General features: G+C 43.0%; 2 protein-coding genes across 7 annotated transcripts; one reads left to right on the forward strand and one right to left on the reverse strand.

The window, feature by feature from the left end:
- Positions 1 to 16,973: 16,973 nt before the first annotated feature.
- On the forward strand, positions 16,974 to 46,430 carry LOC121544682 (mitogen-activated protein kinase 9-like). Of its 5 annotated transcripts, none has more exons than XM_045208179.1 (12): positions 16,974 to 17,253; positions 31,130 to 31,299; positions 31,633 to 31,762; positions 32,003 to 32,061; positions 36,569 to 36,707; positions 36,826 to 36,991; positions 37,578 to 37,649; positions 41,394 to 41,576; positions 42,025 to 42,149; positions 42,261 to 42,324; positions 42,458 to 42,526; positions 44,613 to 46,430. In XM_045208179.1, exons 2-12 carry the CDS (start codon positions 31,184 to 31,186, stop codon positions 44,747 to 44,749), a joined length of 1,260 nt encoding a protein of 419 aa, XP_045064114.1. In that variant the 5' UTR covers positions 16,974 to 17,253; positions 31,130 to 31,183; the 3' UTR covers positions 44,750 to 46,430. The 5 variants fall into 5 exon arrangements, with proteins under 5 accessions (XP_045064114.1, XP_045064112.1, XP_045064117.1 ...); XM_045208177.1 differs by lacking the exon at positions 37,578 to 37,649 and adding an exon at positions 40,917 to 40,988 and having other exon boundaries at positions 16,976 to 17,253; XM_045208182.1 differs by lacking the exon at positions 37,578 to 37,649 and adding an exon at positions 40,917 to 40,988 and having other exon boundaries at positions 16,976 to 17,253; positions 42,273 to 42,324.
- On the reverse strand, positions 46,423 to 50,057 carry LOC121544689 (rho GTPase-activating protein 24). 2 transcript variants are annotated; one of them, XM_041854758.2, is made up of 2 exons: positions 48,663 to 50,053; positions 46,423 to 47,140 (listed from the first exon to the last, which is right to left on the reverse strand). In XM_041854758.2, exons 1-2 carry the CDS (start codon positions 49,670 to 49,672, stop codon positions 46,903 to 46,905), a joined length of 1,248 nt encoding a protein of 415 aa, XP_041710692.1. In that variant the 5' UTR covers positions 49,673 to 50,053; the 3' UTR covers positions 46,423 to 46,902. The 2 variants fall into 2 exon arrangements, with proteins under 2 accessions (XP_041710692.1, XP_041710700.1); XM_041854766.2 differs by lacking the exon at positions 46,423 to 47,140 and adding an exon at positions 47,162 to 47,279 and having other exon boundaries at positions 48,663 to 50,057.
- Positions 50,058 to 65,654: the final 15,597 nt, after the last annotated feature.

Below are 65,654 nucleotides of genomic sequence, written 5' to 3' on the forward strand. Positions count from 1 at the left end.
AACGATTCACGGTAATAGGCCATTACCAAAAGAAACTACCCGGTGTTGAAATAGAAGGAACTATTAAAAGTACACCTATGGGATGGAACCTGTAAGAGATTATTGAACAGTCAACAAATAATCTGGGTTAAACAAATACAAAAAGTACACCAGAAGGAATTAAAATAGCATGTGTGAGAAATAGAATATTAGTAAAGTCAAAAGTCACAAACAACTGTAGATTTTGCTGTAACTCTATCCGTTCTGGAGCCTTATAAACTCCAGGTTACCGATATAACACCAATAATCATGTAAGGTTGTATACGTGTGAGACCTAATGTTTGCTCAAAAGTCACATGAATAATTCCAGGTGGTTGTATAGAGGAGGGAGAACCCATTCCTGTTGTATGAGACTGTCAGGAATTATCAAGATTACATTGTGGGGATCAATCCCTCTGTAAAAGTATGAGATAATTCTGGGGGACTAGTCAAGACTACATATACAGGGAGGAGTGGTTCCAGGTGGTTGTATAGAGGAGGGAGAACCCATTCCTGTTGTATGAGACTGTCAGGAATTATCAAGATTACATTGTGGGGATCAATCCCTCTGTAAAAGTATGAGATAATTCTGGGGGACTAGTCAAGATTACATATACAGGAAGGGGTGATTCAAGGTGTTGTTGTGTGAAGCTATTTTGAATTACTTGTTAAATTGACTTGTTATATAGAAGAGGTGGCTAAGGGATTTTTAACAGTACCAACCATGGGGGGCAAATCCTCACAAGAGGTCCCAGAATTTACTGGGGATGAGAAATGCTTGATGTAATTAAAATGGAATCCAGGGATAGAAGAAATCTCCATTATGTAACCAGGTGGAGGGAGAGGTATGGTTTTGAGGGACGTCTAGACGCAGATAAACTCGAATCCATGCTTAAACAGATACATAAGGTGTGTAAATGAGAAATAAGCAGTGAGAGAGAGAGAGAGTAGGAGGGGGCCAGTACCCACTGATAGCCTTACCTAATCTATTGGCGGGGAATGAAAGGGGCCCCAGCAACCTTAGATGTATACAGTAATAATAATAATATGCCATTTAGCAGACAGGCCATGAACACAGAGGACGTGGCCAGAGCGGTAGAAGGAATGACCTACCCCAAAACAGGAATAGTAAGGCAGAGGGCAGTGGGTTTCAGGGGATGCCCAGAGGACACTTTTGCCATGGGCCGATCACGGAGAGTATGTTGGGAAAATAACTGAATTGTGTAATAGCCTCAGAGAGACATGCAATCCATCATGAGCAGAATAACAGACAGGACAGAGCCAAGAAAGAAGGCAGGAAGAAAAGAGAAGTGAGTGAGAGGGAAAGAGAAGTGAAGGTTGAGGTCTCCGTGCCTCCCCCAGAGCAGAGGGCAGAAAGGTTATATCCAAACTTGGCAGACCAGGCATGGAGAGAAAATCCAGATGATGAATACGTAGGGAGGAGAAGGAGAGTGCAGGGGAATAATGTTGCCCCCCCACCGGCCCCACCTACCTATGAGGAAGAAGGGGCTGGAGGAGGAAGGGAAGATGAAGGTGAGGAAGAGGAAGAGCCAGAGGTAGAGGAGTACAGGACAAGGGCAGAGAAAGTCAGACAGGAGAGAAAAGAGACAAAAGAGAGAAGAGAGAGAGAGAGAAGTCCATCCCCCAGCTTTGAGCGTGAGGAAGAGGAAGATAAGGCGTGACTAGTCCTTGAGGGAGAAATAGTAGACTCTAGTGGGGGGAAGACTAAGGAACCCTTTGATCCAAATTGTGAGGTGTTTGAATTGGCTACTATTGACTTAGCACTTCAACAGGAACAGAAACCTTATTTGACATTGACAGTAATGGGTATGAAAATTAAATTCCTTTGTGATACGGGAGCCTGCAGGACAGCAACCTGTGCAACAGACAAGCCAGATGGAGTCAGGATTGATGGGGAGAAAATCATAGTGCGATCTGCCTCTGGTCATCAATTTATTGAAAGGTTATCAGCCCCAATAACCCTAAAACATGACCAATCAGGATGAGAGGCAACCATACCCATCCTGATATCTAAGCTGTGTCGGGTAAATTTACTAGGACGTGATGTAATGACTAAATTGAATGTGGCTGTCATTTCCGCTGAGAGGGGAATGAAAGTACACATAGTCAGAGACAATATGGTGGTCTGTGGGGAAGGGGAGCCATGTTATTGGTATAGGCAAGATTTGTTTAGGGGGGGAATAACTGATATTCCCCGAACCTTGATGGAACTTGCTGATGATGTAGTACCAGGCCCCACTAAAATGTCCCCCGATGACCTACACTGTACTCTCTGGTATAACAAACACCCAGGTCCAGATGCAATCTATGAGAAAGCATTATTTAAAACCACAGAAAGGACTATAGCCTTGAAATGGTTTCACTATGACAACACCCACGCAGTAGTGGAGGTGGAACTAGGGCCCCAAAGTTAGAGACTGTTCAGGGAAATATGGAGCCCACATGTGTCCCTAGCAAAGGAGCCAGCAGAGGACTGGAAAGACATGGGCCAGTGGGTATCCAAGGGTAAGAGGATCACTGATTGGGTCAATATTGTGAGTGGCGATCAACACAGCCCATCCACAGATAGTACATTTAGATGAGAATAGCAGATGCTGAGGAGAGGAATACCTGTTGACAGAACAACAGGAGTCAGACTTAAAAGAAGTTCCAGAGCATTTGTGGTCCCGGGGTCCAGCAGACGTAGGATTAATAAAAGGGGTAATTCCAGTACAGGTGATACCCAAATCTAATCATAGGCCGTATCAGAAGCAATACCCTATGAAACCAGAAGCAATAAAAGGTTTGCAGTTTACCAAGAGCAGATTGGGAGGGACCTTGAGGGAGGGCCAATTCCCGGGGAGATAGTGAGGCCAGAAACAAAGGTGCAGTGTCCTGGAAATCACAGTCTGTTTTTTGTTTTTTTTCAGTTCTGCTGGGAGTACATTGGATGATGGGGTTTTGTGTTGAATTAGAGACAGTGAGACTATTAGTCAATACCTAGGAGAGAAGAGAGGTTACGGTAGCAAAGACAGACAAGAAAGAAATGGTAATAGTGGAGACAGGAGTGAGTGGAAGTGTTACAATTGTGACAAAACGGGACATTTTGCTAGAGAATGTGAGGAACCGTGTAGTTACTGTGCAAGGAAAGGGCACCAGTTAAGAAACTGTAGGCAGAAGGGGAAGAGAGAAATCAGGAGTCCTCATGACCTGGCTGTTTGGTTATTGTTTTTTAATTGGGGTTTTCAAATGAAAAACAACACACCTAGTATGATGTTTATAAAGCCTTGTTGTTTCAATTTTGGGGGGTTTTCAGCAGGTCAAGGGTGATAGGTCTTAGAGGAGCACACAGTGAATTTTATGGAGTTTTTAGGTTTTGGCTGAGTTTGGGGTATATATGATTTCTTATGAGAATGAATGTCATGAGGATTAATGAACACTTGGGATAAGTAACATTTATTAAATATTTAGAATAATGATAATGTTTGGTATACTATGGGATGGAATTTCAATTGCCTCTGAACTCTGTTTTAACTTTCTGGTGTTAATTAATCATCCACACTGGTAAATTCTAAAGGCATGAGAGGAGGACTTTAAGATAGTTTATTTTACCAATAAATAAAAATAAGGGATGGCAATTGGATGATAAATTACCAATATTACCTAAGTGATTGTTAGGTAGGCGATAATATTGACACATGGGCAGTGACATGTGTCAAAAGGAGGGATGGATGGTAGAACAGATTAGACAACACTTTGTTGCATATGGGATTACTAATTATATAAAAAAAAGATGTGTTATCTGTGCTCAAAATAATCACCAGGGCAGACAAAGGGCACCTCAGGGTGAGTATCCTCTGGCTAAGTACCCTTTCCAATGTCGTATCGCGTAAGTGCTGGCAATTATTGCTGATAAACAAAGGAGTCCGCTCATACTGAACTTTGATCATAAGGTTTATTCGTATCACAAGCTTTCAGCATAAGTTACAGGTGACATGCCCACCCGGAGAGCGACGCCTCAGATTGCAATGGCCGCTCTGCCTTCTTCTTCGTTTTTCCCCCAGTATATATAATCTCCCCAAGATGTGGGTGGCTCCCTTACTGTCCAATCCCCTGTCTACAACACACTTCCTGTCTGTTGTATGTGGCGTTACACTAAAACATTCCCTCTTGATACTAAAATCAACGTCCCCTCCGGTTCCACTTAAAACATTAACAACGTCATAATCTTCATATACGATACCAACAATTGGAAATTGATTTTATAGAGTTATCACGGAGTGAAGGGAAGAAATTTAGAGTAACCCCAGATGAAGATGGGTTATCCCCCTTTGAGAAAGTGTTTGGAAGACCTTACAGAATGCCACAGTTGGCAGGACCAGACAGGCAGACATAGAACTAGAGAGCACCCTAGCAGAACACGTGAGAAGGTAGTTTATTAACCACACCTGTATGTCAGAGGTTTTGTGCCCCACAGGTGAACTAAAGGAGAAGGTGACCCACTCTATCTAACCAGGAGACTGGGTGTGGATCCAGTCCCTAAAGAAGAAAAACTGGAAGCAGCCCCGTTGGGAAGGTCTATATCAGGTCCTGTTGGTGACGGCCTTCGCTGTAAGAATCGCCGAAAGATCCACCTTGGTGCATGTCACTCACTGCAAAAAGGTAAACCCAGTTACACCTGACGAACAAACACAGAGTTAGGAGAAAGAACCGATCACCACTAGGGCTCGGGGGTTGGCTCCTTAACGAAGATTCCCTTACCCTGTCTGATCATCCCTGTGTGAGTTCGATAGAAGGTAAAGCAATGGGTTGGCCTCTGGCGTCTGACATGTTCTCAGGGCGAGGGTGGGGATTCACAGGTCTCCTGACGGTAGGTAGCTGTCTGATTGTGGGGGCCATATTCCTAACACACTCAAACCCTCCTGATCAGCCAGAAGTAGTAGTTAACCTAACACAAGTTGATAAGGCATAGGAGACAGCTAGACGTAGGGAAAGGGGAAGTACTAGGGACTTTAGGGAAGGACATCACCATATGTATGTCACCATGTACATCCTGGGACTATGTAGTTGCTTATACCAAGCGGGGGGGATATGTCAATCTCCATACACAGTTTAGGGACAGGTGTAGTATTGTGAAAGTAGGGAATTATCAGAAATGGCAGTGCGACCCATATAAGGGTAGGTACTGTCTGAAAGTCTGAATTATGCTAAAACAGATTACAGACCTGACAAGTGAGATATCCTCTTCAACTGGGGCACCCTATAGAGTAAACCTCTCTGAGGGAGGTAGTGAGACAGTGCAAACCATAGACCTGAAGGAAGTAGTACAGATGGAGACGAAGTAAATAGATTTTAACCTGTGGTTGGAATGGATTCAGTATACGGTCTAAAGAGGACTGTTATGCCTGTAGGACAGCCAAACCAAGGTTAACAACTACTCCTCTCCCCTTGACAGGCTTTGACTCTCTGTCAGGTTTATCCTCCATGCAAGCCACCTGGGAATGTGGTGAAAGAGTCTTGTAGTAACTTGCACTATCTGTTTCCCCCGATAACAAAGTCATCCCGACCTAGGTTGCCTCAGTTTGAAGTCACAGGGGATTCTAATTGTTTTTCTAGGACTAGTAAGATAGGATACAGGGAAGGGCATCTTAGCTCCTGCTCCCACACAGAGAATATCACAACTAAAAGAGACCATGACTAATCTCTCCTCTTTGTTGCAGCCAGAGGATTTTAGGAACCAAAACCAGGCCCGTGCTGACATCTGATGGTTGTGTGGTGATAACTGATTGTGAACTCACCTACATACGCAAACAATCAAACGTGTCAGAGACTGGTGAGTTGTCAAATAGAAAGTGGGACCTCCTCCCGGGATCCTTTGATGAAAGGATATATATTGATGGGATAGCAGTACCTCGAGGGGTTCCAGAACAATTTAAAGCTAGGAATCAGATCGCAGCTGGGTTTGAATCAAGTATTTACTGGTGGTCAACAATTAATAAAAAATGTAGATTGGATAAATTATAAAGATTTATAAACCACACTCGTGAGGCAATAAAGGGATTAGCTGAGCAGACAGCGGCAACTAGCTTAATGACATGGCAGAATAGAATAGCTTTAGATATGCTTTTGGCTGAGCGGGACAGGGTTTGTGTTCTGTTTGGATCTATGTGCTGTACTTTCATCCCCAACAATACAGCACCGGACGGGTCCATGACCAAAGCGCTTCAGGGACTCACCACGCTGGCGAACGAACTGGCTGAGAACTCTGGTATTGATAGCTCCCTAAACGGTTAGTTTGATAACATATTTGGTAAATGGAAAACTATTGTTGTAACTATTCTGGGTGAAGTTATAGCTTCTATGGGTATACTTGTTCTTTGTGGATGTTGTCTTATTCCCTGTGTCTGAGGGTTGGTGAGCAAGGCGGTTTCCCAACAGATGGTGAGATACGGCCCAATCCCGGACTCCGACTGAAGGATATGACCTACCAGGCTTGGAGGAGGACGACGACGATCCAGATAATTTGAGACTGGATGTTTTCCTAGAACTATAAATCTCTAGTTAAAAAGTTATTGTAATGATCTTTTGTGTATTAAAGTCTCATTTTAAGTATGATGTACTAGTTACCATTGCTAAAAAGTAACGTTATGCTTTTAATCATGGGGTAACCCTGATGAACCTGTAATGTTTTAATATGCAAACCAACTTATATACTTCAATGAGTGTGATTCATTTCTATAACAACATATATTTTGTATGTGTGTAATATTTAGTCAAAGGGTGGAATTGATAGATTAATTATTAATGACTAATTATTACACCCTGAAACTGTGTATAATGTGTTAGAAATGTGTGAGTGTAGGACCAGTAAAGGCTATGGCATTGAGCCACTATTTAGCAATGTGAGTAAGAGTTAGGCCAGACAACAAAGACAACTGAGAAACTAAGATAAAGAGGCCTCCCAATTTAGGGAGGGGAGAAACTGTTATGAAAACATGGTGCAGAATATTGTGAGAACGGCAATAACTGAGTAATGCAGGGAGTAGGATATGTGTGTGTGTGTGTGTATGTATGTGTGTATGCATGTTTGTATATGTGTGTGTGTGTGTGTGAACTGAAGGTCAGTAGAGCAGTTTTAGAGTGGAAAACTACAGCCCGCCTACAGAGGGGAGGGATTTATTTTTGTATGACGTATGAGTATAAAAGATGGACTCTGAAATTGTGATGGCAGAATTCTCAATGAATAAATATCTCTGACTATGCAGACCGGGACTCTGGCCGTTACTTAAATCCCAAAAGACTTACAACCTTTTGGGAGACGCACAGAGAAATTGAAATAGTTTGTTAAATAATTCACATAACAGTAGTATATGGGGCTTTGGTGACAAAACGAATGGCACTGTGATAGACTACATCCAATTTGCTGAGTAGAATGTTAGAGGCTATTTTGTAAATGACATCGCCGAAGTCAAGGATCGGTAGGATAGTCAGTTTTACGAGGGCATGTTTGGCAGCATGAGTGAAAGAGGCTTTGTTGCGAAATAGGAATTGCCAATTCTAGATTTAACTTTGGATTGGAGATGCGTAATGTGAGTCTGGAAGGAGAGTTTACTGTCTAACCAGACACCTAGGTATTTGTAGTTGTCCACATACTCTAAGTCAGACCCACTGAGAGTAGTGATTCTAGTCGGGCGGGCGGGTGCAAGCAGTGTTCGATTGAAGAGCATGCATTTAGTTTTGCTAGCGTTTAAGAGCAGTTGGAGGCTACGGAAGGAGTGTTGTATGGCATTGAAGCTCGTTTGGAGGTTTGTTTGGTCTCCTCCCTGACCAAGGCCCTTCTCCCCTGATTGCTCAGTTTGGCCGGGCGGCCAGCTCAAACAAGTCTTGGTGGCTCCAAACTTCTTCCATTTAAGAATGATGGAGGCCACTGTGTTCTTGGGGACCTTCAATGCTGTAGACATTTTGGGCTTTCCTTCCCCAGATCTGTGACTCGACAAAATCCTGCCTCGGAACTGTACGGACAATTCCTTTGACCTCATGGCTTGGTTTTTGCTCTGACATGCACTGTCAACCGTGGGACCTTATATAGACAGGTGTGTGCCTTTCCAAATCAATCATGTCCAATCAATTGAATTTACCACAGGTGGACTCCAATCAAGTTGTAGAAACACCTCAAAGATGATAAATGGAAACAGGATGCACCTGAGCTCAATTTCGAGTCTCATTGCAAAGGGTCTGAATATTTATGTAAATAAGGTATTTCTGTTTTTGTGAAATGTGAAAACATTTCTAAAAACCTGTTTTCGCTTTGTCATTATGGGGTATTGTGTGTAGATTGCTTAGGATTTATATTTTTTAATCAATTTTAAAATAAGGCTGTAACGTAACAAAATGTGGAAAAAGTCAATAGGTCTGAATACTTTCCGAAGGCACTGTATGTCAGTCTAGCAAACCAGGCAACTAAAAGCAACTTTCTAAACAATGTTTTGGTTCGTTTCTAGCTTGCTTGCTAGCTAGCTAGCTAATGTTAAGTTAGCTGGCTAGCCAGTTAAAATAATGACCATATCATATAGCTGACAACGCCATTTGTCTTCATTATTACAGGAAAATAAACTCACTGCAAGATCATTATTTACAAGTTAATGGTGAGCCAATTACAGAAAATAGCTTACGGTTGTAAGTGTGATGAAATAAAAGCAGGGCATTCTACCGGAGAATTTTAGAACTTGGACACTGTCTCATTGGCCTAACGTTATATCCTAATTTAACTTTGGTGCAGGTAATGTTCTTCACATTAACGTCTCTGGTAAACACATACTATATCACATAAAATCAACGTTTATTTGTCACATGCACAGGATACAGAAGGTTTAGTGAAATGGTTACTTGCATAGTGGAATCTTTTGTTTAGAACATGTAGCTAGCTAGCTAAACAATGAACCATAATCCCAACTCATAACGTTACTACCCTGCGTGAATCTGCAAGTAGCTAACCAACCAGGTTCATTGTAGCTAGCTAGCTAACATTAGGCCATAGTTAGCAATGCAAATGGCTCTGAGATACGAATAATATTACTACACAGATCATACACGTAACGTTAGCTAGCAAGCCAGCCAGCTAACGTTAACTAGCTAGCTAACAGTAAGCTTTAACTTGAAATGAAAATGACTTTCTGACAAAATTAGAAATTTATAATATCTGAAAATGTAGCTAGCTAGACTATCTTACCCATATACATGGATGGACACTTCTCCCTCTCTGTCACGGATGCCATGGTTGCCCTTAGTTTTAAGATGTAATCCGGAGACAGGTGTTTTATACAACAGCCTTCTGTGTGTTCTCTTTTTGACTCCCTCTGCATTTTTGCACTCAAACGCCAGAATTTTCTCCATCTCCTTAGCTATCATACTCTAATTCCACCGGGCATTCCACTGATTTCAAAACTCGGTCTTCCAGAAAGTGGAGAGCAACACTTATGCAGTTCTACTACGTGATATCTTTTAAAAAAGCACTGTTAGAAAGGATTACCTACACATACTGACCAGCTCATGTTATAAACAGAAGCGTTCTGCATGGCAGACAAATCCGAACTCATCTCTCGGCATGGTCCTCTGTAGCTCAACTGGTAGAGCACAGCGCTTGTAACGCCAAGGTAGTGGGTTCGATCCCCGGGACCACCCATACACAAAAATGTATGCACGCATGACTGTAAGTCGCTTTGGATAAAAGCGTCTGCTAAATGGCATATTATTATTATTATCAATTATCTCAGCCAATCATGGCTAGCGGGAAGGTTCCTGTCTCTTTCTGTGGCTAAACCAACTAGGCTTATAATCAAACAATTGTACTCGTATTTACAGATGGCATACACATTTGTTATTAAGGCACGTGAAAGTTCACATGTTCCAGGTTGCATTTCTGCCCCCAAAAACTAATTTTGATTAAAATAAAAGGTTATGTTCAAATGGCTCTCCTGTGAAGTAGATACGCCCAGTTTCCTGATACGAGTCACAAATGTATTTAATATAGGGCTTATAAAATGTATTTAATCAGGTTCAGGTTGCTCAGGCTTGAATTTTCGATCAAAGCTCTAATCAAATCCAGACAAAGTGATTTATTCTTGGAATGGAACTTTTGTAAAATACCGGGAAAATATTCAACCTGTCATGCCCTGGCTCTGGGGACTCTTATATGTTGAGCCAGGGTGTGTAGGGTCTATGTTTTGTGTTCTATGTTCAGTTTCTAGTTCATGTGTTTTCTATGTTGGCCGGGGTGGTTCTCAATCAGAGGCAACGTGAATCAGCTGTTGCTTGTTGTCTCTGATTGGGGACCATACTTAGGCAGCCTGTTGTGCACTTGTGTTTTGTGGGATCTTGTTCCGTGTTGGTTTGTGTTGTTAACCGAGGACTTCACGTTTCGTTTGGTTGTTTTGTATTTTGTATCGTGTTGCCAGTACACTATTAAAAAGATGTACGCATATCACGCTGCGCCTTGGTCCAATCATTATGATGATCGTGACACAACCCTAGAGGAAACACACCACTAGCTATCTTTCCATTCATTTGGAGACAGATTTTAATGCGAATCTAAAAATATATGCATAAAGAAAATATGCAAATGTTCCCACTAGTGGTGTGTTTCCATCAAACTGACTTGTTGCAGATAAAAATCAGTGCGTGATGACGTAGTGCACACAAAATGTACTTTTTCACTCAAGTGTTCTATGTTTTTCCATCTGATTTTCAACTCTACCCAGAAAAGCGAATTACACCATGACATTCGGGGGGGACTCTATCCAAAAACAAATTATGGGCCTAATAATAAAGAAAAATGTATTACTTTTTAATATGGCATGAACCCAACCAGTCATGATATTTTCATCTGATTTGTCAAACTAATCACTTCAAAAAGTAGCCTACCTGTGCATGTTTCTCCACTCCAAAATAATTCCAGCATCCAAACTGCATGTCGACGTGGCTGTAGTGGAGCCGGTCGAGAGCTTCAAGTTCCTTGGTGTCCAAATCACTAAGGACCAATCATGGTCCAAACACACCAAGACAGTCGTGAAGAGGGTAAACTGTAATATCTTATGTTTCACGGAGTCGTGGCTGAACGACAACAATGATAACATTCAGCTAGCAGGCTATACGCTACATCGGCAGGACAGAACGTCTGACTCTGGTAAGACAAGGGGCGGCGGTCTGTGTATATTTGTAAACAACAGCTGGTGCACAAAATCAAATACTAAGGAAGTCTCGAGGTTTTGCACGCCTGAGGTAGAGTATCTTATGATAAGCTGTAGACCACACTATTTACCAAGAGAGTTTTCATCTATATTTTTCATAGCTGTCTATTTACCACCACAAACCAATGCTGGCATTAAGATTGCTCTGAATGAGTTGTACAAGGCCATTAATCAACAGGAAAACGCTCATCCAGATGCAGCGCTCCTAGTGGCCGGGGACTTTAATGCAGGGAAACTTAAATCCGTTCTACCTAATTTCTACCAGCATGTTAAATGTACAACCAGAGGGAAAAAAACTCTAGACCACCTTTACTCCACACACAGAGACGCATACAAAGCTCTCCCTCGCCCTCCATTTGGCAAATCTGACCATAACTCTATCCTCCTGATTCCTGCTTATAAGCAAAAACTGAAGCAGGAAGCACCAGTGATTCGGTTAATAAAAAAGTGGTCAGATGACGCAGATGCTAAGCTACAGGACTGTTTTGCTAGCACAGACTGGAACATGTTCCGGGATTCTTCAGACAGCATTGAGGAGTACACCACATCAGTCACTGGCTTCATCAATAAGTGCATCGATGATGTCGTCCCCCACAGTGACCGTACGTACATACCCCAACCAGAAGCCATGGATTACAGGAAACATCCGCACTGAGCTAAAGGGTAGAGCTGCCGCTTTCAAGGAACGGGACTCTAACCCGGACGCTTATAAGAAATCCCGCTATGACCTCCGACGAACCATCAAACAGGCAAAGAGTCAATACAGGTCTAAGATTGAATCATACTACACTGGCTCTGACGCTCGTCGGATGTGGCAGGGCTTGAAAACTATTACAGACTACAAAGGGAAGCACAGCCGCGAGCTGCCCAGTGACACAAGCCTACCAGACGAGCTAAACCACTTCTATGCTCGCTTCGAGGCAAGCAACACTGAATCATGCATGAGAGCACCAGCTGTTCCGGATGACTATGTGATCACGCTCTCCGTAGCCGATGTGAGTAAGACTTTTAAGCAGGTCAACATTCACAAGGCCGCAGGGCCAGACGGATTACCAGGACGTGTACTCCGAGCATGTGCTGACCAACTGGCAAGTGTCTTCACTGACATTTTCAACATGTCCCTGACTGAGTCTGTAATACCAACATGTTTCAAGCAGACCACCATAGTCCCCGTGCCCAAGAACTCTAAGATAACCTGCCTAAATGACTACCGACCCGTAGCACTGACGTCTGTAGCCATGAAGTGCTTTGAAAGACTGGTCATGGCTCACATCAACAGCATAATCCCAGAAACCCTAGACCCACTCCAATTTGCATACCGCCCCAACAGATCCACAGATGATGCAATCTCTATCGCACTCCACACTGCCCTTTCCCACCTGGACAAGAGGAACACCTACGTGAGAATGCTATTCATTGACTACAGCTCAGCATTCAACACCATAGTGCCCTCTAAGCTCATCACTAAGCTAAGGATCCTGGGACTAAACACCTCCCTCTGCAACTGGATCCTGGACTTCCTGACGGGCCGCCCCAGGTGGTAAGGGTAGGTAACAACACATCTGCCACACTGATCCTCAACACGGGGGCCCCCTCAGGGGTGCGTGCTCAGTCCCCCTCCTGTACTCTCTGTTCACCCATGACTGCATGGCCAGGCACGACTCCAACACCATCATTAAGTTTGCCGACGACACAACAGTGGTAGGCCTGATCACCGACAACGATGAGACAGCCTATAGGGAGGAGGTCAGAGATCTGGCCGTGTGGTGCCAGGACAACAACCTCTCCCTCAACGTGACCAAGACAAAGGAGATGATTGTGGACTACAGGAAAAAAAAGAGGACTGAGCACGCCCCCATTCTCATTGACGGGGCTGTAGTGGAACAGGTTGAGAGCTTCAAGTTCCTTGGTGTCCACATCACCAACGAACTATCATGGTCCAAACACACCAAGACAGTCGTGAAGAGGGCACGACAAAGCCTATTCCCCCTCAGGAGACTAAAAAGATTTGGCATGGGTCCTCAGATCCTCAAAAAATTATACAGCTGCACCATCGAGAGCATCCTGACTGGTTGCATCACCGCCTGGTTTGGCAACTGCTTGGCCTCTGACCGCAAGGCACTACAGAGGGTAGTGCGTACGGCCCAGTACATCACTGGGGCAAAGCTCCCTGCCATTCAGGACCTCTATACCAGGCGGTGTCAGAGGAAGGCCCTCAAAATTGTCAAAGACTCCAGCCACCCTAGTCATAGACTGTTCTCTCTGCTACCGCACGGCAAGCGGTACCGGAGTGCCAAGTCTAGGTCCAAAAGACTTCTCAACAGCTTCTACCCCCAAGCCATAAGACTCCTGAACAGCTAATCATGGCTACCCGGACTATTTGCACTGCCCCCCCACCCCATCCTTTTTACGCTGCTGCTACTCTGTTAAGTATTTATGCATAGTCACTTTAACTCTACCCACATGTACATATTACCTCAACTACCTCAACTAGCCGGTGCCCCCGCACATTGACTCTGCAACGGTACCCCCCTGTATATATAGCCTCCCTACTGTCACTTTATTTCACTGTATATATAGCCTCCCTACTGTCACTTTATTTTACTTCTGCTCTTTTTTTCTCAACACTTTTTTTGTTGTTGTTTTATTCTTACTTTTTTTGTTTAAAATAAATGCACTGTTGGTTAAGGGCTGTAAGTAAGCATTTCACTGTAATGTCTGCACCTGTTGTATTCGGCGCATGTGACCAATAAAATGTGATTTGATTTGATTTGATGACAATGCCTATTCCTCCTCAGGAGGCTGAAAATATGTATATATATATATTTATATAGCTGCATCATCGAGAGCATCCTGACTGGTTGCATCACCGCTTGGTATGGAAACTGCTTGGCATCCGACCGGAAGGCGCTACAGAGGGTAGTGCGTACGGCCCAGTACATCACTGGGGCCGAGCTTCCTGCCATCCAGGACTGCTATACCAGGCGGTGTCAGAGGAAGGCTTTAAAAATTGTCAAAGACTCCTACCACCGAAGTCATAGACTGTTCTCTCTGCTACCGCATGGCAAGCAGTACCGGAGCGTCTGTCTGTGACCAAAAGACACCTGAACAGCTTCTACCCCTAAGCCATAAGACTGCTGAGCGGTTAATCAAATGGCTACTCTGACTATTTGCATTGACCCCCTTATTTTATTATTATTGCACAGGTCGATGTACACTCACTGGACTCTAACTGCACACTCACACATACTACACTGACACTCCAACACACACACAAACGGACACACACACAAAACACAGACACACATACATATTGACATAACACACACACACAAACATACGTTCACATTCCTTCACACTCTTCACATATGCTGCTGCTACTCTCTGTTAATTAACTATGCATAGTCACTTTACTCCTACCTAAATGTACATATTACCTAAATTACCTTGACTAACCCGTACCCCTGCACATTGACTCACTACCGGTACCCCATTGTATATAGCATCGTTATTGTTATTTTATTGTGTTACTATTTTTCCTTTAGTTTATTTAGCAAAATGTACGTACATTTAAAAAATTCTGCATTGTTGGTTAAGGGGTCATAAGTAAGGTAAGATCTACCTACACCCGTTGCATTCGTGATGCATTCGTGATGTATTTGTCACATTGTATGTGACAAATACAATTTTATTTGATTTTATACTCGTGCCATTTGATGAATGGAAATAGACGTCTTTTACAAAACACCAAAAAGTGTGCCTAATGACATTCAGCAATTTCCATTGATTAGGCCTGCATTAATTGATGCATCTTGCTGAAGAATGTACCTTTTTTGTAGCCCGAAAAGTCGGGATGGTCACCCTAACACACTGTCAATTTACTAGACTAGGCTACAATGTATATTACCATGAACTTCAAATAGGCCTACCTGTAGCCAGTGATGTAGTGCAAAAAAATAGGTGGGTAAACTCTGATCACCGTTACGCTCCCTATACTATCAATGCATTTTTCTGAAAAAGGTGGGAAAACTGTGTTTACTTGCATTTACCCTCCACTAGGCCTACCCCACTGCCGGTAGCCTACCCTCTCAGCCAAGGCAATTTTACACACATGAACACATGCAGAACAGGTAGCCTACATTCAATATAATACATGAGTTGAATCAAAACATATTTTACACCCTAGTTCATGAGTTGTTTATAATTCATGAGTTAATGCTTGGAGTCTTCACAGATCATGTGACATAAAACACTACCTTTCATTCTTTACATTGATGACATTTATGACAATGTTATTTGTCATTATTAAGCATTTATAAAATGCAATGTAAGTGCACTGTAAGTGTAACTATGCGTACTTAACATTTCATATAACAGTTCTCATGGGCACACAACTCCAAACTAATGTAGACCTATGCCATTGCAAAATCAAATGCAAAATCACCTTATAGGCCTACTGTCATTAAAGTATACTTGTGGATGGATTGGATGAGAATTGTTGTCTAGCTGTAGGCTAGTTGTCTAGTGATATTGTCGACCTCATCAGCTGATCCAGGAAAGAAAACAAATATTGATAGAAAATAATAAAGGTAAATAAATGGTGTACTACTTCTGGCCAAGGATGGCAGGGAGAACACCAGTTACAGCACACACTTGAAAAACAAAGCAATGAGTGCTCTAAACAGCTGACTGACTAAAGCAAACAATGATAAATCAATGGATAAATCGAATGCACTGGAATAAAGGCATATGTTAAAAAATATATCAAGAATGTATGGCAAACAAATGGCAAACATGATGAAGTACAAATGAAAATCTTAAGCATAAAGGAGCTCGGCTGAGGCTGAAATTCAGCATTACTGAGTGGACAGCACTGCCACATAGACATAAATGGTTTAAATCATAACAGAGAGGTGGGGTGTTATTTTCATTTGGAAGCTTTATTTTCTTATTTACCGCTGTAAAACATACCACTACATTTTAAAGAAAGAGGACAATGTTAAAAATAACACTATTTAGAGACCCCACCCAAAGTTTGACTTTTGTTGCATTTAGGGGAGCTAAGGTCAAGCATCGATGATCATGTCACCAGAATAAGATCCTCGACAGTTATTGGAAAGGAGCACCAAGCTCATACCATGCACTTTCACTACCCTGTGAAGTTCATCATTTATTTAATGTAGCCTCATTTAAATTGCATGGTTTCCCGAGACATACCATGTCATCACGTGACTCCAAGTTTACTTCGATATGATGGTTATTATATCAATACTTGCGCATAAAGGCGTTTCCAGCGCCATTTCTCGAATAATGAATTTTAAGGACAAAAAGATCCCACCATGTAGACATGTAGAACGAACAAATAATCTGTCTGCATTTATTAAATTGTACCAAAACTTCCTGTTTCCATTTTTTTATACGGTACGTCTTTACTCGCATATAAAATGTGAATGGAAACGTGGTTACTGGTGGGACAATATTTTCTTTATGCGAATTTAGAATATTCGCTTAGAATCTGTCGCCAGTTGGATGGAAACATGTAGCTAATGTTTCTTTAGACATACAAAAGGTTTGTCACAAACTTTCAGGGGCTCAACGTCAAACAACGTGATTACGTCATTCACTAGTTGTGCAGAGAGTACTGCCGCGTTCAAGTACTAGTCGGAACTAGGAAACACGGACATTTCCGAGTTGCTAAACGGTTGAACGCGGCACGTGTATAAGTACAAACAATTAGCAAGTCGACCATTTCCAAGTTTCTTAGTTTCGACAAGTATGTGAACGCGACATACCCTCCTCCGCCTCTGATCGTGCAGGAGTTTGTAATTTTGGTTTCAAACTTGGGAACCATTTTCACATTTCTATTGTGGCAATTAGGAAAACTGGTCGTCATAACTTTACTTCATCCCCGATATTCCCAGGAGGGAGAGGAGCTGGTATCTCGTCATTTCCATGCATGGGAGTGACATAGGAGAAGCGAAGGGAGAAGGTAGGTGTCGTGTTGTACGATTCTGCCCGCTGTCCGTCCGTCTGCTTTCCATTCCTGCTACCGCATTGTCAACTCGGATTGATAGAAAGGGAAGCGCCAGTGCCTTCGCGAACAATAAGTGGCACACCAGAAAACGTGAGTTTTAACAAACCTCAGATGATTGACATTTCATCGGTTTGGGGTAGGGTATAGCGGATTGCCGATGGAATGCGGTGGCATAAACTGGGGGTCGAGGAGGAGATGGACGATGACTTCATCATTCAATCAACCGGTCTGTGTGTGCCAGTAGAGTTTAGCAGCTAGGAATTGAATGGGAACGAAATAGCGGGGTTAAAGCTTGGGGGAAGTAGGCTAAGCTATAGGGCGTTTCAGTGTTGACTGACGATCTCCTATGCTATCTCTTATTTTTGTCTGAAGTCAATTTAGTATCCAAATGGAATGAGATGACATTCTTCACGCTTTATTGAGCCAACTCAATGACTGCATTTGACGTACATTCATTAGCACTTTTGAAAAGATTGTCATATTTTCCACTTGCTTTAGGTTCTGAATGATGCAATATCAGATGAGTAGGCTTGTGTGTGTTTGAGGGCGCGTGTCCTAATGTATTTATTGTTAAGGAGAGAGGCCATAACTTGCCATTCTTCTCTCAGGAGATGATCATATACTGAACAAAAATATAAAAGCAACATGTAAAGTGTTGGTCCCATGTTTCATTAGCTGAGATAAAAGATCCCAGAAATGATCCATATGCACAAAAAGCTTATTTCTCTAAAATGTTTTTGCACAAATATGTTTACATCCTGTTAGTGAGCATTTATCATTTGCCAAGATAATCCATCCACCTGAAAGGTGTGGCATGTCAATAAGATGATTAAACAGCATGATCATTACACCGGTGCACCTTTAGCTGGGGACAATAAAATACCCCTCTAAAATGTGCAGTTTTGTCACAACACATGAGGGAGTGTGCAATTGGCATACTGACTGGAGGAATGTCCACCAGAGCTGTTGCCAGAGAATGTAATATTAATTTCTCTACCATAAGCCGCCTCCGTCGTTTTAGAGAATTTGGCAGTACGTCCAACTGGCCTCACAACCGCAGGCCACGTGTAACCACGCCAGCCCAGGACCTCCACATCTGGCTTCTTCACCTGCAGGAGGCCAGTCACCCGGACAGCTGACGAAACTGTGGGTTTGCAGAAACCGTCTCAGGGAAGCTAATTTGCGTGCTCGTCGTCCTCACTAGGGTCTTGACCTGACTGCAGTTCGGTGTCTTAACTGACTTCAGTGGGAAAATGCTCACCTTCAATGGCCACTGGCACCCTGGAAAAGTGTGCTCTTCACAGATGAATCCCGGTTTCAACTGTACCGGGCAGATGGCAGGTGTAATATGGGGGAGTGTTTTGCTGATGTCAACGTTGTGAACAGAGTGCCCCATGGTGGTGTTATGGTATGGGCGGGCATAAGCTACTGACAACAAACACAATTGCATTTTATCGATGGCAATTTGAATGCACAGATACCGTGACGAGCTCCAGAGGCCCATTGTCGTGCCATTCATCCGCCGCCATCACCTCATTTTTCATCACGATAATGCATGGTCCATGTCGCAAGGATCTGTATGCAATTCCTGGAAGCTGAAAATGTCCCAGTTCTTCCATGGACTGCATACTCACCAGACATGTCACCACCCATGTTTGGGATTTCCTTATATGAACTGTAACTCAGTAAAATCTTTGAAATTGTTGCATGCTGAGTTTTTTATTTTTGTTTGGTGTGTGTATGTAGGCTAGCCTAATGTTGTGCAGAAGAAGATTTACATTTTAGTCATTTAGCAGACGCTCTTATCCAGAGCGACTTAACAGTTAGTGAGTGCATCCATTTTTTCATACTGGCCCCCCGTGGGAATCGAACCCACAACCCTGGCGTTGCAAGCGCCATGCTCTACCAACTGAGCTACACGGGGCCCGATGATGCACTGTTTTAGATGCTTCACTACCACATTCTCTGCCTAACCCAGTTTTCTGAACCCAGTCACCTTTTAGGGTATGAGTTAGGCCCGCCTATGCACCACCAATAGTTAATTCAAGTCATTCCAACGCAGGTCACCTGTAACCAGTTTCACTGCTCATTTAATCCATAGATTTTATTTCAATCCACCAAACCATGACACTAGTGTCCATCCTCTCTTGGTGTTGTGCCGCCTTTATAAGACTGTCTCTCTCCATCCAGATAAGCACTGCCTTTGTGTGTATTGCTGTATTATAATCTGATATTCCAGTCAGTAGGCTCCAGGGAGATCAACAGCCACATCACATCCTGCCCAAGGGGTCCCTGTGTATCAGACAGGGCTAGCTATGACGATGCTCATGCTCACACAGGATATGTGTTTACACTCTACTGTCTAAACTCCCGAGTGGCGCAGTGGTCTAAGGCACTGCATCGCAGTGCTAGCTGTGCCACTAGAGATCCTGGTTCGAATCCAGGCTCTGTCGTAGCCGGCCGCAACCGGGAGACCAATGGGGCGGCGCACAATTGGCCCAGCGTCGTCTAGGTTAGGGGAGGGAATGGCCGGCAGGGAGGTAGCTCCGTTGTTAGAGCATGGCGTTTGCAACGCCAGGGTTGTGGGTTCGATTCCCACGGGGGGCCAGTATTACATTTTTTTATTTTTTTTTATGTATGCACTAACTGTAAGTCGCTCTGGATAAGAGCGTCTGCTAAATGACGTAAATGTAAATGTAAAACTAACTGTTCTTATAATAGTATAGTCTGTGGTCTAGGCTATAGTAAATCAGTGCCAACACCTTCATTTAAGTATAATTTTAATTAGTACTGATACCTTCTTAGTAGTCTTGAGGTTGGCTTGTTCAATGTAGGAAGTGGAAGTATTGCAAATATTAAACATGTTTGGGCTGAGTTTGTATACACATGGAGGGATGGAGAGAGTGGGGGAACTGGTGGAGGACATAAAAGGGAGAAAGGAGGGATCGAGAAGGCTGCAGTTGACAGAGGAAAGGAAGAGAGAGATGGGGAGGGAATGGGAGGATGGCCAGGGGAAAAGGACAGTATCGGAAGCATATTGGAATGGAGAGAGGGTGAGGAAAAAGGGAGATGGAGAGAAACTGAATAAGATTAAGCTCTGGGCAGTCCTCCTCTTGGGGTTAGTAAGAGATCCAGCTGGGCTCACACGCGGGGAAGAAAGATGGAGGGAGAAGAAGAAAGAGATGAGAATGATGTATTTTTCATCTGAGTCATTCTCTAGGGGTGTGTGTGTGTGTGTGTGTCTACAGGGTTGGGTAGGTTACTTTCTAAAATTGTAATCCGTAACGTAACTTTTGGAATACCAAAACTCAGTAACGTAATCTAATTACTTTGTTACTTTCAGATTACTTTACCCTTAAGAGACATTAAAAGAAGACAAAAATGAACGACATCTATTGCAGGATAAATCAATGTTAGAGTTTACATAGCTGGAAATAAATGGATGTTGCAGTTGACTTTATGGGTTGGTTATGTAGGCTTCTTCTAACCCATCGCTTTCTACAGATAATAATAAGATTAGGTTATATCTTTACATTATCCCATAAGAGTCTAAGCCGGGGGGGGGGGCGCGGGGCATTACTAAGCTATATGGAATTGTTTTAAGAAGGTCATACTGCTATTAGACCATACAAACGCATTGAATAGGAAGTTTGTGCTGAAGTGTCTATCCTATATCTGAGAGATATAATAATAATAAATAATAATATGCCATTTAGCAGACGCTTTTATCCAAAGCGACTTACAGTCGTGCGTGCATACATTTTTGTATAAGAAAGAGCAGGAAACATTTTGTTTTTTTGACATGTATTTAACCCCTCATTTTTATCACTAAACAGTCTCCATATATACTTCCATATATTTTTTCGACTTGTACCGGGGGATGTTCAGACGAGTCTTGTGAGGCCTGTGGGCATCCTAGAGCAAAACAACCGACATATACGTGAGAGACTCCCCTTTACACAGAGGGGTCATATTAGTGTGTAGCCCAAACTGTTCGGACGCTACAGACCGAAGTTGGCAGAGCGGCTATACTAACTTCAGACAAGTCCCAAGACGGTTGTGGGGGTCGTAGAGCAAAACGGAGAACGTGAGAGTCTCTCATCTTTCCATACAGGGGTCATAATAGTTTGTAGGCCAAACCGTTCGGACGCTACAGATTAGTTTGTGAGAATACCGATTTCGGATTTGTCTCATGGTCTGACAAACACCGCTCTAGCTCTGTCACCTTTTTTAAAAAATTATGCTTTTTTATTATTATGCTAATTCGTTTTCCACGGGGGTGTGGACATGGACCTTAGGGTGTTAAAACACAGTCTCTCAGATTTCCATTCATTCCAATTAATCAATACCCCTTGATCTTCAAGAATAGCACTTCGATATGAAAGTATAGATTAGCCAAATTATTTTACCTGAGCATAACTCAAATGAAGGATTAATTAGCCTGCCCTACTCTGTTGTTTTTGATTCTGTTGTCATAGAGGACTGATTGGGCTCATTGCTTCGAGTTGAAAAATAAATGCTTCTCTCATGGAATGGCATTCTTTGAGCACTACCGAAAAGTGCTATTTGCATGTGAAAAATGAATGCCACATGCTGCATTTGCTACAGGCCTATTGTTTGTTTTTGTTGGTGACACTTTGATATCTCCATCATTTGTAGCTGTTTAAAGGGCAAATCCACAGTTGAAACAATAACAAAGCAGACACCCCACCTCTGTTTTGGTAAAAAAGCTGAGGGATGAGCCTGGAGAAATCTAACCACTCTCAGAATAATAGACAGCTATGGATGCAAGGACTGACCATCCATGAAACACAATTATTGTTTAAACCATGTTTTGAGGTTATACAAACATTGGTGGAAAACCAAGCTTATATTTTGGGTTCTCATGGGGTGTGACAAAGCTGTCAAGGCAAAGGGTGGCTATTTGAAGAATCTCAAATATAAAATATACTTTGATTTGTTTAACACTTTTCTTTGCTTACTACATGATTCCATATGTGTTATTTCATAGTTTTGATGTCTTCACTATTATTCTACAATGTAGAAAATAGTAAAAATAAAGAAAAACCATTGAATGAATAGGTGTGTCCAATCTTTTGACTGGTACTATATATCATTAATTTATATATCCAAAAATGGATGTAGCAACTACAGATTGTCCCTTTTTAAGTACAGTATCGCACAAAAGTGAGTACACACTTCACATTTTTGTAAATATGAGTATATCTTTTCATGTGACAACACTGCGTTGTGCCAGTAACTGAAAGGTCGCTGGTTCTAATCCCCGAGCCGACTAGGTGAAAAATCTGTCGATGTGCCCTTAAGCAAGGCACTAAACCCTAATTGCTCATGTAAGTCGCTCTGGATAAGAGCGTCTGCTAAATGACAAAAAAACAGTGTAAATTTGCTGTCCCCTCAAAATAACTCAACACACAGCCATTAATGTCTAAACCACTGGCAACAAAAGTGAGTATACCCCTAAGTAAAAATGTCAAAATTGGGCCCAAAGTGTCAATATTTTGTGTGGCAACCATAATTTTCCAGCACTGCCTTAACCCTCTTGGGCATGGAGTTCACCAGAGCTTCACAGGTTGCCACTGGAGTCCTCTTCCACTCCTCCATGACGACATCACGGAGCTGGTGGATGTTAGAGACCTTGCACTCCTACACCTTCCGTTTGAGGATGCCCCACAGATGCTCAATAGGGTTTAGGTCTGGAGACATGCTTGGCCAGTCCATCACCTTTACCCTCAGCTTCTTTAGCAAGGCAGTGGTCGTCTTGGAGGTGTGTTTGGGGTCGTTATCATGTTGGAATACTGCCCTGCGGCCCAGTCTCCGAAGGGAGGGGATCATGCTCTGCTTCAGTATGTCACAGTACATGTTGGCATTCATGGTTCCCTCAATGATCTGTAGCTCCCCAGTGCCGGCAGCACTCATGCAACCCCAGACCATGACACTCCCACCACCATGCTCGACTGTAGGCAAGACACACTTGTCTTTGTACTCCTCACCTGGTTGCCGCCACACACGCTTGACACCATCTGAACCAAATAAGTTTATCTTGGTCTCATCAGACCACAGGACATGGTTCCAGTAATCCATGTCCTTAGTCTGCTTGTCTTCAGCAAACTGTTTGCGGGCTTTCTTGTGCATCAACTTTAGAAGAGGCTTCCTTCTGGGACGACAGCCATGCAGACCAATTTGATGCAGTGTGCGGCGTATGGTCTGAGCACTGACAGGCTGACCCCCCATCCCTTCAACCTCTGCAGCAATGCTGGCAGCACTCATACGTCTATTTCCCAAAGACAACCTCTGGATATGACGCTGATTACGTGCACTCAACTTTTTTGGTCGACCATGGCAAAGCCTGTTCTGAGTGTAACCTGTCCTGTTAAACCGCTGTATGGTCTTGGCCACCGTGCTGCAGCTCAGTTTGAGTGTCTTGGCAATCTTCTTATAGCCCAGGCCATCTTTATGTAGAGCAACAATTCTTTTTTTCAGATCCTCCGAGAGTTCTTTGCCATGAGATGCCATGTTGAATTTCCAGTGACCAGTATGAGGGAGTGTGAGAGCGATGACACCAAATTTAACACACCTGCTCCCCATTCACACCTGAGACCTTGTAACACTAACGAGTCACATGACACCAGGGTGGGAAAATGGCTAATTGGGCCCAATTTGGACATTTTCACTTAGGGGTGTACTCACTTTTGTTGCCAGCGGTTTAGACATGAATGGCTGTGTGAGTTATTTTGAGGGGACAGCAAATGTAGACTGTTATACAAGCTGTACACTCACTACTTTACATTGTAGCAAAGTGTCATTTCTTCAGTGCTGTCACATGAAAAGATATACTCAAATATTTACAAAAATGTGAGGGGTGTACTCACTTTTGTGAGATACTGTAAATCTAACATGGGGGAGTTTGATAATGTGTGTTAAGGCCTACAGATTTTTTTGGGGGAATCAGCATGATTTAGATTGAGCAATAAAAGCCCCACTCATGGTCTTCGTGAATTAAACTAGTTTTTGACAGTATGGAGCACAATACCATGGAGGAGGTTAGAAGGGAGGAACTCTTTCAAACTTGTATTCCATAAGCTGGGATCTGCACTATGCAGCTGTTGCAAGAGCGCATTTTTCACATGTCCACTGCCCATCCACTGGCCGCCGAAACAATGATCCATATTGTAGTCATTTGCAGCTTAATCTTATTCAATTAAACTATTATTGGGTTAAAGTACAAACCGTGCCTTCGGAAAGTATTCAGACCCCTTGACTTTTTCCACATTTTTGTTACGTTACATCCTTATTCTAAAATGGATTAAATAAAAATATTCCTCAGCTATCTACACACAATACCCCATAATGACAAAGCAAAAACAGGTTTTTAGAATTTTTTGCAAATATATAAAATACAGAAATACCTAATTTACATAAATATTAAGACCCTTTGCTATGAGACTCGAAATTGAGCTCAGGTGTGCATCCTGTTTCCATTGATCATCCTTGAGATGTTTCTACAACTTGATTGGAGTCCACCTGTGGTAAATTCTGTTGATTGGACATGATTTGGAAAGGCACACACCTGTCTATATATAAGGTCCCACAGTTGACAGTGCATGTCAGAGCAAAAACCAAGGCATGAGGTCGAAGGAATTGTCCATAGAGCTTCGAGACCGGATTGTGTCGGGGCACAGATCTGGGGAAGGATAGCCAAAAATGTCTACAGCATTGAAGGTCCCCAAGAACACAGTGGCCTCGATCATTCTTAAATGGAGAAGTTTGGAACCACCAAGACTCTTCTTAGAGCTGGCCGCCCGGCCAAACTGAGCAATCGGGGGAGAAGGGGCTTGGTCAGGGAGGTGACCAAGAACCCGATAGTCAGTCTGACAGCTCTAGAGTTCCTCTGTGGAGATGGGAGAATCTTCCAGAAGGACAACCATCTCTGCAGCACTACACCAATCAGGTCTTTATGGTAGAGTGGCCAGACGGAAGCCACTCCTCAGTAAAAGGCACATGACAGCCCGCTTGGAGTTTGCCAAAAGGCACCTAAAGGACTCTCAGACCATGAGAAACAAGATTCTCTGGTCAGATGAAACCAAGATTGAACACTTTGGCCTGAATGCCAAGCGTCACGTCTGAAGGAAACCTGGCACCATCCCTACGGTGAAGCGTGGTGGCAGCATCATGCTATGGGGATGTTTTTCAGCGGCAGGGACTGGGAGACTAGTCAGAATCGAGGCAAAGATGAACGGAGGAAAGTACAGAGATCCTTGATGAAAACCTGCTCCAGAGCGCTCAGGACCTCAGACTGGGGCTAAGGTTCACCTACCAACATGACAACGACCCTAAGCACACAGCCAAGACAATGCAGGAGTGGCTTCGGGACAAGTCTCAATGTCCTTGAGTGGCCCAGCCAGAGCCCGGACTTGAACCCGATCGAACAACCCGATCGAACATCCAATCTGACAGAGCTTGAGAGGATCTGCAGAGAAGAATGGGAGAAACTCCCCAAATACAGGTGTGCCAAGCTTGTAGCGTCATACCCAAGAAGACTCGAGGCTGTAATCGCTGCCAATGGTGCTTCAACAGAGTACTGAGTAAAGGGTCTTAATACTTATGTAAATGTGATATTTCAGTTTTTTAAATATTTTTATAAATAATAATATGCCATTTAGCAGATGCTTTTATCCAAAGCGACTTAGTCATGTGTGCATACATTTTAACGTATGGGTGGTCCCGGGGATCGAACCCACTACCCTGGCGTTACAAGCGCCGTGCTCTACCAATTGAGCTACATTTCTAAACTCCTGTTATTGCTTTGTCATTATGGGGTATTGGGTGTAGATTGATGAGGGGGGAAAAAAACTATTTTAATCAATTTTAGAATAAGGCTGTAACCTAACAAAATGTGGAAAATGTCAAGGGGTCTGAATACTTTCCGAAGGCACTATATATTTGTGAACAGCCATCCACAACAACCACAATCCGTAAGGCGCAAATAGCGAAATGAGAGAGCAGCAGTTCACATCAATGCGCTATGTACAGTTGAAGTCGGAAGTTTACATACACCTTAGCCAAATACATTTAATCCTAGTAAAAATTCCCTGTCTTAGGTCAGTTAGGATCACCACTTTATTTTAAGAATATGAAATGTCAGAATAATAGTAGAGAGTGATTTATTTCAGCATTTATTTCTTTCATCACATTCCCAGTGGGTCAGAAGTTTACATACACTCAATTAGTATTTGGTAGCATTGCCTTTAAATTGTTTTAACTTGGGTCAAACGTTTCGGGTAGCCTTCCACAAGCTTCCCACAATAAGTTGGGTGAATTTTGGCCCATTCCTCCTGACAGAGCGGGTGTAACTGAGTCTGGTTTGTAGGCCTCCTTGCTCGCACACGCTTTTTCAGTTCTGCCCACAAATTGTCTATAGGATTGAGGTCAGGGCTTTGTGATGGCCACTCCAATAACTTGACTTTGTTGTCCTTAAGCCATTTTGCCACAACTTTGGAAGTATGCTTGGGGTCATTGTCCATTTGGAAGACCCATTTGCGACCAAGCTTTAATTTCCTGACTGATGTCTTGAGATGTTGCTTCAATATATCCACATAATTTTCCTTCCTCATGATGCCATCTATTTTGTGAAGTGTACCAGTCCCTCCTGCAATAAAGCACCCCCACAGCATGATGCTGCCATCCCCGTGCTTCACGGTTGGGATGGTGTTCTTCGGCTTGCAAGCAACCCCCTTTTTCCTCCAAACATAACGATGGTCATTATGGCCAAACAGTTCTATTTTTGTTTCATCAGACCAGAGGACGTTTCTCCAAAAAGTACGATCTTTGTCCCCATGTGCAGTTGCAAACCGTAGTCTGGCTTTTTTATGGCGGTTTTGGAGCAGTGGCTTCTTCCTTGCTGAGCTGCCTTTCAGGTTATGTCGATATAGGACTCGTTTTACTGTGGATATAGATACTTTTGTACCTGTTTCCTCCAGCATCTTCAGAAGGTCCTTTGCTGTTTTTCTGGGATTGATTTGCACTTTTCGCACCAAAGTACATTCATCTCTAGGAGACAGAACACGTCTCCTTCCTGAGCGGTATGACTGCTGCGTGGTCCCATGGTGTTTATACTTGCGTACTATTGTTTGTACAGATGAACGTGGTACCTTCAGGCGTTTGGAAATTGCTCCCAAAGATGAACCAGACTTGTGGAGGTCTACAATTTTTTTTCTGAGGTCTTGGCTGATTTCTTTAGATTTTCCCATGATGTCAAGCAAAGAGGCACTGAGTTTGAAGGTAGGCCTTGAAATACATCCACAGAAACACCTCCAATTGACTCAAATGATGTCAATTAGCCTATCAGAAGCTTCTAACGCCATGCCATCATTTTCTGGAATTTTCCAAGCTGTTTAAAGGCACAGTCAATTTAGTGTATGTAAACTTCTGACCCACTAGAATTGTGATACAGTGAATTATAAGTGAAATAATCTGTCTGTAAACAATTGTTGGAAAAATTACTCGTGTCATGCACAAAGTAGATGTCCTAACCGACTTGCCAAAACTATAGTTTGCTAACAAGAAATTTGTGGAGTGGTTGAAAAATGATTTTTAATGACTTCAACCTAAGTGTATGTAAACTTCCAACTTCAACTGTAGATATCAATAATAAGTGATATCATTATCGCGCGTAGGCTACACCACTGCTGTTGCCGTTACCTCCAACCAAGCGTTTATTCAAGTTGGATAGTCTTTGGATGCCGACAGCAGTCACACCATTGGAAGACATAGCTTCAAAAGCATATTCCTGCTCTTTTCCCGCGGTCCATCAAACGCATTTAGTGTTTCATCGTAGTGGTCTCTGACTTGTGGGCGGACTCGCACAGGCGGAACAAACGTACATTTGCGCATTTCTTCCATTTTGAATGTTATTGAGAAATTACAAAAATATAAATGCATTATGCAACAATTTCAAAGCTTTTACTGAGTTACAGTTCATATAAGGAAATCAGTCCATTTGAAATAAATTCATTAGGCCCTAATCTATGGATTTCACATAAATGGGAATACAGATATGCATATGTTGGTCACAGATATCTTTAAAACAAAAAAAGGTAGAGGCGTGGATCAGAAAACCAGGCAGTATCTGGTGTGACCACCATTTGCCTCATGCTTCGTGACACATCTCCTTCACATAGACATAGAGTTGATCAGGCTGTTGATTGTGGCCTGTTGAATGTTGTCCCACTCCTCTTCAATGGCTGTGCGAAGTTGCTGGATATTGGCGGGAACTGGAACACGCTGTCGTACACGTTGATCCAGAGCATCCCAAACATGCTCAATGGGTGAGATGTCTGGTGAGTATGCAGGCCATGGAAGAACTGGGACATTTTCAGCTTCTAGGAATGGTGTACAGATCCTTGCGACATGGGGCCATGCATTATCATGCTGAAACATGAGGTGATGGCGGCGGATAAATGGCACGACAATGGGCCTCAGGATCTCGTCACAGTATCTCTGTGCATTCAAATTGCCATCGATAAAATGCAATTGTGTTCGTTGTCCGTAGTTTATGCCTGCCCATACCATAACATCACCGCCACCATAGGGCATTTTGTTCACAACGTTGATATCAGCATACCCAGATGACGCCATGCACGCTGTCTGCCATCTGCCCGGTACAGTTGAAACCGGGATTCATCCGTGAAGAGCACGCTTCTCCAGCTTGCCAGTGGCCATCGAAGGTGAGCATTTACCCACTGAAGTCGGTTACGACGCCGAACTGCAGTCAGGTCAAGACCCTGGTGAGGACGAAGAGCATGCAGATGCGCTTCCCTGAGACTTTCTGACAGTTTGTGCAGAGATTCTTTGGTTGTGCAAACCCACAGATCCATCAACTGTCTGGATGGCTGGTCTCAGATGATCCAGCAGGTGAAGAAGCAGGATGTGTAGGTCCTGGGCTGGCGTGGTTACACGTGGTCTGCGGTTGTGAAGCTGGTTGGACATACTGCTAAATTCTCTAAAATGACGTTGGATGCGGCTTATGGTAGAGAAATGAACATTACATTTTCTGGCAACAGCTCTGGTGGACATTCCTCCAGTCAGCATGCCAATTGCACGCTCGCTCAAAACTTGAGACATCTGTGGCATTGTGTTGTATGACAAAACTGCACATTTTAGAGTGGGTTTTTAGTGTCCCCAGCACAAGGTGCACCTGTGTAATGATCATGCTGTTTAATCAGCTTCTTGACATGCCACACCTGTCACGTGGATGGATTATCTTGGCAAAGGAGAAATTCTCACTAATGGGGATGTAAACAAATTTGTGCACACAATTTGAGATAAATAAGCTTTTTGTGCATAAAGACATTTTCTGGGATCTTTTATTTCAGCTCATAAAACATGGGACCAACACTTTACATGTTGCGTTTTATATAAAACATTTTTGTAGAAAGGTGTCAGATTTTTCTCCACAAACATACTTTGTTAATTTAAAAGTAATCCAGAAGTAATCTAGTTTTTCAAACGTATCTGTAATCTGATTACAATATTTTAGCTGGTAACGTAACTGATTAGTTCGTTAAAAAAATAATAATCTGTTACATGTAACGGATTACATGTATGTGCGCACGGACAACACGCGTGTGTACCAGCAGCTCCTGTGGTTTCACATGCGATTGTAGATGCATAAAATGAGTACGTGTTTTGCATGTGTACCTCTCTGTGTGTTAGTGTCATTATCTGTGAGTGCTGTCACAGTGATTGTGCATGTTTTAAAGTGCAACGATTTCCCCTGTACCTTGCCCTCTTCTTTCTTTGGCAATTTGAGTGAGTGATGAATCCCCTGTTGCCTGACTGAAAGGCTGTAGTATAGCCTAGTCCAATTCACCTGTGGGGATTTGTCATGGTACACACACTGCTACAACAGTGTGGGCATCTGCTATCACACACACTGACACAAACACGCCTCCCCCCACCTACACAGCCAAGAATAACATTCCTCTTCCTTCCTGCCAGAAGCATCAGCTATAGCATGCCCACACGGTCATTATCTCTGAGGTCCTTAAACACACACATCACACAAACAGGCAGACATGGATCTCCATCAGCATAGATTAACCATTTAGTCAGTTTTTGTGTATACATGATTTATTAAAGATGCACTATGCAGAAATTGATCCGCCATTTCCTGGTTGCTAAAATTTGAATAGTTCGGCTAATTTCAGTTTATGTGGCAAAACAAGCAAGTACAGTATAGAGAATCATTGTACCATCTAAACCGTTGTGAAATATATTTTCCATAACCAAAAATATTGTATTTTCAGCTGCTTGAAGCCAGTGTTCAAAACTGAAAGTAAAAGAGCCAAAAACTAAACTTAAGAATGGGAAGCATGGAACAGATCTACCTCTTATTAGACTTGCTTTCAATGTGAATGACAGATCTATAAGTCACATTTCTATGTGGATTTGGTCAGGTCGCCCCAAAAATGTATGTGTCAGGCTGCATGTGTTTTGCCAGAGGTAGCAAGGGAGTAATGCTGTGTAACTGGGTTAGAGCAGGCACAGCAGTGTTGTTTAGACAGAGGCCCTAGGTGCTCCCAATCTGTCAGCTAGCCTCTCACTGCTTCTGTCCTCTATTATACTGTATTTAAACACACACACACACACACAGACCACTCACACACACAGACCACTCACACAGTCTCCCGACTCTGCTTAGAATAACAGAACTTGGCTCGATGGTTGGATGGAAGGATGCTTTGCAAATTTCACTGAGACATACATTATGAATGATATTAAGTCCTACTATATCGATCTCTGTGTCTCCTAGACTGGTTCCGGCCCTTGAGGCAGCACAGAGGCCCCTTACATAGGCAGCAGCAGTATGAGTGAGGGCGAGGGCCAGTTCTACAGTGTGCAGGTGGGAGACTCCACCTTCACTGTGCTGAAGCGCTACCAGGAGCTCAGGGCCATCGGCTCCGGGGCACAGGGCATCGTCTGGTAAGACAACCATGATGTAGATATGCCCTCTAATAGGCTAAGTGGAAGTTTCACCATATTGTTTATACCAATTTAAATCCTCTCATATCTCCACAAGTGCATTCCATTTGGGATTGGGCCATAGGTTGGGAAGTCCTAGAACTAGGCTAGCTACTGTTTACTGTTCTCTATTCTACAGGAATGAAAGGTTCCATGAGTATGTCTCTTAGCCTTGATCTATCATGAGTCATGGCACATATTTTACGCTCCCTGTCTTTCCATCCTCCCTTTACCTCCACCTCTCTCTCTTCCCTTTTCACCCTTCTCCCCCCCACCCCCCCACCCTCTCTCCAGCTCTGCTCTGGACTCTGTGTTAGCTATTCCCGTGGCAGTAAAGAAGCTGTGTCGGCCATTCCAGAACCAGACTCATGCCAAGCGGGCCTACAGGGAACTGGTGCTGCTCAAATGTGTCAACCACAAAAACGTATGGCACACTATAACAAGCTACTGTTTGAATGCCCTCTGCCCTGTCTATTGAGCTGATTGTCTATTTTAAGCTGACACATGCCATATGTTGCAAAAATAATTACCTAATAGATACAATAAAGTAATCATCAGTAATACCTTGATATTACGTTTCATTACCTGTTTTATATCCAATATTCTATTAATAATCTATAATCTATTCAGATGATGAGTGGTGTCTCTGTCTGCCTGTCCTCAGATTATCAGGCTGATCAATGTGTTCACGCCTCAGAAGTCACTGGAGGAGTTTCAGGACCTGTAAGTCTTCTTGTACCCGTGATCTTCTTTCTTTTATTGTTGAGTAGTCCTTTGCTACATTCCAATGCACATTCTACGTGTAGTATACGAGTGTGGACATTGAAACAGAGCCCTAGTCTTCAACTACAATCCAGATTGATACAGTAGTACCCATAGGTTTGCTGATAGACGTTCTCGCCAATCTTCTAATACTCAATCTCTGCTTGTTCTAATATACACTACCGGTCAAAAGTTTTAGAACACCTACTCATCCAAGGGTTTTTCTTTATTTTTACCTTTTTCTACGTTGTAGAATAATAGTGAAGACATCAAAACTGTGAAATAACACATATTGAATCATGTAGTAACCAAAAAAGTGTTAAACAAATCAAAATATATTTTATATTTGAGATTCTTCAGAGTAGCCACCCTTTGCCTTAATGACAGCTTTGCCCAGAGTTACCTCTGCTGCAGAGGATAAGTTGATTAGAGTTACCAGCCTCAGAAATTGCAGCCCAAATAAATGCTTCACAGAGTTCAAGTAACAGACACATCTCAACATCAACTGTTCAGAGGAGACTGCGTGCATCAGGCCTTCATGGTCGAATTGCTGCAAAGAAACCAATGCTAAAGGACACCAATAAGAAGAAGAGACTTGCTTGGGCCAAGAAACACGAGCAATGGACATTAGACCGGTGGAAATGTGTCCTTTGGTCTGGAGTCCAAATTGGAGATTGTTGGTTCCAACCGCCGTGACTTTGTGAGACGTGGTGTGGGTGAACAGATGATCTCTGCATGTGTATTTCCCACCGTAAAGCATGGAGGAGGAGGTGTTATGGTGTGGGGTTGCTTTGCTGGTGACACTGTGATTTATTTAAAATTCAGGGCGCACTTAACCATTATGGCTACCACAGCATTCTGCAGCGATACGCCATCTCATCTGGTTTGGCTTAGTGGGACTATCATTTGTTTTTCAACAGGACAATGACCCAACACACCTCCAGGCTGTGTAAGGGCTATTTTACCTAGAAGGAGAGTGATGGAGCGCTGCATCAGATGACCTGGCCTCCACAATCCCCCGACCTCAACCAAATTAAGATGGTTTGGGTTGAGTCGGACCGCAGAGTGAAGGAAAAGCAGCCAACAAGTGCTCAGCATACAGTTGAAATCTGAAGTTTACATACAATTAGGTTGGAGTCATTTAAAACTAGTTTTTCAACCACTCCACAAATGTATTGTTAACAAACTATAGTTTTTGCAAGTCGGTTAGGACATCTACTTTGTGCATGACACAAGTATTTTTTCCAACAATTTTTTATTTCACTTATAATTCACTGTATCACAATTCCAGTGGGTCAGAAGTTTACTAAGTTGACTGTGCCTTTTAAACAGCTTGGAAAATTCCAGAAAATGATGTCATGGCTTTAGAAGCTTCTGATAGGCTAATTGACATAATTTGAGTCAATTGGAGGTGTACAGTGGGGGAAAAAAGTATTTAGTCAGCCACCAATTGTGCAAGTTCACCCACTTAAAAAGATGAGAGAGGCCTGTAATTTTCATCATAGGTACACGTCAACTATGACAGACAAAATGAGGAAAAAAAATCCAGAGAATCACATTGTAGGATTTTTTATGAATTTATTTGCAAATTATGGTGGAAAATAAGTATTTGGTCAATAACAAAAGTTTCTCAATACTTTGTTATATACCCTTTGTTGGCAATGACATAGGTCAAACATTTTCTGTAAGTCTTCAAGGTTTTCACACACTGTTGCTGGTATTTTGGCCCATTCCTCCATGCAGATCTCCTCTAGAGCAGTTATGTTTTGGGGCTGTCGCTGGGCAACACGGACTTTCAACTCCCTCCAAAGATTTTCTATGGGGTTGAGATCTGGAGACTGGCTAGGCCACTCCAGGACCTTGAAATGCTTCTTACGAAGCCACTCCTTCGTTGCCCGGGCGGTGTGTTTGGGATCATTGTCATGCTGAAAGACCCAGCCACGTTTCATCTTCAATGCCCTTGCTGATGGAAGGAGGTTTTCACTCAAAATCTCACGATACATGGCCCCATTCATTCTTTCCTTTACGGATCAGTCATCCTGGTCCCTTTGCAGAAAAACAGCCCCAAAGCATGATGTTTCCACCCCCCATGCTTCACAGTAGGTATGGTGTTCTTTGGATGCAACTCAGCATTCTTTGTCCTCCAAACACGACGAGTTGAGTTTTTACTAAAAAGTTCTATTTTGGTTTCATCTGACCATATGACATTCTCCCAATCCTCTTCTGGATCATCCAAATGCACTCTAGCAAACTTCAGACGGGCCTGGACATGTACTGGCTTAAGCAGGGGGACACGTCTGGCACTGCAGGATTTGAGTCCCTGGCAGCGTAGTGTGTTACTGATGGTAGGCTTTGTTACTTTGGTCCCAGCTCTCTGCAGGTCATTCACTAGGTCCCCCTGTGTGGTTCTGGGATTTTTGCTCACCGTTCTTGTGATCATTTTGACCCCACAGGGTGAGACCTTGCGTGGAGCCCCAGATCGAGGGAGATTATCAGTGGTCTTGTATGTCTTCCATTTCCTAATAATTGCTCCCACAGTTGATTTCTTCAAACCAAGCTGCTTACCTATTGCAGATTCAGTCTTCCCAGCCTGGTGCAGATCTACAATTTAGTTTCTGGTGTCCTTTGACAGCTCTTTGGTCTTGGCCATAGTGGAGTTTGGAGTGTGACTGTTTGAGGTTGTGGACAGGTGTCTTTTATACTGATAACAAGTTCAAACAGGTGCCATTAATACAGGTAACGAGTGGAGGACAGAGGAGCCTCTTAAAGAAGAAGTTACAGGTCTGTGAGAGCCAGAAATCTTGCTTGTTTGTAGGTGACCAAATACTTATTTTCCACCATAATTTGCAAATAAATTCATTAAAAATGCTACAATGTGATTTTCTGAATTTTTATTTATCAATTTGTCTGTCATAGTTGACGTGTACCTATGATGAAAATTACAGGCCTCTCATCTTTTTAAGTGGGAGAACTTGCACAATTGGTGGCTGACTAAATACATTTTTTCCCCACTGTGCCTGTGGATGTATTTCAAGGCCTACCTTCAAACTCAGTGCCTCTTTGCATGACATCATGGGAAAAAATTGTAGACGTCCACAAGTCTGGTTCATCCTTGGGAGCAATTTCCAAACGCCTGAAGGTACCACGTTCATCTGTACAAACAATAGTACGCAAGTATAAACACCATGGGAGCCACCACCACGCAGCCGTCATACCGCTCAGGAAGGAGACGAGTTCTGTCTCCTAGAGATGAATGTACTTTGGTGCGAAAAGTGCAAATCAATCCCAGAACAACAGCAAAGGACCTTGTGAAGATGCTGGAGGAAACCAGTACAAAAGTATCTATATACACAGTAAAACGAGTCCTATATCAACATAACCTGAAAGGCCGCTCAGCAAGGAAGAAGCCACTGCTCCAAAACCGCCATAAAAAAGCCAGACTACGGTTTGCAACTGCACATGGGGACAAAGATCGTACTTTTTGGAGAAATGTCCTCTGGTCTGATGAAACAAAAATAGAACTGTTTGGCCATAATGACCATCGTTATGTTTGGAGGAAAAAGGGGGTTGCTTGCAAGCCGAAGAACACCATCCCAACCGTGAAGCACGGGGGTGGCAGCATCATGCTGTGGTGGTGCTTTGCTTTAGGAGGGACTGGTGCACTTCACAAAATAGATGGCATCATGAGGCAGGAAAATTATGTGGATATATTGAAGCAACATCTGAAGACATCAGTCAGGAAGTTAAATGGGTCTTCCAAATGGACCCCAAGCATACTTCCAAAGTTGTGGCAAAATGGCTTAAGGACAACAAAGTCAAGTTATTGGAGTGGCCATCACAAAGCCCTGACCTCAATCCTATAAAAAATGTGTGGGCAGAACTGAAAAAGCATGTGCGAGCAAGGAGGCCTACAAACCTGACTCAGTTACACCGGCTCTGTCAGTAGGAATGGGCCAAATTTCACCCGACTTATTGTGGGAAGCTTGTGGAAGGCTACCCGAAACGTTTGACCCAAGTTAAACAATTTAAAGGCAATGCTACCAAATACTAATTGAGTGTATGTAAACTTCTGACCCACTGGGAATGTAATGAAAGAAATAAAAGGTGAAATAAATCATTCTCTCTACTATTATTCTGACAGTTCACATTCTTAAAATAAAGTGGTGATCCTAACTAATCAAATGTCAGGAAAGCATTCCAGGTGAAGCTAGTTGAGAGAATGCCAGGAGTGTGCAAAGCTGTCAAGGCAAAGGGTGGCTATAAAATATATTTTGGTTTGTTTTAACACTTTTTGGGTTACTACATGATTCCATATGTGTTATTTCATAGTTTTGATGTCTTCATTATTATTCTACAACGTAGAAAATAGTAAAAATAAAGAAACCCTTGAATGAATAGGTGTTTTAAAACTTTTAACAGGTAGTGTATGTCCTCCTCTTCTCCTTCCCTCTCCCCGTCTCTGTGCCAGCTACCTAGTGATGGAGCTAATGGATGCCAGTCTGTGCCAGGTGATCCACATGGACCTGGACCATGAGAGGATGTCCTACCTGCTTTACCAGATCCTCTGTGGCATCAGACACCTGCACTCCGCTGGCATCATCCACAGGGTGAGGAGCACACACACCTGCGCACTCTCACACACTTGCATGAATGCATCACACACACATACACACCAGCATACACACTTTGACTAAATACGCTCTATCCCTCTCTCTCTCACTATAGGACCTGAAGCCCAGTAACATAGTGGTGAAGTCAGACTGTACTCTCAAGATCCTGGACTTTGGATTGGCCAGAACGGCCTGCACCAACTTCATGATGACCCCTTATGTGGTGACCAGGTACTACAGGGCCCCAGAGGTCATCCTGGGCATGAAGTACAAGGAGAACGGTAAGAGGGAACAAGGCTATTTCCCCTGTAGTGCACTCCCCTTGACCCTTTGGCTCTGGTTAAAAGTAGTGAACTTAGGAAATAGTGTCGTTTAGGACACAGCCTAGTATACAGTATGTCTCTGTATCTGCATGCTACTAATCTGACTAACCCACTAACAAGTCCTGGGTCTTGTGTGTATTGTGTACCACTGAACAGAGATGTCCCATTCCAAAAGGTGCATATCTGTTAGAGTAGGTTAGAGTGATTGGAATTCCTCACAGCGCTGTCAGTAGCCACAAAGAACAACCTGGTTACAACCTGCAATAACAAATTGCAGAAGAATTTCAAAAGGAGGTTGGTTTTAAAATGGAGTGCTGTTGGTCATGTTTGGTGTGTCCAAGGACCTTGAAGGGTTGGATGAATATTTTTATTGATCATAGTTATTGATTCTACTAAACTATCATGGTGGCTGATCAAGGTTCGAGAACAGTGACTGATCATGCTTTTCTGATCATACCGATTTGATCATGTTCATCGATCACATGTATTGATCATGTTTATATTGATGGTTGTTGAATGTTGATGGTTCTGTGCTGCTCTGCAGTTGACCTGTGGTCTGTTGGCTGCATCATGGCTGAGATGATTGCACACAAAATCCTCTTCCCTGGAAAAGACTGTATCCTTTTCGTGTGTGTATGAGAGAGCGTGCGCTCCACTTATGACATATCACTCTGATAGAATTTGTATGTAGCAGTGTTACATACTGAATGGTATTCCATTTATCTTTTTGTTTATTATCAAACCTACTTCCTGTGTAGGAAGTAAAGGCACATTTTTCCAGTGCATTAGAAGTTTCCAATTGACCTTATCAGAGAAAATACCTCTAAGTCATCATAGGGCTGAAATACAGGAAAGGGGGGAGGAGTAGAAGACCATTTGTTAAAAGCACATAGTCCAAAGCAAATACTACCCACGCACTGACCACATCACATCCTATGATCCTATTTTACCAGCTACACACACGTTAGCCGGAAATAGCTGGCATTTGGCCATTTTTTGTTTCAAAACAAATTCAGCTGGTAAGCAAAATTGGCGGCAGCCTATTGTCTGGGAGAAAATAAAAATCCCATTGCGAAATAATGTTTTTTTCGCCTATTCGCAGTGGTGGAAAAGGACCCAATTGTCATACTTGAGTAAAAGTAAAGATACCTTTTTAATAGAAAATTACTCAAGTGAAAGTCACCCAGTAAAATACTACTTGAGTAAAAGTCTAAAAGTATTTGGTTTTAAATATACTTAAGTATCAAAAGTAAAAGTATAAATAATTTCACATTACTTATATTAAGCAAACCAGACGGCACCATTTTTTATTTTTATTTACGGATAGCCAGGGGCACACTCCAACACTCAGACATCATTTACAAACGAAGCATTTGTGTTTAGTGAGTCTGCCAGATAAGATGCAGTAGGGATGACCAGGGATGTTCTCTTGGTGTGTGTGAATTGGACCATTTTCCTGTCCTGCTAAGCATTCAAAATGTAACCAGTACTTTTGGGTGCTAAGGAAAATTTATGGAGTAAAAAGTACATTATTTTCTTTAGTAATGAAGTGAAGTAAAAGTAAAAGTTGTCAAAATATAAATAGTTAAGTACAGATACCCCCAAAAAACTACTTAAGTAGTACTTTAAAGTATTTTTACTTAAGTACTTTACGCCACTGCCTATTCGTTGACGTAAATACATTTGACAAGTCATGCTTATCGGTCTATGGGTTAATTTGCATAATTTAGAGGAATTAAATTGGCGACTGTGTATGTTCGTTATGTATCTTATTTATTACACGTGACAGATACAGAGCCTTTGAGCGGAAAATCTGTCAGACAGCGCTTTTATAAGCCCAATCATTGCGCAACAATTCTAAATGCAATCATGTGTTAAAAATAGTTTTGTGGCCACGATTAAAAATAGCTATTTTTATTTCTCAACTGGTAATTGAAGCGCGCTTCCCATTCACCATTCAAATGCATCGGCAACAGAAGGCAGGCTTCATCAGCGCGTCACACACCACTTTGCAATGAGCTGGAAGCAGTATGCATTTTGAAAACATTGCTACTTAATTGTTTGAAACCTGAACGTTTTACTACATATTATGAGGCATGTTTTACCTTGCTTCAAAGTAGCCCAGGCATATGCCATTGAAACCAGAAGCCTATTTCTCTCATGTTCTATTGGTTTTATATTTTCTTTCATTGTCCAGAGCCAAATGCACATTTGCGCGTAGCCTTGTGTACGTTACTGCGCTAATTATGTGAAGAAATAATACTTTACATTTTAAGCTAAACGTTCTTATCTGTTGCATCAGAATCATTGCTTTAAAAAATATATATTTGTAGCCTAGGCCTACTTGTTGAATGAATTTGGGATCTATCGTCCCACAACTGTCCCAGGTTCTGTTTGGGCTATTTATTTCTCGACAAGCTGACCAATTGAATAGTTCAACTTATCTACTATGGGGAACAGTAGATTGACATAGGCTCATAGGCGGCGCATCCATAAGGCTAGGGGAAGCTGTCACTTAAATTGCCCAAATTATATAGCCTAATTAGCCTACTCCTGTCTATACAGAAATACATGCCCAGCCAGGCATATCGCAATATTTCAAAATTCAATCGTGGGAAAACATAGTTTGGAAAGCAAATAGCTATTGCTGTAAAGACAAGACAATGAAAATCTGTCTTTTAGTAACCAAATTCTCAACTTAATTGAGCGAACAACAGTAGGCCTATGGCCTATCTTATTAGCACTAGCGGAGAGTGCACTTATTCACTCATTATTCACTCTTTATCATTGTTCGGTCAGTGCCACTTAAAAGTTCATTTTTGGACAGTAATTTCCTCCTCCAGTTTAGATGGATGTCATATTCTACTTGTGTCTCCCCTTCTCGTAGGCCTATTATATGGACAACGTTGTTTTATTGATCCATTTGTCAGTGTCAGCAGAGTAGGCTACCCTGTAATTTGTCATATATAAAAAGATTCTGCTAGTGTCTCCAGTCATATGAAGTGTAGTAGAATTGCATGAAATTTGTTTTTACCATGCAAAGAAATAAGAAATGTAGCCTATAGGCCAGGTCTCTACGATATGCATTGAATGGTATTTTTTGCGAAAAGTGACTGCCTTATATTATTAGCCTAATTTATGACTATCCAATCTATTAATCACATTATGCATAGTAGGCTATCTTTAAATATGTCTGCAAATGCGATGATGCATGCAATGCCTTATTATAAAGGTGCATTTTTATGGTGAAAATGTGCTTTCCCAAACTTGAAACTCATGCATAGGCTAGTGATTTTGCTGTTCGTTACTTGTTTTGTTGGCTGAGGGAAAAGTAAATGTGGACAGTTATTCTAACATCTTCAAAGTGCACGGTAAGGACACGCGTGATTGCATCCTCGACTTGCATGTTCTGTTAAGATTCATTACCGTAATCTAAATGATGCCCTAATCAGGTTACGCACCCAATGCGTATTGGTCTGGTACATTTCTCAAATGTCCGGTAAATTAAACTGCTGCAGGTCAATTGTCCTGTGCCACGTTTTTGTAATGGAAACCCTGGTACACACACACACAGAAACAGAAACAGCTGTGTAAACTGATAAGCAGTGCTCCTAAGCATGGGAGAGGAGTAAGTTAGTTAGCCTGTCCTTCCCATCCTAATGAGAGAGAGCTCTCTGGATGGAAACAGCCTGGAGTATGTCACTAATCCTGCATTTGAACCATTTCATAACTCTAAAGCATTATTCTGCCTTTAACGTATCATAATTTAACCACTTTGCCATCTGTCTGTCTATGATTTTGATGATTTGTGTTATAAAGACAACCAACCATATGTTTGAACCGTGTGTGTTCATGTTTGTTTTCGTTTTCTTCATGTTCCCAGTGGACATCTGGTCAGTGGGGTGCATCATGGGAGAAATGGTGAAGGGCAACGTTATCTTCCAGGGCACCGACCGTATCCTTCATCCACCTCTCTCCCACGCTCTCTCTCTTTTTCAATATCTCACTCCTCTTCATCCCTTTCCTCATCCCTCTATCTCCACTCCTTTCTGACACTTGATTCTTCCATTGTCTCCATAAGTATTTATACTTTGGCATGCTGTTTGGTTAGATCCACATGGAGGATTGAGACCAATTTGAGTTTTTCCTCAACCTTCAGTAAATGTCACCTCCATTGATAATGAAAAAAGAACTGGGATGATTAGCATTTCTACTGGCTGCCTGTTTCACTTTTTCTAATGGGCATGGGCCCTTTCTCCCTGTCTCTCTCTCTCTGTCAGACTGTATTTTCTTCACACATTTTTTGTTGATGTAATACACACACACACCCATGTTCTCCTTAACGGTGGTGCCTGTGCAGACATAGACCAGTGGAACAAGGTGATTGAGGTGCTGGGTACTCCCTCCATGGAGTTTATGAACCGGCTGATGGAGACTGTGAGGAACTATGTGATGAACAAGCCTCAGTACCCAGGAGTCAACTTTGCTGAACTATTTCCTGACTGGGCCTTCCCCTCCGACTCTGAACACGACAAACTCAAGAGTAAGACATCTCCCATCTGACCTCGTATCTGTAGTCATTTGTCTTTTCACTTACTGCACAGCTGAGTTCTTAGTTCTTGGTCCTGGAGGGCTCTAGTATTGCAGGCTTTTGCTCCAGCCCATCACTGAGACACCAGTTTCAGCTGACCAAGGCATTAGTGATGAATGGATACGCTGAAATGGGTGTATTAGTGCTGGGCTGGAACAAAATCTCGCTCACATTGTAGCCCTCCAAGAGCAGGAGTGAAGAACACTATCCAGCAATAGGTGTGTTGGTGTATCAAATATATCTAGTTAAAAGCTGGATCAGTAATCTTATCTAACACCTTGTGTGGGCTTCAGCGGTCGCATAGAGACCACAGATCTATCTTAATGAAATGATGTCAAGATAGTCTTGGTTGCTGTAGTAACAGTGCAGTGACGGTGCTGTTTTCTCGTTTCCATGACAGCGGGTCAAGCTCGGGACCTGCTGTCCAAAATGCTGGTGATCGATCCCGAGAGCCGCATCTCTGTGGAAGAGGCCCTGAATCACCCGTATATCCATGTGTGGTACGACCCAGGAGAGGCAGACGCAGTGAGTGGACTGTTCTACATTTTTGAGAGGATGCATATAAAGGGGAATACATTTGTTTGGTCTAATATGTGTGTCACTGTGTTGTGTTGTTGTCTATGTTGTATCTAATAGCCTCCCCCACAGATCTGTGACAAGCAGCTAGAGGAGAGAGAACACAGCATCGAACAGTGGAAAGGTAGGAGGTGGCTCCCTCTAGGGACAGCACTATCACCTGTTCTGATACAGTACATTACCACACACACACACACACACACACACACCGTGTAGATGACTGTACAGGGATGAAACAAATCACTCTTTCTCCTCAGAGCTCATCTATGAAGAATTGATAGACTGGGAGGAGAGGAACAAGAATGGAGTGATGAAAGAAGAGTCAGGTAACTCTTTACACACTACACAGATACAAGATCATATCTTAATGTGTGGGTTGTACTATATAACAAGTCCTCTAGGTCTGTTGTGACTGTGTGTCTGTGACACGGTGGTGAATGTTAGTGGACCGGGCCCCAGGGTTGGGGTTAATTCCACAAATTCATTTGTAATTCAAATTCCAGGTCAGTCTTTGAATTCAGAGATCATTCAATTCTAATGTTAAGTAAATTCTAAGAATGAAATTCCCAATTCAATATTATCCCCAATTATTCCACAAATTCCAATTAGAATTCAAATCCCTCAGGCTTTCAGGCTGATCATGTCACTGTTCAGACAGCCTAGCTATAATGGAAATATAGAAATACAAGTTGAAATGTTTTAAAACAAATCCTGCAGTCCATTTTTGATACTAAGTGCATTGATTCCATTAACTGGGAAACATACCAATATTGAATTCCAATTCAATTCCAAAGATTACATTTTTCAAACAGTCTAATTCCAATTAAATTCCATTACTTGAAAGTTGTTGAAATTCAAATTGAATTCAATGTAAATTCTCCAATTCATCAGTGTGTTCAAGAATTGAATTGAAATTTCAAATGAAATTGGATTCAACCCCAACCCTGGTGGAACCTTCCTGGTATTAGGGATGGGCATGGTTATTCGCATATTCTAATATCCAAACGGACGTTAGTATTCAAACACTTGTGAGTATTCATTTTTGGATACTTTTTTGGTCCTATTTTAACAATGAGAAAGCATTGTTTCAATTAAATTGTCCATGTTAAAGTGTTACACACAAGGATAAACCATGACATTTGAAATTCTTAAATAAAATTACAAACTTTAAAATGTAGTGTTTATGTACATGCATTGAGCTACTGCTGCTTCACATGGTTTTGAAAGTAAATTGTTTACAGTTGCGAACGGTATATGAAGCCTACAGTTCTGAGGACGCACAAAGTGATTTGTTTTAATTCAAAGCACATTTTCTCTCACATGGGTTATGGGTTGCGTTTACATTCAAAAGCATTTTACTATCATAGCGCATTTAGCCCTCTGGTTGGCGCTGGTATGCTATTTTCCTCACTTCAAATAGCAGTTAGCCTATCGGCGCGCACCAACGGAGGGTCCACAAGACCTGACACAGATCAATGGAAAACCCTCACCAGAAAACTTTTTTTGAAACAGAATCAGTTCTATTATGGTGAACATCAGACTTCTCTTTCACTGTTGCTGTTAGCAGGCTACTGTTAGCCAAAAATACTGGAGAATAGCACCCTGAAAACAACTGCGCACTCTCTGCTGTTGTGGCATTTTGTGTCATTCTGATTGGTCAAGAGAGTCAAGCTTATTTAAAAAAAAAAAGTAATTGGCTAATGATATTATTTGAATAGTGATAATAATAAAAAATCCATCCCTACCTGGTATATACAGTAGACACCAACCGGTCGATCGCGAAGTCAGCGTGCATGCGCCCGGCCCGCCACAAGAAGTCGCTAGAGAACGATGGGACAAGGACATCCCTGCTGGCCTAACCTGGGCGACGCTGGGCCAATTGTGCACCGCCTCATGGGTCTCCCGGTCGTGGCCGGCTGCGCCACTCAGGAGGCCCCTACTGACGTCATGATTTGACCTAGTTTTTTCCCCCTGAGTTCCCAGTTGTCTTGAAAGCACCATGACCAGCAGATGCAGGTACATAAGTCCAGTAAAATAAAAAAAGCAAATTATTAGCAAATTATTTCAATTTATGCTCAGCTGTGCCTCACAAGTGCTACACCAACTGATCTATTTTATTACCAAAGCTTGAGTTTTGAAATATAATATGGTCTGAGAAGAACAATATTGGCAGGCATTTAGCCAATATGCTGTGATAATGTATTAGGCCTACTGTACAAATCTCATTCTTACAGTTTTTATTAGGTTAATGTTACTTTTTTTTTACGTCATGTTATTTTTATTTTTTTCTGACCGGTAGATCTCGGCTTGCGTTTTTACTGCGAAAGTGATCTTGACTCAGAATAGGTTGGTGACCACTATATTAGGCATACTCTATAGACCCTATATATTCTCTCTCTGTCTGTGTGATAGATGCAGTGAGGGGGTTGGCCTCCCAGTCGTCCTTTGCCAATGACATCTCGTCCATGTCGACAGAGCAAACCCTGGCCTCCGACACTGACAGCAGCAGTATCGACACACTCACTGGACCCCTGGACGAGAGCCAATGAGATCGCACCAGGAAGTGTATATGTTTATCTCTATTCTATCGTGCTTTCTTCTTTCTTCTTTTTTTCTCTTCTCTCTAACTTCCATGCATAGGTCTATTTTTCTAAAGAAAAATTGTGCTATCTTGGACAGGTATAGTTTAGCTGTAACCCCAGAGCAGTGTTTCACTTCTATCCTAAGTCCTATTTTTCTGACTGTGTGTAAGAGGCGCAAGTTACAATATCTATATTGGGTCAATAGCCTTTTTAATGAATATTTAAAGTATTCTGTAATATATTCTTCTATTTTGAATATCAGTCTTGGCAAGGGACTTGATATTTACTTTGCCTACGTTTTTTAATTGGTTTTGTTTTCAATTAAGGTTATAAAAATGTTGACCTAAAGGCAGGAGTATCATCAGATTTGAACAGCTGCTTTCTGCATGCTACAACGAAACGAACAAAGCTCTGATCACATTATCAAACCATAAAATTTTAATCTGATGATGAACCACTAATCAAATGTTTAGATAGTTTTTAGTTAGGTAGCAGTGTTGAGAACAAGCGAGAGTGGTGCTTGCATTGCATATAGTGTTTTTTAATTAGCTTGAGTGATGTGGATTGGAGCTGTTACTCCTCCTGACCTCCAGGGGTCGCTGTGGCTGCAGTGTTATGGTTTTATTTCCTTATAAATGTACTGTATGTAATAGTATCAAGCTAAAGCTCTGATAATCCATATAGATAGGCATATTTGTTTATGTTAGACATTCAATGTACCCACAGAAGCATCTTCATATAGTACAATCAACCCATTTGCCATAAGGTACATTTGCGAGTACAAAGAACGGTCCATGTGTTTGTATTTAGTTGTAGTTTTTTTGCTAAATGTTGCACACCACTGACAATATTTGACCCATACAAAACAAGGCCCTTGTCAAGCGTTTTATTGACGATCAAATGCATGGGGTCCTAGCCTCTTATTCTAAACCATTCCTTCAGTACTGGAAATCCTTTGGGGGAAGTCATGACATAAAAAGTACATTTGAAATTCAGCATCTAGAAACGTAGCAACTTAACAAGTTTTGTTTAACTTGCATGGTGGCACATACACTGTACTTTTTTTAGTCTTCTCATGGTTCCTTTAATGGGTTTTGCTTCTTCAAGACAAGGGCAACCACATCAGTAGATGAAGGCCTATATGGACTGAAGGACACTCACACAGTGGTAGAGCACAGCTGTTGGTTTGGAATGTGGACATGTCACATACCTAGTGTGATTCTGGATCTTGAAGTTCTGGAGCAGAACTCTGAGCACAGATATAACCTTAGAACTAAACAGACTTTTGGTCAAACTGACTGTTGAATGATGGATCTGCACAAACAGAGATAATGTAGTCAGATGAGGACTGTACCCCCAATAGGTTTTCCTTTCAAACCATGACAGCCTTATTCATTCATCATGCCTTAAACGAGTGTCTGGCTCACTCTTTACATCCTATTGGAGAAGGACTGAGCTGTGCAGCCTCGGCCCACGTGTGTGTTTAAAATATCCACTGTGTACAAACTGTACATTTCATGTTTTATCTTGTTCATTTCCTTTATTTTGTTTTCATAATGCACTGTGTCTGCAATGACATGCTGTTTCACAATACCACTTTGCCTTCATTTTGTCCTTCCCCATCAATTAAAGTGGACATCTCAAAGAATGTGTTGTTTATTTCCTGTTAATGCAGAGATACTGTACAGCGATACCAGTTCAGAACATTCTAGATGTGTGTGAGCGCCTCTTACGCTTCCCCACCGAACTGGCCAATCAGCTGTTCCAGATCCCGACCCAGCACTTGAAAATGCTAATTGAGAGGTGTGTTATAATCATAAAAGATAAGACAAACATGACGCAAGATAAAGGTGTATGAGCTCATGGTCTGAATCCATGGACAATACACTGTAGTTTATGAACATGCACATTTCTGAGAATTAACCTTTCCATTACCCATTAGAATTCCTGAAGATTTCAACACTTCATTCTCAAATGTTCCCTCTCCAGCTGGCCTTAAAGATTGAGTGTAAATAGTGTTAGTTTAAAGACAGAGTTGGGTCTTATCACTTCCAATCTCACCATACTTACTTCACTCCCTCCACAAATAATGTACACACCCCTCAGCAAAGGTCAGTCTCTCAGAAACTCCTGACGATTTTCTCTGTCTTCTTGGCCTCGTTGTTGAGCTCCCCGAAGGTGTCAAAGAACTGCTCCATCTCCCTCTGCAGGGCTGCGTTGCGAAGGTCTGCTGCAGCCCGGCCCCTCTCTGACTCCAAGATCTTAGCCTGGACCACAGAGTACCACCGCCTCTGCTGAGCCAGGTTAGCCCTCAGGTCAAACACCTCTCCCTGGAGAGCCTCGTTCCTCTCTTCCAGACTGTGAGAGAGGGGGGGACAGAGGAGAGAGAGGTTAGGAAGATAGAGTGGGGGAGGAGGAGGGACACAGTAACTGCTGAGCCAGGTTAGCCCTCCGGTCAAACACCTCTCCCTGGAGAGCCTCGTTCCTCTCTTCCAGACTGTGAGAGAGGGGGGGACAGAGGAGAGAGAGGTTAGGAAGATGGAGTGGGGGAGGAGGAGGGACACAGTAACTGCTGAGCCAGGTTAGCCCTCCGGTCAAACCAGTAACTACTGAGCCAGGTTAGCCCTCCGGTCAAACCAGTAACTGCTGAGCCAGGTTAGCCCTCCGGTCAAACCAGTAACTGCTGAGCCAGGTTAGCCCTCAGGTCAAACCAGTAACTGCTGAGCCAGGTTAGCCCTCGGGTCAAACCAGTAACTGCTGAGCCAGGTTAGCCCTCCGGTCAAACCAGTAACTGCTGAGCCAGGTTAGCCCTCAGGTTAAACCAGTAACTGCTGAGCCAGGTTAGCCCTCAGGTCAAACCAGTAACTGCTGAGCCAGGTTAGCCCTCAGGTTAAACCAGTAACTGCTGAGCCAGGTTAGCCCTCAGGTCAAACCAGTAACTGCTGAGCCAGGTTAGCCCTCAGGTCAAACCAGTAACTGCTGAGCCAGGTTAGCCCTCAGGTTAAACACCTCTCCTTGTAGCACCTCGTTCCTCTGTTCCAAACTGTTAGTGAGAATCTCAATTGCGTCCTCTCGCCTCTTTCTCAAAATGAGGAGGCGAGGACATGAGGAATCAGGGAGAATCTCAATTGCATTTCCTTAAGTGTTAGAAGGAGAGAGTGAGAAGGAGGAAAGCAAAAGGGTAAGGAAGAGAGAGAGGTCCTGAGCCAACACCTCGATCAAGTACCCTTTGGGGGCATCCATCGTAGGTTAGGGTTAAGGACGGTGAATTAGCCTATGTGACAGTCAGACATCATTGTTCCTGTTTGCTATATGCTCCTAATTTTAGTTGCATGGCCAGTCAGGATGCCTGGTGAGATTGAGACTGTCTATATCAGTAGTAGTGAGATATGTGTTAGTGTCTAGGTTAGCACAGACCCTTTAAATAGCTCTCTTTCCATCCACCACTACACAGCCTCTATAAGACAGTCATGGCAGCATTGTGTTTTTAAGCATAATATTACTTAACCTGAGGAAAACAACTTCATGAAGTGTGTAATTGTGTGGTTTTTGAATTCATACTGGTGTTGTTTTTTCATATGCCACTCATGACATTCATTCCTTGTGTTCGTACTAATGTCATGTCGAATCAATATAAAAGAAAAGGCAGTGTTTGTGGAATATTTCACGACTGATATCTGTCAGTAAACAGGATGTGCGTGGACATGGGGAGCAATGGGGGGGGGGGGGACATGGGAAACAGCAGAGTGGACACACGCATCTGGATAGAAAACCTTTGCAACTCCTTCTCCTTATCACTGAAAGTACACAGAGAAATCACGTCAGTCCAAAAGCAAGCCAAAATGTGTGTGCACAATGGATGATGATGTAAAGTTCTTACCTGTGTATGCGTTCCTCATACTCCTCTCTCTGCCTTGCTATCTGCTGCTGGAGGCTGGTGAGGAGGCTGCGGAGGGCGCTGGCTGAGGGGTCTGCCACGGGCAGGGGAGGGGGAACCCGGGCCCCAGGTACAGGGATAGAACCAGCCTGCTGGAGAGGCTCTTCTGGATGGGTGGCAGAAGCCTGTGGAGGTGGGACCAGGGGCTGGAGATGGGAGAAGTTATCTGGTCGATGGGGTTGTGGTTGGATCATTGGCTGGAGTTGGAACATGGGCTCTTCCTGGTCCTGGTTAAAGTCCAGTTCTGGTTCTGGGTCCTGGTCTTGGTACTGGTCTGGTCCATTGCTGGCGCTGCTCCCTGCTAGGAGGATTTCACAGGAAGACCAGGAGCTGCTCTCCCCACTGACCCCTCCGTCATCCATCAGCACCGAGACCGGCACCGGGATCCTCAGGAAGCGCTGGGGCGTGGGGAAGGTCACGGTGGTTTCCATGGCAGCGTCCTCAGCGGGGGTCACGGCGTGGAGGTTGTCGTAGACGGAGAGAGCGCTCTCGTGTGTGTCTCCGTCGCTGTGGCTCGGGCTGGGGCTCTGCTGCTGCCGAACGCTCTCCACCTCCCGCGCTCCCTTATTCCCTCCTCCTCCTCTCTCTCCTCCTCTCTCTGCTCTGTTTGTCCCCATGTCCCAACCCTGCCTTCCCAGGCCTACCCAGCTGCAGCGACTGTGAGCTGGCAGCACGCCAGTCCCTCTCCCCCCTCCTCTCCCGTCTCTCCCCCATCCCAGTGTGGGAACCACAGCTGCAGCTGGGGCCAGGCCAGGGGGGGAGGGGGGGTGAAGGATTCCGGTTACAGCAGGGTTGCAAAGTCCCCCCCTTTCCCTCTTTCTCTCCTTCTCCATCTCCCTAAACCCTCTATCCCTTCCTCTCCCGGCATGGGGTAGACAGTTGTCGTAAAGGGGGTCGGTGGAGCAGGAGCTGGCTGTGGTGGGGGATTCGGTGGGCAGGCAGGGCAGCTCCATGTCACAACCTCACCCAGGGGGGTCCGGCACGGTGAGGGGGGGTGCTGACGGTCCGAGGGGTGCAGTAGTGACACCCTGCTCTGCTGTCAGTTGAGTCAAGGAGAGGTCTGAAGTCTGGTTGTAAGTCTGTCTGGAGGTGTAAGGGAGGGTCCCTGCTGGCTGTCCCCTGGAAGGAGTGCCGTGTCCTTGGGAGGGAAGTGTGTGTAGGACCCCCTGCCTGGTTCTCCTCGGTGTCCTTGACGCGGCTGGTGGCCGGCAGGTAGCAGGAGTACTGTGGGCGTCTGAGGAAAGGACTGCAGCTCTCACTCAGCAGCTGTGTGGAATAGTGTAATGTGTGTGTGTGTGTGTGCATGTGCGTGTTTGTGTCTTTAAGCAGCCCTAACTTCAGCTGTTGCACCATCATAGCTCCTGAGGGAGTGACCAGAGTGTAACTCAGCCTGGCTCATTCCTGAAGACACACACATTCAGAACTAGCTACAACCACAAAAATAGATACTGTATGCGGGCACCTACACACACACACACACACACTGCAATAAACCCCCCGACACCAGAGAGGAATGAAAGTGGTTGCCAGGCAATGCTTCCTGATTGGAGCATACAGGGTTAGACACTCCCCTTTACCGGGGTACAATGGCACAAATGCTGGCACACTTCTGGTCTGACTTACATGTCAACGTGTCAACTGACACTCAGATCCCCTTTCCCCTTCCTCTCACTCACTCTCTATCTCAGTCGATCTGTTTCTACTTCCCTGTTTATCTCTCTCTATCCCCTCCCCCTTTCTCTCTCCCACACTCTATTGGTTTATGGCACCTGTCCATGCTAATGCTGTGGGATGCAGTGAACCAAGTGTCAGGCCAATTTAACAGTGTGAGGAGAGTGATGGTGGTTAGTCACCCCACAGTTTAGGCCAGACCATTCGGCTGATCTATGGAGGGTAATCAGAACCAGTGGACGGCTGCCAACCTACCGTACAGGAAACTAATCATACAGTCTGTCACAACTCCTAGACTATAGCTTTTACCCTGAGTACACAGAGAGGGAATTTAGACTGAGAGGTTGGCTTACTGTATAGTGATAAGAAGAAGAGGTGTATTTTACGAGAGAGAGAGAGAGAGAGAGAGAGAGAGAGAGAGAGAGAGAGAGAGACCGCTTCCCTATTATGAGTCACTTAAACATTGGCAAAGAGAAACATTTAATTACAACTGAAAGCTTTTAGTACACTTTGTATTAATGCACCTTACTCACTTCCGGCTAGAGAGCTGAGTTCTGGAGGTAAGCCATAGCCACCTACACACATATGCACACACACACACACACAGATGTTGCCATGGAACATTTGACCACCAGATGGGGCTATTAGCTATTTTATATGAAAAGTGTGTTTTCAATGGGTTGCGCACCTTGTCATCAGCAAAAATGTAACAGGCAGGAATTGCTTCCATCATCTTCCAAACCTAATCTGAATTCCAGTATCCTTTTGTTAGCACTGTACATGAAATGTAGGTACTCGTTTTGTTTATCTTTTTAAGGCATGGTTGATAGCTCTTTGTCCTTCGTAGGACAAGCAGGGTCATATCAGGACACATTCTCTCTTTAACCACCAGCTTCTCCCTTTGCCTCTGATTTAGGATTAAAATGCATTTAGACCATGTTTGAACTTCACAGTAAATGGTTTCCAGCATCACACTGAGATCACATCACAGCTATTGATCCAGTATTGATCAGTGATCCAGCGTTAGATCCTCCTCTGCTTCAGCTGCAGGGTGGGGTCAACCCAGTCTTTATCTGGGACACTGAGCCTAGATCACAGGAAACAGCCATATAATGGATCAATATTTCCCCTTAACTCACCTCAGCTCAACTCAGGTCAGCTGCAATGATCAGATCATTTGCAGTGCAGTGCAGTAGGGGGATGAATCATTGGGTTGACTAGAATGCTTTATAGGATTAGGACTTTGGAATAGATCTGCAAGGTTCTATCGATGTGGCCATGGGATAGACGGGGATCTACTTTGGAATCTCCTCAGTAACTTAGTCAGCTTGTGTTGCTCTTTGGACTTATCTGTCATATGTAAATCACCCTTTGCCCTTCAAGCCTGCACATCGAAGCATAGTCTTCAGTCACTTCAGTTACTGTAGAAAAACAGAGAGGATACATGCTGGTCTTTGTGGCTCAGCTGAGTCCAGCAAAGCACATAGCCCTATCCAAGGTTCTGAACTGGCCTGTCTCTTAGAGACCAGCGACTTCAGAAGGAGATGTGCAGCTAGAATGACAGAAATGTTCATCTTCACCCTTCTGATGTTACAGTTTGACCTTCCAGTGTCTTTTAAACTACATTTTTAAAGCTGACCTCTCTTCTTTATCCTCTTAATCAAAGGCCAGTGACTTTATGAAGATGGAAAGTTCAGCCCTGCAGAGGTTAACCTCTCTCCGAGGCCCTCAAGCACTTCCTCACCCCCTCCTCCTGCTCCTTACATCTATGCAGTTGTTTGTAGCCATGACGACTAAGGGGCCTCCATGGCAACTCGGATCCTCGTGTTTTAAATAATAAAGCGTCAGGGTGGTGGTGGGGGTGAGGGGAGAGCTCAGTGGTTAGTGCAGACTGTAGCTTGATGGAGTGTAATTGAGCAGGACCCTTGTTAGCATGGGAGCAGGCCCTGTTAACACAAGAGGCCTGCGAGGGAGAGGGGAGATGTGTACTGTAAGAGCTGTCTGGACATCTTTCTACTGAATAGCATATAGAGAAGAACCATACTGCAACTAGGAGAACCATATGAGGTGATGTACTGCAGCTGTAGCTCCTTCCACAGGATAGAGCGAGAGAGAAAGGCAGAAAGAGTGAGTGAGTGAGCGTGTGTGACTGAAGAGAGAAGGTGAGCAACGCAGTGAGAGAGACTTCCCCCAACCCTCCACCTCCTCTCCTGTTTCCTCTTTCGCCTGTTTACCCTGTTGTGCTGTTCTGTATTGTAGGGGCAGATTCCATTCCAATTCACCCCGTTCTGTTTACTCGTGTTATATTAAACCCTTCTGTCCATTGAAGATTCCTCTGAATACTTCTCATCCTAGAAATGAAAGCGCAACAGGGTTTTCAGGCTGCGTCCTTTGATGTCAGAAATGTGGCCTTCTATTTTTTTATTCACAAGGCTTTTAGACTTCTAGGTAAAGAGGCATATCACCAATATCAGTCAGCCATAGAGCGTCAACCTATAATACCATCTATATGAAGTGTTATTTGTTACTGTTATCTATATGCCTCTGTGCCAAACCATATCTGCTCTGTTTCTGTTGACTGTCATCCAAACCTTATCGAGTGTGTTTATTACCAAAAACAAAAATAGCATCCTTCATTCTCCACACAGGATTATCCCTCAGAACAAGACTCTCTGTCAGAACACTGGCATGAATACACACACATACCCCCCCCCCCCCACACACACACACACAAGGGATGTGATATATCCATTGTAGATTATATGAGTTATGCATCCCCATGTGTGGGTAGCTGTTTATTATCACGCCGTAATTAGATTAACAGCCAGATTCAACACTGCTTTTAGATACATCCGTAGGTGTCTCTCCAGTATGACATCAATAAACCATGTATTTCTGTGTCTCTTTGCATTTAGATTTGATGGGTATTTCATTATTTCCTCTTGAGATTATAGCATTCCTTTGTCCTAATGTAAAAAGGTATTTTTTTTATATATTTATTTTAGTTATGTTTTTTTTTCAAGTTATAAAACATGCATCTGACAGCATAGTGACAGATATGGCCATGTTACCATGGGAACATCTTCTTTTATAAAGAATATGATTGGAGATTGGGGAATAGAGAAATTCCGACATGGTGCTTTAAGCGAATGTAATCTGTATTCCTGACAGGTTTGACATCTTACTCAAATTACCACATCACTGAACATGACTGAACGAGAGGTTCATCTTATATAAGAAAGAGAGAGGAGAAAATGGAATTCCTATAGCTGGAATTCCCAGGGCCCGATAATTATTATTTTTATATAAAAAATGCATTTCATGTAATTCTACATCATTTACATGATAGAAGGCATTAGCTGAATCTCTTTTAATACCACACAAATGTCCGAAATGAGTGGCTACTCTGACACTGACAAACTGAGATCAATCTTCTCTTGAATTCAAACAAACAATAGCCCAGGCCAATGAAGCGACGCACAGATTGTACTATTTTAGGAGGCAATATATATACACAGTGCATTCGGAAAGTATTCAGACCACTTTACTTTTTCCACATTTTGTTATGTTACAGCCTTATTCTAAAATGGATTAAATTGTTTTGTTTTTCCTCATCAATCTACACAAAATACCCCATAATGACGAAGCAAAAACTGTTTTTTAGACATTTTTGCAAATGTATTAAAAATAATAAACTGAAATATCACATTTACATACAGAACCAGTCAAAAGTTTGGACACATCTGCTCATTCCATGGGTTTTCTTTATTTGTACTATTTTCTACATTGTAGAATAATAGTGAAGACATCAAAACTATGAAATAACACATGGAAACATGTAGTAACCAAAAAACTGTTAAACAAATCAAAATATATTTTATATTTGAAGAATCTCAAATATAAAATATATTTTGATTTGTTTAACACTTTTTTGGTTACTACATGTTTCCATATGTGTTATTATTTCATAGTTTTGATGTCTTCACTATTATTCTACAATATACAGTGGGGCAAAAAAGTATTTAGTCAGCCACCAATTGCGCAAGTTCTCCCACTTAAAAAGATGAGAGAGGCCTGTAATTTTCATCATAGGTACACGTCAACTATGACAGACAAATTGAGAAAAAAAAATCCAGAAAATCCCATTGTAGGATTTTTAATGAATTTATTTGCAAATTATGGTGGAAAATAAGTATTTGGTCACCTACAAACAAGCAAGATTTCTGGCTCTCACAGACCTGTAACTTCTTCTTTAAGAGGCTCCTCTGTCCTCCACTCGTTACCTGTATTAATGGCACCTGTTTGAACTTGTTATCAGTATAAAAGACACCTGTCCACAACCTCAAACAGTCACACTCCAAACTTCACAATGGCCAAGACCAAAGAGCTGTCAAAGGACACCAAAAAACAAAATTGTAGACCTGCACCAGGCTGGGAAGACTGAATCTGCAACAGGTAAGCAGCTTGGTTTGAAGAAATCAACTGTGGGAGCAATTATTAGGAAATGGAAGACATACAAGACCACTGATAATCTCCCTCGATCTGGGGCTCCATGCAAGATCTCACCCCGTGGGTCAAAATGATCACAAGAACGGTGAGCAAAAATCCCAGAACCACACGGGGGGGACCTAGTGAATGACCTGCTGAGAGCTGGGACCAAAGTAACAAAGCCAACCATCAGTAACACACTACGCCGCCAGGGACTCAAATCCTGCAGTGCGAGACGTGTCCCCCCTGCTTAAGCCAGTACATGTCCAGGCCCGTCTGAAGTGCATTTGGATGATCCAGAAGAGGATTGGGAGAATGTCATATGTTCAGATGAAACCAAAATATAACTTTTTGGTAAAAACTCAACTCGTCATGTTTGGAGGACAAAGAATGCTGAGTTGCATCCAAAGAACACCATACCTACTGTGAAGCATGGGGTTGGAAACATCATGCTTTGGGGCTGTTTTTTCTGCAAAGGGACCAGGACGACTGATCCGTGTAAAGGAAAGAATGAATGGGGCCATGTATCGTGAGATTTTGAGTGAAACCCTCCTTCCATCAGCAAGGGCATTGAAGATGAAACGTGGCTGGGTCTTTCAGCATGACAATGATCCCAAACACACCGCCCGGGCAACGAAGGAGTGGCTTCGTAGAAGCATTTCAAGGTCCTGGAGTGGCCTAGCCAGTCTCCAGATCTCAACCCCATAGAAAATATTTGGAGGGAGTTGAAAGTCTGTGTTGCCCAGCGACAGCCCCAAAACATCACTGCTCTAGAGGAGATCTGCATGGAGGAATGGGCCAAAATACCAGCAACAGTGTGTGAAAACCTTGTGAAGACTTACAGAAAACGTTTGACCTGTGTCATTGCCAACAAAGGGTATATAACAAAGTATTGAGAAACTTTTGTTATTGACCAAATACTTATTTTCCACCATCATATGCCAATAAATTCATTAAAAATCCTACAATGTGATTTTCTGGATTTTTTTTTCTATTTTTGTCTGTCATAGTTGACGTGTACCTATGATGAAAATTACAGGCCTCTCTCATCTTTTTAAGTGGGAGAACTTGCACAATTGGTGGCTGACTAAATACTTTTTTTCCCCACTGTATATATATTTATATTTGAGATTCTTCAAATAGCCACCCTTTGCCTTGATGACAGCTTTGCACACTCTTGGCATTCTCTCAACCAGCTTCACCTGGAATGCTTTTCCAACAGTCTTGAAGGAGTTCCCACACATGCTGAGCACTTGTTGGCTGCTTTTCCTTCACTCTGCGGTCCGACTCATCCCAAACACTCTCAATTGGGTTGAGGTCAGGGATTGTGGAGGCCAGGTCATCTGATGCAGCACTCCATCACTAACCTTCTTGGTAAAATAGCCCTTATACAGCTTGGAGGTGTGTTGGGTCATTGTCCTGTAGAAAAACAAATGATAGTCCCACTAAGCCCAAATCAGATGGGATGGCGTATCACTGCAGAATGCTGTGGTAGCCATGATGGTTAAGTGTGCCTTGAATTCTAAATAAATCACAGACAGTGTCACCAGCAAAGCACCCCCACACCATAACACCTCCTCTCCCATGCTTTACGGTGGGAAATACACATGCAGAGATCATCCGTTCACCCACATCGCATCTCACAAAGCCACTGCGGTTGGAACCAAAAATCTCAAATTTGGACTCCAGACCGAAGGACACATTTCCACCGTTCTAATGTCCATTGCTCGTGTTTCTTGGCCCAAGCAAGTCTCTTCTTCTTATTGGTGTCCTTTAGTAGTGGTTTCTTTGCAGCAATTCGACCATCAAGGCCTGATTCAAACAGTATCCTCTGAAAAGTTGATGTTGAGATGTGTCTGTTACTTGAACTCTGTGAAGCATTTATTTGTGCTGCATTTTCTGAGGCTGGTAACTCTAATGAACTTATCCTCTGCAGCAGAGGTAACTCTGGGTCTTCCATTCCTGTAGCGGTCCTCATGAGAGCCAGTTTCATCATAGCGCTTGATGGTTTTTGCGACTGCACATGAAGAAACTTTAAAAGTTCTTGAAATGTTCCGTATTGACTGACCTTCATGTCTTAAAGTAGTGATTGTTGTTTCTCTTTGCTTATTTGAGCTATTATTGCCATAATATGGACTTGGTCTTTTACCAAATAGGGCTATCTTCTGTATACCCCCCTACCTTGTCACGACACAACTGATTGGCTCAAACGCATTAACAAGGAAATACATTCCACAAATTAACTTTTAAGAAGACACACCTGTTAATTGAAATGCATTCCAGGTGACTATCTCATGAAGCTGGTTGAGAGAATGTCAAGAGTGTGCAAAGCTGTCATCAAGGCAAAGAATGGCTATTTGAAGAATCTCAAATATAAAATATATTTTGATTTGTTTAACACTTTTTGGGTTACTACATGATTCCATATGTGTTATTTCATAGTTTTGATGTCTTCACTATTATTCTACAATGTAAAAAATAGTAAAAAAAAAAAAAAAAACCTGGAATAAGTAGGTGTGTCCAAACTTTTGACTGGTAGTGTATGTATTCAGACACTTTACTCAGTACTTTGTTGAAGCTCCTTTGGCAGTGATTACAGCGTTGAGTCTTCTTGGGTATGACGCTACAAGCTCGGCACACGTGTATTTGGGGAGTTTCTCCCATTCTTCTCTGTAGATCCTCTCAAGCTCTTTCAGGTTGGATGGGGATTGTCGCTGCACAGCTATTTTCAGGTCTCTCCAGAGATTTTAGATCGGGGTCAAGTCCGGGCTCTGGCTGGGCCACTCAAGGACATTCAGAGACTTCTCCCGAAGCCACTCCTGCGTTGTCTTGGCTGTGTGCTTAGGGTCGTTGTCCTGTTGGAAGGTGAACCTTCACCCAAGTCTGAGGTCCTGAGCACTCTGGAGCAGGTTTTCATCAAGGGTCTCTCTGTACTTTGCTCTGTTCATCTTTCCCTCGATCCTGACTAGTCTCCCAGTCCCTGCCGCTGAAAAACATCTCCACAGCATGATGCTGCCACCACCATGCTTCACCGTAGGGATGGTGCCAGGTTTCCTCCAGATGTGACGCTTGGCATTCAGGCCAAATAGTTCAATCTTGGTTTCATCAGACCAGAGCATCTTGTTTCTCATGGTCTGAGAGTCCTTTAGGTGCCTTTTGGCAAACTCCAAGTGGGCTGTCATGTGCCTTTTGCTGAGGAGTGGCTTCCGTCTTGCCACTCTACCATAAAGGCCTGATTGGTAGAGTGCTATAGAGATGGTTGTCCTTCTGGAAAGTTCTCCCATCTCCACAGAGGAACTCTGGAGCTCTGTCAGACTGACCATCGGGTTCTTGGTAACCTCCCTGACCAAGGCCCTTCTCCCCCGATTGCTCGGTTTGGCTGGGTGGCCAGCTCTAGGAAGAGTCTTGGTGGTTCCAAACTTCTTCAATTTAAGAATGATGGAGGCCAATTGTTCTTGGGGACCTTCAATGCTGTAGACATGTTTTGATAACCTTCCCCAGATCTGTGCCTCAACACAATCCTGTCTCGGAGCTCTGCGGACAATTCCTTTGACCTCATGGCTTGGTGTTTGCTCTGACATGCACTGTCAAATGTCCAATCAATTGAATTTACCACAGGTGGACTCCAATCAAGTTGTAGAAACATCTCAAGGATGATCAATGGAAACAGGATGCACACCTGAGTTACATAGCAAAGGGTCTGAATACTTATGCAAAAAGGTATTTTTGTTTTTTATATTTAATACATTAGAAAAAAATTCTATAAACCTGTTTTCGCTTTTTCATTATGGTGCATTGTGTGTAGATTGATGAGGGGGGAAATGTATTGAATCCATTTTAAAATAAGGCTGTAACGTATACAAAACATTAAGGACACCTGCTCTTTCAAATGACATAGACTGACCAGGTGAATCCAGGTTAAAGCTATGATCCCTTGTTGATGTCGCTTGTTAAATCCACTTCAATCAGCTTAGATGAAGGGGAGGAGACAGGTGAAAGAAGGATTTTTAAGCCTTGAGACATGGAATGTGTATGTGTGCCATTCAGAGGGTGAATGGGCAAGACAAAATATTTAAGTGCCTTTGAATGGGGTATGGTAGTAGGTGCCAGGCGCACCAGTTTGTGTCAAGAACTGCAATGCTGCTGGGTTTTTCACGCTCAACAGTTTTCCGTGTGTATCAAGAATGGTCCACCACCCAAAGGACATCCAGCCAACTTGACACAATTGTGGGGAGCATTTGAGTCAACATGGGCCAGCATCCCTGTGGAATGCTTTCGACATCTTGTAGGGGGGATTCCGCTCAATATTAGGAAGGGGTTCCTAATGTTTGGTATGCTCAGTGTATATGGTGTATATAATATATGTATATATAAACTACAGCAGGCTACTAAATAACATTTCCAGTGGCACACTGACTCACCTAATGATGAAGCTGAAGCCATAGGCTACTACTCATGGTGATGGCCGATGCACGCGTCATGGCAATAGCCTATCTGAAGATAAGCTCCTTTGAAAAACAGTGCTGCTGTTTGCTAAAAATTGGGAGTTGCCAGGGTAAGAGGTTTCATAACCCTTCAATGGATTACATGTCTACGGCCACAATTCAGCGAGCTGTATATTTGGCATGCATGCTGGCCAAATTGCGGCCTTCCTAACTGTAGGCTACCGGTAACTGTCAAAATAAAGGAAACACTTGAGTAAACAAGGGATACAACGTATATGTTATGGTGTGGGGTGCATTTTCTTGGCATGGTTTAGGTCCACTTGTAGAATCTATGCCAAGGTGCATTGAAGCTGTTCTGGCAGCCCGTGGTGGCCCAAGCAAGTCTCTTTTAAAAACCTTTTACTGCAGTGGGCTAAACTTGGGTCACACAGTTTTTTGTTTTTATTGGTAGTCTTAAACAAATCTACTTTGAAACAAAAGTATACACCTCACACACATGGCTATGGGCGTACAAAAAAGAAGACACCTGTATCATTTCAGATATAGAGTTGAAATATATAAAATTTTGAGTTTGCATCCCATTTTTACACTTTATATACATCACAGAAGACTGAAATATAACAAAACTGTTTGACAGAGAAACACCAGATTTTCTGCTTTTTAAAATAATAATGTTTATTAATTATGAAATGATGAAAAAGATTAATAACGTTCCACCCATGAGGCCACTAGAGGGTGAGTTGGTCATTTGACTGCCGGTTCAGGAAAGGCTTACGACAATATGTTGGTGTTTCCTTTATTTTGGCAGTTACCTGTATACTTGTGATACAATTTAATCCACAGTTATATTTTTAGAAACTATTGATCTGTGGCTAAATTATGCTTTCTGGTGTATTTTGAACATTGAGAGCTGGCTCCTATGGTATAAAAAAAAAAAAAGTGTGAGTCAATTGTGTGAGTCTGGGCCAAGCACCTGACTCACACAATTGACCAGTCACATGTATTTACTCTGCAGTTTTTTATAAAAAAAATTACCCAAACAAGACAGGACCCCCAGTTACCCACATGTGCCCCCTACTTCCTCTGTTATTGGAGTGTCCAGCAGTCGGGATAATAAGTTCCCAATGAGACGAGAGAGAGAGAGAGAGAGAGAGAGAGAGGAGCCCTGGCCGTGCCCCACTCTCTGAGGGTGCCTCGGGGGGATTTGGGATCTGAAAAAAACACATTTCCAATTCATGGATGCGTACAATACACACTTGTGAAATAGAAAACATATAAACACCCATCAAATTATTATTAGATAGAGAATGTGGGAGGTGGAGATGCACAAGGGCCAAGCCAGCGAAGTAAAAAACCAAACGCTGCCGATTTGATGACTTATTTATTGTTACTCTGGAGCTCTCCTCTAAAGTTCTCTCTCTCTGTGAAACAGGCTGTGTCTGAAGTTGAGGTGCTGTCTACTGTTCTGCTCTGGTCTGGTCTAGTCTGCTCTGTTCTACGCTGCTCTGCTCTGTCCTAGTTTGCTCTGTTCTAGTCTGCTCTGTTCTGTTCTAGTCTGCTCTGTTCTGTTCTAGTGTGCTCTGTTCTAGTCTAGTCTGTTCTGTTCTTATATGCTCTGTTCTTGTCTGCTCTGTTCTAGTCTGCTTTGCACTGTTCTGCTCTGTTTTGCGCCGCTCTGCTCTGCACTGCACTGTTCTGCCATCTGAAGGGAAGGAGAAGTGGAGCTGACATACAGACTCTACAAACTCCTCTCTACTTCACAGCACACTCGGCAGCACTCAACAGTAAGAGCCAGAGCACAAAGACACTATCAACTCTAGTTACTTTGGGCTATCACTGATCTATCACACTGGGCGGATAAAAGGAGTGAAGGAAAAAAATAATGAAAGAATGAAATAACAATAAATAAAGCAGGAAAAAATAAGGAAGGAACATTCACTACAAGAAGAGGATCTGTATTGTGAGTTCAGGATCCCATACTGTCAGTGTGTGTGGTTAAGCATATCTGAAACCTGGCCAGTTTTATTTGCCCAAAACTGCACTGGCTGAGCTGTGGTTGCCGACGGAGACAGACCCGGGATTGTTGATTGGATCTGGGAAAGTAAACACACTGCTGTGATAAACGATGCAATTGGCCACTGCTCAGGTTAGGGGTCAGCTGTGTGTATTACATATCTGAGAGTTATCACCTTCCCCAATCTCCCCAGCTCCACACACACACACACACACACACACATAAATGAAAACACCATCAGCAAACATACATGTCCTCCCCCAACCCTGTCCCTGGCAGACTGCTGTGTGTGTGTGTGTGTGTGTGTGTGTGAATGCGGGCGTGTCTGTGCGTGCATGTGTGTGTGTGTGTCTCTGCGTGCAGGTGTGCATGTGTGTGTGTAGCTACTGTACTTATAATTTCGTCTCTAATGAGTCACGGAGTTTAACCAGGGTTTACATTTATTATAGACAAGGAGAAATCTGGAGCTCATATTTATTTATACTGTAGATATCCATCGAGACACTGGGCCTGATGTGTTCTATAGGAATAAACAGGCATTTGTGTATTGATGAGGATGTAAGGTGGTTTGTGTGTGTTTATAAAGGGAGATAAGAGGAAATTGTGTGTTTTATGGAGGGTAGAGCCGTTAGCGTATCTCACAGAGTGATAATGGAACTGTGTGTATAATAAATTTACATTGTATATCAGGCCTGGGACAGGAAGAGAATAAGGGGGGATTTGGGGACAGTGAGAGTGGTGCTGCTGAATGTGTTATTGTACAGTTGTGTATATATTTTCCCCTCTGTCACCCCAATTGCCAGAGTAGACTAACCCCATCTCCCAGTGAGAGACAGTAGGGCAGGACATTACTCTGTGTTTACACTGTACACAGAACCAGACTAAAATCTACAGTGGGGGAAAAAAGTATTTAGTCAGCCACCAATTGTGCAAGTTCTCCCACTTAAAAAGATGAGAGAGGCCTGTAATTTTCATCATAGGTACACGTCAACTATGAGAGACCAAATGAGAAAAAAAATTCCAGAAAAGTATTTGGTCACCTACAAACAAGCAAGATTTCTGGCTCTCACAGACCTGTAACTTCTTCTTTAAGAGGCTCCTCTGTCCTCCACTCGTTACCTGTATTAATGGCACCTGTTTGAACTTGTTATCAGTATAAATGACACCTGTCCACAACCTCAAACAGTCACACTCCAAACTCCACTATGGCCAAGACCAAAGAGCTGTCAAAGGACACCAGAAACAAAATTGTAGACCTGCACCAGGCTGGGAAGACTGAATCTGCAATAGGTAAGCAGCTTGGTTTGAAGAAATCAACTGTGGGAGCAATTATTAGGAAATGGAAGACATACAAGACCACTGATAATCTCCTTCGATCTGGGGCTCCACGCAAGATCTCACCCCGTGGGGTCAAAATGTTCACAAGAACGGTGCGCAAAAATCCCAGAACCACACGGGGGGACCTAGTGAATGACCTGCAGAGAGCTGGGACCAAAGTAACAAAGCCTACCATCAGTAACACACTACGCCGCCAGGGACTCAAATCTTGCAGTGCCAGACGTGTCCCCCTGCTTAAGCCAGTACATGTCCAGGCCCATCTGAAGTTTGCTAGAGTTTATTTGGATGATCCAGAAGAGGATTGGGAGAATGTCATATGGTCAGATGAAACCAAAATATAACTTTTTGGTAAAAACTCAACTCGTCGTGTTTGGAGGACAAAGAATGCTGAGTTGCATCCAAAGAACACCATACCTACTGTGAAGCATGGGGGTGGAAACATCATGCTTTGGGGCTGTTTTTCTGCAAAGGGACCAGGACGACTGATCCGTGTAAAGGAAAGAATGAATGGGGCCATGTATCGTGAGATTTTGAGTGAAAACCTCCTTCCATCAGCAAGGGCATTGAAGATGAAACGTGGCTGGGTCTTTCAGCATGACAATGATCCCAAACACACCGCCCGGGCAATGAAGGAGTGGCTTCGTAAGAAGCATTTCAAGGTCCTGGAGTGGCCTAGCCAGTCTCCAGATCTCAACCCCCATAGAAAATCTTTGGAGGGAGTTGAAAGTCCGTGTTGCCCAGTGACAGCCCCAAAACATCACTGCTCTAGAGGAGATCTGCATGGAGGAATGGGCCAAAATACCAGCAACAGTGTGTGAAAACCTTGTGAAGACTTACAGAAAACGTTTGACCTGTGTCATTGCCAACAAAGGGTATATACCAAAGTATTGAGAAACTTTTGTTATTGACCAAATACTTATTTTCCACCATAATTTGCAAATAAATTCATTAAAAATCCTACAATGTGATTTTATATGTCTCGGACAATCTTACACATTTAGAGAGAGAGAGAGAGAGAGAGAGAGAGAGAGAGGAGAGAGAGAGAGAGAGAGAGAGAGAGAGAGAGAGAGGGGAGAGAGAGAGAGAGAGAGAGAGAGGAGAGAGAGAGAGAGAGAGAGAGAGAGAGAGAGAGAGAGAGAGAGAGAGAGAGAGAGAGAGAGAGAGAGAGAGAGAGAGAGAGAGAGAGAGAGAGAGAGAGAGAGAGAGAGAGAGAGAGAGAGAGAGAGAGAGAGAGAGAGAGAGAGAGAGAGAGAGAGAGAGAGAGAGAGAGAGAGAGAGAGAGAGAGAGAGAGAGAGAGAGAGAGAGAGAGAGAGAGAGAGAGAGAGAGAAGAGAGAGGAGAGAGAGAGAGAGAGAGAGAGAGAGAGAGAGAGAGAGAGAGAGAGAGAGAGAGAGAGAGAGAGAGAGAGAGAGAGAGAGAGAGAGAGAGAGAGAGAGAGAGAGAGAGAGAGAGAGAGACTTTTTGGATTCAAAATCTGAGTTGTTGACCAATAGAATACTGTAAAAAGGAACTTCCGATCATATTTTCAGACCTACAGGATGACATCACAACAGCACCTTCTGTTGATCTGATTGGATTGGTCAATAGCAACAGATGTGGTTTTATTAACTCGGTCAGATGAATACAGAAAAGGTCAATGCATCATAAAATACAGTATATTTTAAATAAAACTCTCCTACCTTTGAGAGAAAATGGATTCAGCCCCCCCCTCCAAAAAAAAAAGCATTAGGTTTATTAGCATTCCAGTTTACTGCACCCAATATTAGCATACCAATGGTGAAACAAGGCACACCCACATCTATACATTCAGATGGACTTAGCTATATGCAATACACATAGGAAAACTAATTATTCTTGGTGCAACAGGAGTCATTTGTCTAGCAATCTGTATACAAAGTACGTACATTCACAAATGTAACATAGCCGTCACAAATGGATATAGTAACCATTGAGTTGTAAAGGCAAGAAATGGTTAACAAATCATTGTCAAATAATCAACAACCTATGTTTTCAGCAGAAGGCTCCAAATCTGCCCTACGCTGCAAGTAGAATGGAGCTGGTTGGCCCCTCCCTAAGTCCCAACATCTAAGCACAGTGTAACCGCTTCGGTGACAAGATTTACAAAACAAAACTGGATAGTTGGAGAGAAGTCATAGCCTAAAATACATTGCCCCATAGCTCTTGGGAGAGCAGAGAGAGTGTTGGTATCTCACCAGAGCAGGTCAGGAACAAACGAGAAAGACAATGAATCTGAGACCCCTTTCTAACATCTGACTGTTTGGATTCAAAATCTGAGTTGTTGACTAATAGAATACTGTAAAAGTGAACTTCCAATAACATATTCAGACCTACAGGATGACATCACAACAGCACCTACTGCTTCACAGGTGTGACAGAAATGGGCATGGTGAGAACAACACAGAGAAGGTTAAATTCCTGTGAAGACAATAAAACCTTCTGCACAGAGTATTGATAAAAGTGACGTTGGGGGTTGGGCCGGCCTACATAATTCTCCCTTTTTTGGATGCAAACTGTATTAGACTGGAGTGTTCAAAACCGGACTGGACAGCCAAATAAAATAAAATAAAATCAATTTTTATTTGTCACATACACGTGTTTAGCAGATGTTATAGCGGGTGTAGCGAAATGCTTGTGCTTCTAGCTCCGACAGTGCAGTAATATCTAACAAGTAATATCTAACAAATTCACAACATATACCCAATACACACAAAACTAGTAAGGAATGGGATTTAAGAATATATACATATATGGACAAGCAATGACAGAGCGGCATGGACTAAGATACAGTAGAATATTATAGAATAGAATGCAGTAGATACATATGAGATGAGTAGTGCAAGATATGTAAACATTATTAAAGTGACTAGTGTTCCATTTCTTAAAGTGGCCAGTGATTTCAATAGGCAGCAGCAGCCTCCAATGTGCTAGTGATGGCTATTTCACAGTCTGATGGCCTTG

Source organism: Coregonus clupeaformis, chromosome 3, assembly GCF_020615455.1.
Source record: "Coregonus clupeaformis isolate EN_2021a chromosome 3, ASM2061545v1, whole genome shotgun sequence".
Classification (NCBI taxonomy): domain Eukaryota; kingdom Metazoa; phylum Chordata; class Actinopteri; order Salmoniformes; family Salmonidae; genus Coregonus; species Coregonus clupeaformis.

Excerpts from the sequence above, each read along its gene's own strand:
- LOC121544689 (XM_041854758.2), bottom strand. The coding sequence starts at position 49,672 with ATGGAGCTGCCCTGCCTGCCCACCGAATCCCCCACCACAGCCAGCTCC. Across the intron at positions 47,141-48,662 it reads TATGAGGAACGCATACACAG|TCTGGAAGAGAGGAACGAGG; the intron begins GTAAGAACTTTA and ends CCTCTCTCACAG.
- LOC121544682 (XM_045208179.1), top strand. The coding sequence starts at position 31,184 with ATGAGTGAGGGCGAGGGCCAGTTCTACAGTGTGCAGGTGGGAGACTCC. Across the intron at positions 36,708-36,825 it reads CCGCTGGCATCATCCACAGG|GACCTGAAGCCCAGTAACAT; the intron begins GTGAGGAGCACA and ends CTCTCACTATAG. Across the intron at positions 42,325-42,457 it reads CAGCATCGAACAGTGGAAAG|AGCTCATCTATGAAGAATTG; the intron begins GTAGGAGGTGGC and ends CTTTCTCCTCAG.